Consider the following 72,089-nt stretch of genomic DNA (forward strand, 5'->3'; position numbering starts at 1 on the left):
TTTGTAAAAGGAGGACCCAGATTGTTGGGGCAATATGCTTACTCTCTGTAAACTGCTTAGGGAGGGCTGTAAAGCACTTTTAAGCAGTATAGAAACATAGAAACATAGAAGTCTGACGGCAGAAAAAGACCTCATGGTCCATCTAGTCTGCCCTTATACTATTTTCTGTATTTTATCTTAGGATGGATATATGTTTATCCCAGGCATGTTTAAATTCAGTTACTGTGGATTTATCTACCACGTCTGCTGGAAGTTTGTTCCAAGGATCTACTACTCTTTCAGTAAAATAATATTTTCTCATGTTGCTTTTGATCTTTCCCCCAACTAACTTCAGATTGTGTCCCCTTGTTCTTGTGTTCACTTTCCTATTAAAAACACTTCACTCCTGGACCTTATTTAACCCTTTAATATATTTAAATGTTTCGATCATGTCCCCCCTTTTCCTTCTGTCCTCCAGACTATACAGATTGAGTTCATTAAGTCTTTCCTGATACGTTTTATGCTTAAGACCTTCCACCATTCTTGTAGCCCGTCTTTGGACCCGTTCAATTTTGTCAATATCTTTTTGTAGGTGAGGTCTCCAGAACTAAACACAGTATTCCAAATGTGGTCTCACCAGCATTCTATATAGTGGGATCATAATCTCCCTCTTCCTGCTTGTTATACCTCTAGCTATGCAGCCAAGCATCCTACTTGCTTTCCCTACCGCCTGACTGCACTGTTCACCCATTTTGAGACTTTCAGAAATCCTTTTCTTTTGAAGTATTTGCCAACACTATATAAGTCTAACGGCTTCCCTTCATCCCGTGACGTTCCTGTCGCTGCTGCTGCTCCTCGAAGGGAAGCTGCTGGAGCTGCCGCCTCCGGGAAAGAAAAAGTTGGTGCAGCTGCCTGGAGGTAACGAACTGAACTGCTGAGGAAAGGAGCCCCCCGAAGTTGCCAGTATTGCAGCCAGCCCTACCCTTCCTGCAGCTTGGAGCAGTTACAAGATAGAGACTGGGATTTTATAAATTACAGTTAGATCAGATCGGAGGCAAGGTAGTTGTAAATTGTCTAATCGCAGCATTTCAAGTCTGGTGGAGTAAGGTATTTTGTTGTGAGAGGAGGAGTGTAGGATTCTTCTTGTGAAATATTTCTGAACTCTCTTGATTGTATTAATGTTTGATATGCAATGCAGGTTCCATACAGGTGAGCTGTATTCTAGAATTAGTCTGACAAATGTTTGTATACTCTGTTTAGCAGTTCAGTGTTTCTAGAGAAGAAGCTACATAAGATTAGATTAAGAACTCTTAATCCTTTTTTGGCAATGTTGTTACAGTGGGCTCTAGCACTTAGGTCATTGGATTTGAGTACACCAAGGTCTTTGACAGAGTGTGGGTAATCTACAAGTTTATTTCCACCAAGTTTATATTTAATATTCTGATTCTTTTTACCAATGTGTAAGGTCCTTTTGAAGGGTAACAGTGTTGTCAGTAGTATTAAATAGTTTAACATCACCGGCAAAGAGAATACAGTTGTTTATGATATGGTCACAAAGCTAGTTTATGTAAAGTATGAAGAGTGTTGGTACTAAAATGCCTTGAGGGACACCACTGTTGACAGGAGCAGGATAAGATATGGCACTTCCTATGTTAGACAGGAATGCTGTTATCCAATCAAGTAGTGGTCCAGAGATGCTGTAAGATTTTAGTTTCAGAAGAAGTTTGTCATGATTTACTGAGTCAAAGGCTTTACAAAAGCCCTTGACTCAGGTCAAAGTTTGCAGGTCATCTAGTCCAACTCCCTGCTTCCAAGTCTGTTAAGTCCTGCCTTTCGGTGACTACATCAGCTTCAACCACAACAACAGAAGAGCACACAACAGATTTAAACTTAATATTAACCGCTCCAAACTTGACTGTAAAAAATATGACTTCACTAACCGAGTTGTCGAAGCGTGGAACTCATTACCGGGCTCCATAGTGTCATCCCCAAACCCCCAACACTTTACCCTTAGATTATCTACGGTTGACCTATCCAGATTCCTAAGAGGTCAGTAAGGGGCGAGTCCAAGTGCACTAGAGTGCCTTCCGTCCCCTGTCCTATTGCTCTCCTATATCTCCTATACTTTTCTTCTATTCCTATATCTTTTCTTCTATTCTTTCATTGATATGTTCTATTACTATATCTTCTTTTCTATTATTTCTTAGATATATTTTACTATGAGTATCTCCTCTATAACCTTCATCATGTATTTTACTATGTGTATATAGATATATACCCACTAAAACCCTCATTGTGTATTGGACAAAATAAATAAATGAACTAAGCTGTTAAAACTGTTAAATTTAGACTTTCATTTTAAACTTGGATACAGTAATTAATTGCCTGGGATTATATTACTGAGATATTTCTCTTTGGCTAGCTAAACCACATTATTTGAATGAATCCCTCAGTCTTCTTCCCTTTTCATAGGCTCAGGGAATAGTTTGCATGAAAATTGAAGATGATTGCTCATGACCCCATGAACAGGCAGTAAAGAAGTTCTCACTCTTGACAGCCTGATCAGCTGATGTGAAAACTCAAAGACAATGAAAACAATCCCCCACCAACCCCAAATTGCAATACTCTTTTTGTCATGTTTTGTGGAATAAAATAAATATTAGTCCCACCTTGGCCACCTGTGCGATACTCTTCTGGTCCATGGAAATTTTAAAATCTTGAGATTTCTGTTTTTTTAGAGTCCCAGATTTCACTCTCTTGACAGATTTATTTTGGAAAATGACCCGGTTCACAACATCCAGATCAGGTGTAAGATCGCCTTTCTCATCCAAATATACTTTTTCTATGGAATTATTGTAAAACTGAGAGCTTTGAAGGAAAGGGTGAAGCTGGAAAGAGAATAAGATAAATAAGAGTATAGAAAGGACATCAGAAGGTCTTTGAAAAGACCTCCTTAGTCTATGCTGGGACGGATCTGAAGAATTCTGTCTTTCTGCTTGAAAAACAGCTTTTATTGTCAGATTTGTACTTGGGTAGCAGAATATCAATAAGCAGAAGAATAATAGCAGCTGCTAGTTTAATGTTTAAGTATGCATCTGGCCATGTTCACATTCCCACTGATATATCATTCAACATGAATATATAATTCCTCTAAAAAGAAAAAAATAATCTAAAAATAATTACCCTTTAGAAGAAATTCCAGCCATTCAGATTTTTCTTTAACTTGAGGGTTGTTGTCAGATTTTTCTATAAACTTTATCATTAATTTTATAAACAAAGCAGGAAGTTTCATTATTGTGACCTGGTCCTGATTGGGTAAAGGGCAGTAACTTTCCATTCTTGGAGGCTAGCTCCACCCACTATGGATTGTCTCTAATATTTATTTATTTATTGATTGATTGATTGATTGATTGGATTGATATGCCGCCCCTCTTTGAAGACTCGGGGCGGCTAACAGCAATCATAAAACAGCGTACAGTAATAATCCAATACTAAAAACGATTAAAAACCCATTAATATAAACAACCAAACATACATACAGACATACCATGCATAAAATTGTAAAGGCCTAGGGGGAAAGGGAATCTCAATTCCCCCATGCCTGGCAGAAGAGGTGGGTTTTAAGTAGCTTACAAAAGGGTGGGGGCAATTTTAATCTCGGGGGGAGTTGGTTCCAGAGGGCCGGGGCCGCCACAGAGAAGGCTCTTCCCCTGGGTCCTGCCAAGCGGCATTGTTTAGTTGACGGGATCCGGAGAAGACCCACTCTGTGGGACCTAACTGGTCGCTGGGATTCATGCAGCAGAAGGCGGTCCCTGAGATAATCTGGTCCAGTGCCATGAAGGGCTTTATAGGTCATAACCAACACTTAGTCGAATATGTAATCCCAAGTCGACTTCTTGTTTATACCATCTCATCATTTTGAACTAAAAAAAAAGGTGGCTGAACAACCAAGTCATCAATGTATTTGCTTTAAAAAATTAAAACAAGAAAATATTGCAAAAACAAAAGTATCATAGTAAAATAAAAAGAAAACTAAGTAAATGGAAAGTTGGAAATAGATTGAATTTGCCTTTCAGGATAATTTATGTTTTTTTCAACAATGAATAATCAAGCCATCCACTTATAAAACTAATTTGGGCATCCTCCTCAATCCACAGCTGACTTTGGAACATCATTTATTGGCTGTGGTGAGGGGGGTGTTTGCTCAGGTTCACCTGGTGCACCAGTTGCGGCCCTATATGGACAGGGAGTCTCTGCTCACAGTCACTCAGGCCCTTATAACCTTATGGTTCAACTACTGCAATGCTCTCTCAATGGGGCTAACCTTTAAAGAGTGTTCGGAACTACAAATTGTGCAGAATGCAGCTGCATGAGCGGTCATGGGAGTTCCCAGACACGTTCACATCTCTCAACACTCCGTGATCTGTACTGGCTGCCAATTGGTTTCTGGATTCAATTCAAAGTGTTGGTTATGACCTATAAAGCCCTACATGGCATGGGACCAGATTACTTATGGGACTGCCTCCTGCCGCATGCATCCCATCAACCGCTTAGGTCCCACAGAGTCAGCCTTCAACAGGTCCCATCAACTAGACAATGTCACTTGGCTGGACATAGGGGAAGAGCCTTCTCTGTGGGCCCTCTGGCCCTCTGGAATCAGCTTCCCACAGAGATTCATACTGCCCCCACTCTCCTTGCCTATCAAAAGAGTCTAAAGACTCACCTATGCCGGCAAGCTTGGGGTTATTAGATTCTGCCCCCTGGCCGATGAATGTATAGTGGTTTTGTTGATTGAATGGATATGTGTGTATTTTAATTGGTTCCTTAGTTTTTAGATTTAACTTCTAATTTTAAGTTATTGGATTTTGATGTATATTGCCTTTTTGTATGTTGTAAGCTGCCCAGAGCCCTCAGAGAGGGGTGGCATATAAATCCAAATAATAAATAAACAATAAAAAACTAATTAAATAAATAATAATTCCCATATTTCAAGCAAATATGACTAATGGAAAGGAAATACCTGCCAAACCTTCAACCTTGGAGCTTCCACCTTCGTACTAGCTCTGTACTTCACTGGTCTCTTTGATATGTGAGCTGAATTTAAGGCCCTTCCCAGACCATGTAGTAGATGAGATAGCTGCCCAGGGACAATAAAATAAAATAAAATAAGATTTTGAAGTTGAGCTAGCTTCTACTCAAACTCTCTTTCTCTAAATTTGTGCTTTCTCTAACTTTTTGGAAATACTATCTCTCTATGAATCCTCCCTATGAAACCCTTTTCCCCAGCACTGTCATTAAACAAATTTGTGCTTCAAGATAATAATAATAATAATAATAATAATAATAATAATAATAATAATTATTATTATTATTATTATTATTATTTATTAGATTTGTATGCCACCTCTCTCCAAAGACTCGGGCAACTCACAACAATAATAAAAACAATATTATAGTAGAACAAATCTAATATTAAAAAACATATAAAACCCAATCATTATTTAAAAAACCAAACAACACATTCACACCAAACATAAAACAAAGTATAAAAGAGCCTGGGGAAAAGGTGTCTCAACTCCCCCATGCCTGGCGGTATAAGTGAGTCTTGAGTAGTTTACGAAAGACAGGGAGGGTGGGGGCATTCTAATCTCTGGGGGGAGTTGATTCCAGAGGGCTGGGGCCGCCACAGAGAAGGCTCTTCCCCTGGGGCCCATCAAACAACATTGGGACCTTATCGGTCGCTGGGATTTATGCGGTAGCAGGCGGTTCCGGGGGTACTCTGGTCCAATGCCATGTAGGGCTTTAAAGGTCATAACCAATACTTTGAACTGTGACCGGAAACTGATCGGCAGCCAATGCAAGCCATGGCGTGTTGTGGAAATGTGGGCGAATCTTGGAAGCCCCACGATGGCTTTCGCGGCTGCATTCTGCATGATCTGAAGTTTCCGAACACTTTTCAAAAGTAGCCCCATGTAGAGAGTGTTGCAGTAATCGAACCTCGAGGTGATGAGGGCATGAGTGACTGTGAGCAATGACTCCCTGTCCAAATAGGGCCGCAACTGGTGCATCATGCGAACCTGGGCAAACGCCCTCCTTGCCACAGCCGAAAGATGATGTTCCAATGTCAGCTGTGGTATGCCCAAGTTATGAACCCTCTCTGAGAGGGTCAGTAGATCCCCCCCCCAGGGTAATGGACGGACAGATGGAATTGTCCTTGGGAGGCAAGACCCACAGCCACTCCATCTTGTCTGGGTTGAGTTTGAGTTTGTTGACACCCATCCAGGCCCCAACAGCCTCCAGGCACCGACACATCACTTACACTGCTTTGTTGACTGGACATGGTGTGGAGATGTATAACTGGGTATCATCGGCATATTGATGATACCTCACCCCATGCCCTTGGATGATCTCACACAGCGGTTTCATGTAGATATTGAATAGCAGGGGGGAGAGGACCAATCCCTGAGGCACCCCACAAGGGAGAGACATAGAGGTCGACCTCTGACCCCCCACTAACACTGACTATGACCGACTGGAGAGGTAGGAGGAGAACCACTAGAGAACAGTGCCTCCCACTCCCAACCCCTCCAGCCTGCCCACTGGTTAAATGTATTTTTGGAAAATTATCCTACTTGCTAAAAGAATGCAAATGACCAGATGTCTTCAAGGAGTATAAATCCTTCAATTTCCCATTATCAAGTCAGGGCTGAAAAAGCCTCTTGTATGAGAAACAAAAGACCTTCAAATAAAAGCCAGAAAGTCTACTTGCCTCTTGAAAAAGCATACTTAGGACAACCATGACCTGAATGACTGAGAACCTCCGTAGATGTTTCTAGCAGTTGAAGAAATGATGGGGTGGGGATTTTTTTTAAAAAAAAGAACATTGAAGTATCAAATAGTCTTTGTTACAATGATTAGCTGATGTTTCTGAGATCCACATAAACAAACTATTTTATTTTGACATCAAATATTCTTTTGTATTCAGATTTGGTCTTAAAATAATAATGTAACATTTGGGTAGGAAAATTAATAACAGCAGACTAGAACTGGAAGCCAACATGGAGAAGACTTGCACAGCCATCATATACTTCCCCTTGGTGCTCAGGTATGTGGGAACAAAGGATATCCAGACACTGCAGAAGACCAGCATGCTGAAGGTGATGAGCTTGGCTTCGTTGAAGGCCCCGGGAAGATTCCTGGCCAGGAAAGCCACTGTGAAGCAGATGAAAGCCAGGAAACCCATGTAGCCAAGGGCAAGGTAGAACATGGCAACAGAGCCTTGATTGCATTGGAGGATGATCTCTGCATATTGTGAGTGCATGTCTGATTCAAGGAATGGGGGAGAAGTGGCCAACCAGATGCTGCAGAGGACAATTTGAACACCAGAACATGAAAGAATGATAGAATTGGACAAGGTCTTCCCCAGCCATCTCTGCACTTTATTCCCTGGTTTTGTGGCCAAGAATGCTAATACCACCATGACAGTTTTGGCTAAGACAGTAGAAATGGCAACTGAAAAGATATTGCTGAAGGCTGTTTGTTGGAGAAGGCAAGTGGCAATCTTTGGCTGGCCAATGAATAGAAAAGAGGTCAGGAAGGAAAACAGGAGGGTGATGAGGAGGATGTAGGAGAGATCCCTATTGTTGGCTTTGACTATAGGAGTTTCTTGGAATTTAAAGAAGATTCCCAAGACCAAGCCTGTTACCAAAGATAAGACCAAGGCAAGAAAAACTAGGATGATCCCCAAATTTCCCTGATAAGATAGGAAAGTTTCAGTCTTGGGTATACAGCCATCTCGGTTGATGTTTGGATACTGATCTGATGGACATTTGGTACATTTTTCAGCATCTGAAAAGAGCACAATTAATATCTGCATACATGCTTTTCTATCATATGCATCATTGGAATGAAACTGGAGATTTGTGAATGAATCTGTTTGTATATTATAATAATACTTATTATTTATTATATTTATATGCTGCCTTTCACCGGAGACTCAGGGAGGCTCAGAAGATACAATATAAACAATGCAACAACAAATATAATGAATAAAAAATTACAACTAAAATCCCAATATATTAAAATCAGTCAACCAATTCATTCACAACCACACATCACGTTTAGTAGGGGGGGGGGCTTGATCTAATTGCCCCATGCCTGGTTACATACGTTTCTTGTAGGATGTGGGTGAATTTGATGACCTGCTTGTTTTAAGACCATTGATATGGGTATTGTTTTGAGGTTCTTAGAAAATCCTTAGTCAAGTCACCTGATTGTCAAGCCACTCCCACCTAATCACATGGCTGGCAAGCAACACCCAATCCCATCTGTCTGTCCATAACCCTTGGGGGGGGAATTATTGACCCCCTCAGAGAGGGTCCGCAACTTGGGCGTCCTCCTCGATCCACAGCTCACATTACAAAACCATCTTTCAGCTGTGGCGAGGGGGATGTTTGCCCAGGTTCGCCTGGTGCACCAGTTGCGGCCCTATCTGGACCGGGACTCACTGCTCACAGTCACTCATGCCCTCATCACCTCGAGGTTCGACTACTGTAATGCTCTCGACATGGGGCTACCTTTGAAAAGTGTTCGGAAACTTCAGATCGTGCAGAATACAGCTGTGAGAGCAATCATGGGCTTCCCTAGGTATGCCCATGTTACACCAACACTCTGCAGTCTGCATTGGTTGCCGATCAGTTTCCGGTCACAATTCAAAGTGTTGGTTATGACCTATAAAGCCCTTCATGGCATTGGGCCAGAATATCTCCAGGACCGCCTTCTGCCGCACGAATCCCAGCGACTGATTATGTCCCACAGAGTTGGCCTTCTCCGGGTCCCGTCAACTAAACAATACCATTTGGCGGGACCCAGGGGAAGAAATTTCTCTGTGGCGGCCCTGACCCTCTGGAACCAGCTCCCCCCAGAGATTAGAACTGCCCCTACCCTCCTTGCCTTTCATAAACTCCTTAAAACCCACCTTTCCTGTCAGGCATGGGGGAATTGAAACATCTTCCCCGGGCCTATACAGTTTATGTATGGTATGCTTGTGTGTATGTTTGCTTAATGGGGTTTTTAGTGTTTCTTTTAAATTATTAGATTTGTTATATATTGTTTATTATTGTTGTGAGCCACCCCGAGTCTAAGGAGAGGGGCGGCATACAAATCTAATAAATAAATAAATAAAATAAATAAACCATGGCCACAGTGTGGTAGTAAAAATTTTGGTAGCCCTTCACTGAGACTCTCCCTTCTAATTCCAAGCCCTCCTAGACCCCCTTTCTGATTTCTGTTAGAAGATTACTTTTATCACTATCTATGCAGTAAATTATACGTATTACAAGATATATTTTTTTAAAGCTAGGCTTTTCAATGCCTATCAAGACAGCTTTTCATAAAAAATGCCTGCCCCTTTTGTTTGTTTTTCACTCACCTTCCATGGTAGAGATGGTTCCTTCTGCACAAGGAAGACAGTCGTAGCAGCATATGGGCTTCCCTTCCTGAGCCCCCGTCCTAAATCCAGGATGACAGCTTTCCACACATCTCGAAAGAGGCAGGGGCTGAGAAAAGACAGATATAATATTTTTTTTCCCCTTTCTTTTTTCTCTTTATTCCCTGTCTCTTTATATGATTGGATCAAGGTGGTGCCATGGATATTGCCTATCTAGACTTCAGCAAAGCCTTTGATACGGTTCCACATAAAGAGCTGATAGATAAATTAGTGAAGGTTGGACTTAATCCCTGGATATTTAAGTGGATTTCAAGCTGGCTGAAGCGTAGACATCAGAGAGTTATTGTTAATGGCGAGTATTCTGAGCAGAGAAAGGTTAGAAGCGATGTGCCACAAGGGTCTGTTCTGGGTCCTATTCTGTTTAATATGTTTGTGAGTGACATAGGGGAAGGTTTGGTAGGGAAGGTTTGCCTATTTTCCGATGACTCTAAAGTGTGCAATAGGGTTGATATTCCTGGAGGGGTCTGTAATATGGTAAATGATTTAGCTTTACTAGATAAATGGTCAAAGCAATGGAAACTGCAGTTTAATGTTTCCAAATGCAAAATAATGCACTTGGGGAAAAGGAATCCTCAATCTGAGTACAGTGATCCCCCGCTCGTTGTGAGGGTTCCGTTCCAGGACCCCCCGCAACGAGCGGGTTTTCGCGAAGTAGCGCTGCGGAAGTAAAAACACCATCTGCGCATGTGCAGATGGTGTTTTTAACTTCCGCAGCGCTAGCGAGGAGCCGAAGATTGGGGGCGGCGCGGCTGTTTTAAAACGTCGCCGCCGACATGGGGGGCTCGCTAGCACCCCCCCGAACCCCCAACCCGGGTTTGGGGGGGTGCTAGCAAGCCCCCCTTGTCGGCGGCGACGTTTTAAAACACCCGCGCGGCTTTCCAATGAGTCCCGAAGACAAACGCGGAAGTTTGACGTTTGTCTTCGGGACTCATTGGAAAGCTCCGATCGTTTTAAAACAGGCGCGCCGTTCTCCGCTGACTCCTGGCGAACTTCCCCGCTTTAGGAGTCAGCGGAGAACGGCGCGCCTGCTTTAAAACGATCGGAGCCGGCTGGCTCCGATCGTTTTAAAACAGGCGCGCCGTTCTCCGCTGACTCCTGGCGAACTTCCCGGGCGAAGGGCGGGCGAGCGGGTGCTGGGGGGGGCTTCGCCCTCCCGCCAGCAAGAGGGGGAAGACCCAGGGAAGTCGCCCAGCAGCTGATCTGCCCGGCGCCATCTACGCATGCGTGCCCATAGAAAAAAGGGCACGCATGCGCAGATGGTGTTTTGACTTCCGGGTTCAAAAATCGCAAATTACCCTGTTCGCAATGGTCGGGGACGCAATAACCGGGGGATCACTGTATTGCATTGGCAGTTCTGTGTTAGCAAAAACTTCAGAAGAGAAGGATTTAGGGGTAGTGATTTCTGACAGTCTCAAAATGGGTGAGCAGTGTTGTCGGGCAGTAGGAAAAGCAAGTAGGATGCTTGGCTGCATAGCTAGAGGTATAACAAGCAGGAAGAGGGAGATTGTGATCCCCTATTTTTCTACTTGCATTTTTACATGCTTTCAAACTGCTAGGTTATCAGAATTTGGGATGAGTAATGGGAGTTCATTCCGTTATGCATCGCCAGGCATTCAAACCGCCAAACTGCCATCCTTTCTGATAGATAAGTTCGGCACCTTAGCTGTTGAGCCATTGGGTCTTTTACCACCTTGAGTAGAATAAATTAATATTAGTCTCACCTTGTTCAGCATCTCCATTTTTGTGATACTCTTCTGATTGATGGTAACTTTAAAATCCTGGGATGCCCCTTTTTCTAGCATCCCAAATTTCACTCCCTTGAGAGATCCATTTGGGAAAATGACCCAGTTCACAATGTCCAGGTCAGCTGTCAGATCTCCTTTCTCATCTAAATATACCCCTTCTATGGAATTATTGTGAAACTGAGAACTTTGAAGAAAGGAATGCATCTGGAAAGGAAATGAAGAATTTAGAAAACACATCAGAAGTATTTTGAAAAGATCCATCATGTATTTTACTATGTGTAAATCCCAGTAAGGAAGGGTGTGGCTAGTTGATGAGGCCAGAAGAAGGCCGAAATGGGACCATCCTAGTCTCCCTTAATTTTAAAATTCCAGCTAAAAACATTTGATACATACAGAATATAGTTGTCGGCTATGAATAAATTAACTGCCTTGAAATGGTCCTGGGTTGGGCCTAGAGGCAAAAAGGAGCTGTGACGTTCCTTCAATATACCAGGGTGATCCGACATTAAAAAAACATAAAGCCCCTCCCTGGTACAGAGCTGGAGGGATCAGGTCTGATGGCTCAACTGCTAATTCTCTGCCTTACAAGGCAGAGGCTACCAGATCAAATCCCAGTAAGGAAGGGTGTGGCTAGCTAATGAGGCCAGAACAAGGCCGAAACGGGACCATCTTAGTCTCCCTTAATTTTAAAATTCCAGCTAAAAACATTTGATACATATATATATATAGATATATACCCACTAAAACCCTCATTGTGTATTGGACTAAATAAATAAATAAATAAATAATTTGATCTACTCTAGCAGCAATTGTAACATCATTCTCTCTTTGTTCAAATAATGTTAAGATTCCCAGTGTAGACCAAGGGATCCTTCCAAAGACTTCTTTCTTTCTCCCTACATCCATTGCTTTCTATGGCCATACTGAGGCAAAAGATTAAAGCTGGTTGTAACCAAGGAATAAAGTGAGTCTTTCGGCAAAGGGAGGCTTTTGGGTATGGAATTTAGAGGTATTGAACTGTTCCATTGTATCATGTGTAGTGATGGGCAAACCAAACCTGCACAATTCAGGTCCGTACCAAATTTTGCGGTGTTCGGTATGCCGAACACGAACCCAAAATTTTTTCAAACTTCGGGCAAAGTTCGGGGTCGTGTTCGGCGTTCGGAGCTTTGATGTCACCGGCAGGTTGCTAAGGATGCCAAGGTGATCACTTCCTGGATTCCATGGAATCCAGGAAGTGATCACTTTGGTGTCCTTAGCAACCTGCCGATGACCTCAAAGCTCCGCCCCCAGAATCTCTTCATGGGAGGGATTCCCTGTTCAGGTTCAAGTTCGGGTTCGGTTCAGGTTCGGCTGAAGTTTGCTCCGAACCCGAAGTTTTCTCCGAACTTGCCGAACCCGAATACCGTTGGGTTCGCTCATCACTAATCATGTGGGATTCAGTAGATTCTCTGGAACACAACACTTATCCAATTTATAGCAAATAAGGCCAAGGTATTGAGACATGGGCACAGAATAATGTCTTGGCCATAGAAAGAGTTGTTAGATAAGGTGACCAGATGTCCCACTTTTGGCAGGGCAGCCCCGCTTTTGGGCAATTTGCCTCGCAACAATTTTTAAAAGTCCTGATTTTTTAAAAAGCAAAGGGGAAGGCTTGAGGCAATCTGTGATGGGCTTGGGCTTTGAGACATTGGCCGGGAGGAGCACCACCTCCAACGTCCGATGGCCTAAGGTCTGGCTATGAGGAGGCAGCTCCAGGCTCTGCTGGCGATTGACCCCGCTGAGTTTAGTAGCTGAGGGGCTGCATCCTGTCTGATCCCGCCAAGCTTGAGAGTCAAGGGGCTGTGTCCTCTGCTCCCAAGCTCAGCGAGGTTGGATGGGGACTGACTAGCTCTCAGCCATGAGGCATCTCCACATGCCCGAGTTTGCTGAGTAAATATGGTTCGCTCTCCAGGATGGAGCTGCCCGGCGCTTTGCTGCAAAAGGCTTGCCACCTGCTTGTGGTATTCTGCGCCCTCCATCTATCGGATGTGCTCTTCTACTACCTGAGGAAGGGGTAACATGCTCGGTCACCATGCTCTGAGGGGAAGAGGCTTTATAACAGGGCCCTGATTGAAGCCTGTGTGAGTTTGGGTTGCCACCGCCATTAATCTGTTGCACACACAGACCCATGGCAATGGTGCCCGATTCACCAAGGTTATAATCTGGTCACTTTATTGTTAGAGGATCACTGATTGAAAGAGATGCAATAATGCCTAAAGTAACAGGAATTGTTACTTAACAGAGTTAAGAATAACAGAGTTGGAAGGAACCTAGTAGGTCATCCATTGCAACCCAGCCAAGCAGGAGACCCTACACCATTTCTAATAGATGGCAGTCCAGTATTTCCTTGAAAACACCCAGGGATGAAGCTCCTACAACTTTTGAAGGCAACTTCTGTGCCATTGATAGATTGTTCTTGCTGTCAGAAAATTTATCTTTATTTCTAGGTTGAATTTTTCCTTGAGGCCTTCAAGTGTCTTTGGAAAACCGGTTGACCCCATTCTCTCTGTGTCAGCCCCTCAAATATTGGAACACTCCTATCATGTCACCCCTGGTCCTTCTCTTCACTAGACTAGCCATGCCCAGTTCCTGTAACCATTGTTCATAAGTATTCACTTTGAAAAGAAATAAAAATAAAATGATAGTTTGCAAAAACAGGAATTAGGGAAAAGAAAATGAAAGTACAATTGCAAACAATTTGCAATTAAGTTGGATTTGAGTTTCAGAATGATGTAAATTTTCAGAATAATAACCAGGAAAGCCACTTAGAAATCACTTTTATAATATTGTGTTTTGTTAATAGGGGGGTATTTGTTGATTGTAAATGTTGTGAATGGTCCACAACTGGGTTAGTTAGTCACAGATTCTTTTTTTAGTATATATTTTTATTTTTTTTCTCCAAGTTAGTCACAGATTCTAAGAAGGATGAATCTAAAGTGTGAGGATGATCCGATGACTCTAAAGTGTGCAATAGGGTTGATATTCCTGGAGGCGTCTGTAATATGGTAAATGATTTAGCTTTACTAGATAAATGGTCAAAGCAATGGAAACTGCAGTTTAATGTTTCCAAATGTAAAATAATGCACTTGGGGAAAAGGAATCCTCAATCTGAGTATTGCATTGGCAGTTCTGTGTTAGCAAAAACTTCAGAAGAGAAGGATTTAGGGGTAGTGATTTCTGACAGTCTCAAAATGAGTGAGCAGTGTGGTCGGGCAGTAGAAAAAGCAAGTAGGATGCTTGGCTGCATAACTAGAGGTATAACAAGCAGGAAGAGGGAGATTGTGATCCCCTTATATAGAGTGCTGGTGAGACCATATTTGGAATACTGTGTTCAGTTCTGGAGACCTCACCTACAAAAAGATATTGACAAAATTGAACGGGTCCAAAGACGGGCTACAAGAATGGTGGAAGGTCTTAAGCATTAAACGTATCAGGAAAGACTTAATGAACTCAATCTGTATAGTCTGGAGGACAGAAGGAAAACAGGGGACATGATCAAAACATTTAAATATGTTAAAGGGTTAAATAAGGTTCAGGAGGGAAGTGTTTTTAATAGGAAAGTGAACACAAGAACAAGGGGACACAATCTGAAGTTAGTTGGGGGAAAGATCAAAAGCAGCGTGAGAAAATATTATTTTACTGAAAGAGTAGTAGATCCCTGGAACAAACTTCCAGCAGACGTGGTTGGTAAATCCACAGTAACTGAATTTAAACATGCCTGGGATAAACATATATCCATTGTAAGATAAAATACAGGAAATAGTATAAGGGCAGACTAGATGGACCATGAGGTCTTTTTCTGCCGTCAGTCTTCTATGTTTCTATGTTCCTATGAATCGGGTCCATTTTGGTACCCTAGGCCAGTGTTCTTGACTATTGAGTCAGAGAGTGAGAGTAAGGGAGAGTTGGAACCTGAGGAACCTCCAGAGACTGCAAAAACCCCAAGGATGGTAATGTCTGAGTCAGAGAGAAAGGAGACATTGGGGATTATGAGCCCCTATTACATGCTTGGGTCAGAAGGTCAAGAAGCAGACAGGAATATTTTTATGGGGAAAAGTTCAGAAAATGAATCTATGAAAGAAAGTCTAGTCAGTATAGCTCTAGGAAACAGTTGACCATAAGGGAGGGTTTCTGGGTAAAGAGACATGGAGTTTCAACATTTGCCATGGTGGAGGACTCAGATCCTGAGTTTCATAACTGCCGTACTTAGAAACTGCTGTGGCTCCTTTAAGAGTCATGCAGAGATGCCGATAAATGAGAAAGAAAAGAAACCTGGAAATTTGTAAGGGTATGTTTGGGATTTACAGACCTTATCTTAAGGAGGAATGTGCTAATTAGCTCCCATTCATTATCTCTTGGCTAATTTGAGCGGGGCCTCTGCCAACCTGAACTGAAAAATCTGCTCCTATATGTACAGCAGGGAGGTGACACGAGGCTGGATCCAGGTGTTGATCAATGCCTCCTTGAGTGAGGGGTCATTTCTGCAGCCTTTAGAGGAGGTGGTTGTGAACCCCCTCCTCAAGAAGCCATCCCTAGTTCCAATTAATCTAAAAAACCTTTGTCCAGTCTCCAATCATCACTTTATTTTATTTTAAGAAGGTGGTGGTGCTCCAACGTCTGTGAGCCGCCCCGAGTTTTCGGAGAGGGGTGGCATACAAATCTATGAATCTATCTACTTAAACTGCTTTGGTCATGCTGATGGATGATCTCTGGTGAGCCTGAGATACAGGGTACCCCTCTATCTTGGTGCTCCTTGATCTCTCAGTGGCTTTCAATACCATTGACCATGGTATCCTTCTGTGATGACTAGAGGGGTTGGGAGTGGGAGTTACTATTCTGCAGTGTTTCTCCTCCTACCTCTCTAGTCATTCACAGTTGGTGTTGGTGGGTGGACAGAGGTCTTCCCCTAGGCCCCTTCTTTGTGAGGTGCCTCAGGGCTCATTTCTCTCCCCCCTCCTATTTAACATTTACACAAAACTGCAGGGTGAGATCATCCAATGGCATGGAGTGAGATTCCAACAGTATGCTGATGACACACAGCTTTACATCTCTACCCCGTGCCACTTCAGTGAAGTAGTGGATATAATGTGTCAGTGCCTCGAGGCTGTGAGGGTCTGGGTGGGAGTGAACAGACTCAAATTCAACCCTGACAAGACAGAGTGGCTGTGGGTACTACCTCCCTAGGACTGTTTCATCTGTCCATCCATAACTCTGTTGGGAAAAACATTAACCATCCTCGGAGCAGGTCCGCAACTTATGGTTCCTCCTAGATCGACAGCTGAGACTAGAACAACATATCTCGGCTGTGGCTAGGGTTTTTTTGCACAGGTCCACCTGGTGTGGCGGCCAGGTCCACCTGGTGTTGCGGCCCTATTTGGATTGGGATTATCTTCTCACAGTTACCCTGCCCTTATCACCTCATGGCTCAATTATTGCAATGCACTCTACATAGGGCTATCCTTAAAAAGTGTTTGGAGACTGCAACTAGTCTAGAATGCAGCTGCATGAGCTGTAGTGGGTGTACCTAAGTACACCCACATAGCTTCATCACTCCACAAGCTGCACTGGCTATCAATTGGTCTCTGGACACAATTTAAGGTGTTGGTTATTACCTATAAAACCCTACATGACATCGGACCAGACTATTTATGCGACCGCCTTCTGCCACTTGACTCCCAGCGACCAACTAGAGCCCACAGGGTTGGCCTTCTCCAGGTTCCATCAGCCAAACAATGCTGATTGGCAGGACCATGGGGGAGGGCCTTCTCTGTGGTGGCTCCAGCTATGGAGCCAATTGTCCCCAGAGACTCATACTACCCCCACCCTCCTGGCCTTCCGAAAGGCTGTGAAAACATGGCAATACTGGCAGGCCTTGGGGCTGCTAGATAACTACTTCAGCCTTTGAGATATTTATTTATTTATTTATTTTGTCAAATACAAATTGAAAGTTAAAGAGAATAAAAACGTGTAGTAGTAAATATCAGGGAAGGGATAGAAGAAGAGATATGAGAATAGAATACATCAATGAAGAGTAGAGGAAGGATATATGGATGGGAGAAAAGATATATAAAATATAGGAGAGACAATTGGACAGGGGACGGAAGGCTCACTAGTGCACTTATGCTCACCCCTTGCTGACCTCTAAGGAATCTGGAGAAGTCAACCGTGGAAAGTCTAAGGGAAAAATGTTGGGGGTTAGGGGTTGACACCACGGAGTCTGGTAATGAGTTCCACGCTTCAACAACTCAATTGCTAAAATCATATCTTTTACAGTCAAGTTTGGAGCGGTTGATATTAAGTTTGAACCTGTTGCGTGCTCTTGTGTTATTGCGGTTGAAGCTGAAGTATTTGTTGACAGGCAGGATGTTGCAGCATATGATCTTGTGGGCAATACTTAGATCATGTTTAAGTCGTCATAGTTCTAAGCTTTCTAGACCCAGGATTGTAAGTCTAGTTTCGTAGGGTATTCTGTTTCGCATGGTGGAGTGAAGGGCTCTTCTGGTGAAGTATCGTTGGACCTTTTCTAGGGTGTTGATGTCCGAAATTCGGTGTGGGTTCCAGACAGGTGAACTGTATTCGAGGATGGGTCTGGCGAAGGTTTTGTAAGCTCTGGTGAGTAGTGTGAGATTGCCGGAGCAGAAGCTACGTAGGATCAGGTTGACAAGTTTAGAAGCCTTTTTGGCAATATTGTTGCAGTGGGCTTTGGCACTTAGGTCATTTGATATTAGTATTCCAAGATCTTTTACTGCGTGGGGGTTGTTTGTCAGAATTTATTTATTTAGTTTGTATACGAGGTTCGGATTCTTTTTGCCGATGTGGAGAACAGAATGAATGTTTGTTGGATGAAAGTGACTTTTCAGGATTCTAAACTGGTTATTTCATTATTGCTTGTTATATGGTTTACTGTTTTGCATTTTATACTGTATCATTTTATTATGACTGTATGCTGCCCAGAGTCCTCAAGGAGTTGGGTGGCTTAAAAGTTAAATAAATTAAATTAAATTAATTAAATTCAGATCAGCAGGAGAGTTATCTCTGATGGGGAGAAATACCTGCCAAGCTTTCAGCCTTGGAGCTTCCATTTTTGTAAAGTGGTTCCTTCCTGATCGCTTGGATGTATGTTCATTAGATGAATGTAAGGCCCTTGCCACAGCCCAAATCGTGCTGTAAATGAGATAGCTATCCTGAGCCAGGAACCGATCAATCTCTTCTTTCTTCAGAGTCTCTAGATGTTTTCTCTGTCTGCACCGCCACCAGATTTTTACTGAAAAGGCATCCTTAGTGAATGAACATCTAAAGGCTTTTCTTAAAAATTTCAATTTGGATTCGAGAAAGAGATCAAAAGAATCATTTCCTCCCCATTTCTTTTTCTGTATCAAAAAGGAAAAAATGGCACAAACAGATTTAAGTGAATGTGTATTAAATGTAAAATCAGTATTTAGGTCCCAGTGAGCTGCTGTGATCCAGACTTTATCCAGGGTATGTTGCTGAAAATCTTGAAGTATTGTTTCTAAAATCACCATTCCTTGCCAGAATGCATTATTTCCCGAACCATAAACAAACACATTGACTTCTCTCCACTTCAAATATTGTTGGGGTTCCACAACTATCTGATGCATATTTAGTGGAAATCTTTGATATATAACTGTACAAATGCCACTTCTTAGCATCAAAGAGGACATTGTCCTTATGAATCTTTCCTCTTGGTCAGTTTCTGAAGTAATCAGGCCAACCAAGGTCCACCTGAAATGGAGGAGCAGCTTGACCATCCCTTCGTACTGGACTCCTTCAGCAGGGAGCATTGGGTAGAAGAAGGGGAAATGAGTTTTATCTCTCAGAATTTGGGAAGCAAAACTGTAACTGACCTGAAAATAATGGAATAATGGTGATATTTTAAATTTAACATGAGGAATATAATTCTTGTATTCATAATCAAGCTCTGCTTTTTATTTGCAGGAGGGAGGTTTTTTACCTTCACCTTGGTAAAAAAAAACACTAGACACACATACAGCCTGGGAGAAACCCCACTGAGCAGCAGTAACTGCGAAAGAGATCTTGGAGTCTTGGTGGATAATCAACTAAACATGAGCCAGCAATGGGAGAAACCCCACTGAGCAGCGACCAAAAAAGCCAACACCATCCTAAGCTGCATCAACAGAGGGATACATTCCAAGACCAGGGAAGTATTAATATCACTCTACTGTGCCCTGGTCAGACCACATCTGGAGTACTGCATCCAGTTCTGGTCACCACACTTCAAAAGAGACATTGAAACTCTGGAGAAGGTGCAGAAAAGAGCAACCAGAATGATTAGGGGACTTGAAACCAAGACTTATGAAGAGAGATTGCGGGAACTGGGCATGGATAGCCTCGAGAAAAGGAGGGCCAGAGGGGACATGATAGCTGTATACAGGTATATGAGGGGTTGCCACAAAGAGGAGGGGATCACTCTATTCTCCAGAGCACCAGAGGGCCGAACAAGGAACAATGGCTGGAAGCTGACCAAGGAGAGATTCAACCTAGAAGTAAGGAAGAACTTCCTGATGGTCAGAGCGATCAACCATTGGAACAACCTGCCTGCGGAGGTTGTGAACTCCCCAACTCTGGACACTTTCAAGAGGAGATTGGACTGCCACTTGGCTGGGGTGCTTTAGGATTCCTGCTCAGGCAGGGGGTTGGACTTGATGATCTGCAGGGTCCCTTTTAACTCTAACAATAAATAAAATAAAAAAATAGAGAGCCTCTGAGCTCCATGACTGAAAACTGTCTCCGCAAGAAAGACACACCTGAGGGATTTTGTAAGTGCCCAACATGGTCGACATTTGGATGGAGATGCCAGTTTCAGCCTCTCCCAGAACAGCCACTGTGTTTCTCTGCTTTCCACATCTATAGTTGGGCACATTGCCCTCCCCACCTGAAAGCAAGTCCATCAAAGATTCTGTAGTCATTTCTACGTTGAAGAAATTGTCATAGATATTATAACCCAGGGTGATATTGGATAATATATAACCATTCTGATTGATGTCCTCCATGGTTAAAAGGAAAAGTAGAGTTTTCTCAAAATATGGGTGTGATAGTCTGCAGGTAGGAACATATCAATGAAAAAATATTTCACTTTTCTTCCATAACAGTACTTTTAATCCATTCAACCATAAGTATTATTCCAAGCAATTTAATAAAATGCCAAAATATTTATTTAGTATTTATTCATTGGATTTGTATGCCACCCCTCTCCGAGGACTTGTGGCGGCTCACAATATATCAAAGAAAACATAACAATACATCTAGATCCAATTAATATAATTTTTAAAAAGCTAAAAGTTCTAATATTATTAAAAACGTTCATTACCATTCATATCACCACTAAAGCAATAAGAACCATATAAAATCTTGGTTCATACAATATTTCAAACTTCCGGTTGGGTACACTAATACAATATGGGTTTTAGGAGCCGGTTTTCAGGTATTTGATATTTCATGGACTGTTCCTGTCTTGTCTTGTCTTGTCTTCTCTTCTCTTTCTTTCTTTCTTTGTTTCTTTCCTTCTTCCTTCCTTCCTTCCTTCCTTCATTCATTCATTCATTCATTCAATTTTTATGCCACCCAACTCCCAAGGGACTCTAGGCATCTCACAACCAAAAATATAAAACATCCCAATAGCTGATTTAATATTTAAATATTTAATACAGATAGCTGATATCGCCAGATGGTTTCCATACTTCATTGTAGCTCTATGAATGCTTCAAAATCTGTTGCATTTTTAAGATAATGGATGGCTAAAAAGCCATTTTACTATTAGTTCTCTTATATAAATACTATAAAGATTTATATAAAGATTTGACTAAGAATATCTCCCTCATGCAAGATGTTCAGAAGGTGTTGAAGCCCACTTATTCTTCTTAGCTTTGAAGCAGGGCAAAGGCTGAGACTATGTTAGGGGACATTCATGGGTGTTTTTGTTTTTTTAATGTTCTTGTGTTTTTGGACGCATTCACTGGATATTCACTGGATATGGACAAGCTCTTTCTTTTTTTAAAATAATTTTTATTTACAAATATACATTAAAACAATAACAACTGACAATACATTTACATCTAAACAATGTACACAACACACACGAAACTTAAAAAGACGAATCTATTTTGTCACCCCTCCCCTCCTACGGCTGGCTCTACTGACAGCCAACATTTGGTTCTTAGCGGTATTGAGACCAGTGATTTAATTAATAACCTAGCTTTAATGTTTTGTATTGTATATTAATGCATGTAAATTCTTTTTATACAGTTAATAATAAAACATACCTAACTCGCTTTCTATTGAATAGACAGGAAAAAAAGGTTATATTGATTCTTGGTGGTTTTGCCTTTATAACATTTCTTTATCATGCAGCACTACTAGTAATTGTTCTTTTATTAAACCATGTATAGAAGTCTTTCCAAATCTGGTAGTATTTTGAGTTGTCTTGTTCTTTTAGCTCCATTGTTAGCTTGTCTGTTTCTGTGTTAGCAAAAACTTCAGAAGAGAAGGATTTAGGGGTAGTGATTTCTGACAGTCTCAAAATGGGTGAGCAGTGTGGTCGGGCAGTAGGAAAAGCAAGTAGGATGCTTGGCTGCATAGCTAGAGGTATAACAAGCAGGAAGAGGGAGATTGTGATCCTCTTATATAGAGCGCTGGTGAGACCACATTTGGAATACTGTGTTCAGTTCTGGAGACCTCACCTACAAAAAGATATTGACAAAATTGAACGGGTCCAAAGACGGGCTACAAAAATGGTGGAAGGTCTTAAGTATAAAACGTATCAGGAAAGACTTGATGAACTCAATCTGTATAGTCTGGAGGACAGAAGGAAAAGGGGGGACATGATCGAAACATTTAAATATGTTAAAGGGTTAAATAAGGTTCAGGAGGGAAGTGTTTTTAATAGGAAAGTGAACACAAGAACAAGGGGACAGAATCTGAAGTTAGTTGGGGGAAAGATCAAAAGCAACATGAGGAAATATTATTTCACTGAAAGAGTAGTAGATCCTTGGAACAAACTTCCAGCAGACGTGGTTGGTAAATCCACAGTAACTGAATTTAAACATGCCTGGGATAAACATATATCCATTGTAAGATAAAATACAGGAAATAGTATAAGGGCAGACTAGATGGACCATGAGGTCTTTTTCTGCCGTCAGTCTTCTATGTTTCTAAGCTCTAATGCAGTGAAGGGAGATGGACTTACGAGAAAAAATTGGTTGAAGGACTTCTATAGAAGCTCAATGGTTGAAAAGTAGCCCTTTTTTCAGAGATTATGCCACCAATGAAATAATCTCCTGGTTTGTCATGATTGTTTGGGTCTATTTCACTCTGCTTCAGAGTTAGGGGGCATTTGACTTTGAGTATCCCATAGACTCCCTGGAGCCACAGAAGCAACACAAGTATAAGCAACAACATGTCTTCTGTTCCTGATGGAATCTTCTCTGTGATATCTCTGATACCTTTGGTACCTCTGTGGTACCTTCTCTTTGGTTGCAAAGAATGAGATGAAGAGTTGGAGGAAATCCAAACCATTTCTAGGACAGAAGTTCCAGAGTCCTCAAGAAAAATATACAGCACCCTTAACCCTTCCCTTTCTCCAGATTCTGTTTCTGTCTCCAGAACCATTTACAAATCCAGAAGTTCAGATAAAATATTCCACGGAACTTTGCATTTGAATCTAATAGTGACATCAAAACATGATCTGACATATTTGTGTCAAATTAATGAAAGTTTTCAGAAAGGTCTCTTGGGTCTTAACATAAAGTCAAGAAATAAATCATAGTGATTTGGATAACTACAAGAAACAAAACCACCAACTCTCTGAGTCTTGAATGAATCAACAAACAGGTGCCCAAAGGGAGAACTCACGGATGAGAGTCTAAACTTTGAAGAATGGCCACTGAAGGAGAATTTTGTCCAAAATTTAATTTAATTTAATTTATTGTATTTCTATGCCACCCAACTCCCAAAGGACTCTAGGAAGTTTACAATGGGATATAGAAAATACATTTAAAACATCATAAAAGATTTTAAAAAACAGTTTAAAAAAATCACATACCTACATATCATTCAGGATTGATCTCACAAATTGCGAGATCAATGGCCCTAAGCCTGCCAGAAAATATTATTTTACTGAAAGAGTTGTAGATGCTTGGAACAAATTTCTAGCAGCCTTGGTTGGTAAATCCACAGTAACTGAATTTAAACATGCCTGGGAAAAACATATATCCATCCTTTTTTCCCTTTCTGCACGAGGCCCTAATTAAATGCAAAGTTAGAAAAAGCAGACACACACACGTGAAAAGTCAAGAATACTGTCTTTATCCAAAGAAAAATGGAAGCAAAACACCTTATTTAACAGTTTAACATATTTAAATGTTTCTATCATGTTCCCCCTTTTCCTTCTGTCCTCCAGACTATATAGATTGAGTTCATCAAGTCTTTCCTGATACGTTTTATGCTTAACACCTTCCACCATTCTTGTAGCCCATCTTTGGACCCGTTTTGGTGTGGAGCTGGTTTACTGTTGCTGCGGTTTTACGGATATCTGCTGCTGAGGCATCAGAAACTTCTGCAGCCTTTGCAGCCTTTAAGACATCTTGCAGGATCACCTGTTCATCAATTAAAAGTTTTTTCTGGACAGCTGTGTTTCTCATTCTGAGGATAAGCCTGTCTGTGAGCATATCCTCTGGATCTTTAAATTTGCATCTGGATAGGATTTCTTTCAGGCATGTTGCAAAGTCATTTATGGATTTGCCCCCTTTTTGTCTAGTGTGATGAAATTGAGTGTGACTCACCCTGACCGGAGTGGCTAGTTGGAAGTGAGTGGTGAGTTTTTCTTGCAGAATGGATCCAGCAATGGTTTCAATGGTTTTGGGGTCTGCTAGTGTTTGAGGTACCTCTGGTTTACAGTAGTTCAGGAACAATGCTCTCTTCCTATCATTTGTGATGTCGTGCAGATTGCCGGCTTGCAGGAAAATTCAGAACCTGGACAAATGAGCCGGGGTGGCGCAGCAGGTAGAGTGCTGTACTGCAGGCCACTGAAGCTGACTTGTAGATCTGAAGGTCAGCGGTTCAAATTTCATCACCGGCTCAAGGTTGACCCAGCCTTCCATCCTTCCGAGGTGGGTAAAATGAGGACCCAGATTTTGGGGGCAATAGCCTAGCTCTGTTAAAAAAGTGCTATTGCTAACATGTTGTAACCCGCCCTGAGTCTAAGGAGAAGGTCGGCATAAAAATTGAATAAATGAATGAATGAATGAATGAATGAACGAACGAACAAACAAACAAACAAACAAACAAACAAACAAACAAACGAATGAATGAATGAATGTAGGTGTTCCAAGTTTCTTTTTCTGTGTTGAAAATGGCTGGAGCCCAAGCCATTGCAGACTGCATTGCTTTGGTCATTTGATTTATGAGTTGTGTTTTGGGTACTCTTGTCACCAATGTTAAATTTAAAAAATGGAGGAAACATTGTAGCATTTAACCAGTTTATTTAGTAAACAAACCTCAAAGTATAGCTCAAAAAGCGGAAAAGCCGGAAAAGTTCTGTCCTTTTAAAACCTTCTTGCCAGGGAGGCATGGCTTGACAGCTCTTTGAATTTGCCAGTTGCGTCTTAGAGTAGAGGAAGGATATATGGATGGGAGAAAAGATATATAAAATATAGGAGAGACAATTGGGCAGGGGACGGAAGGCATGCTAGTGCACTTATGCTCGCCCCTTACTGACCTCTAAGGAATCTGGAGAAGTCAACCGTGGAAAGTCTAAGAGAAAAATGTTGGGGGTTGACACCACAGAGTCTGGTAATGAGTTCCACGCTTCAACAACTCGATTGCTAAAATCATATCTTTTACAGTCAAGTTTGGAGCGTTTGATATTAAGTTTGAACCTGTTGCGTGCTCTTGTGTTATTGCGGTTGAAGCTGAAGTATTTGTTGACAGGCAGGATGTTGCAGCATATGATCTTGTGGGCAATACTTAGATCATGTTTAAGGCATCGTAGTTCTAAGTTTTCTAGACCCAGGATTCTGTTTCGCGTGGTGGAGTGAAGGGCTCTTCTGGTGAAGTATCGTTGGACCTTTTCTAGGGTGTTGATGTCCGAAATTCGGTGTGGGTTCCAGACAGGTGAGCTGTATTCGAGGATGGGTCTGGTGAAAGTTTTGTAAGCTCTGGTGAGTAGTGTGAGATTGCTGGAGCAGAAGTTATGTAGGATCAGGTTGACAATTTTAGAAGCCTTTTTGGTGATATTGTTGCAGTGGGCTTTGGCACTTAGGTCATTTGATATTAGTATTCCAAGATCTTTTACTGTGTGGGGGTTGTTTGTCAGATTTTGTTTATTTAGTTTGTATACAAAGTTCGGATTCTTTTTGCCAATGTGGAGAATAGAATGAATGTTTGTTGGATGAAAGTGACTTTTCAGGGTTCTTAACTGGTTATTTCATTGTTGCTTGTTACATGGTTTACTCTTTTGCATTTTATACTGTATCATTTTATTATGACTGTATGCTGTTCAGAGTCTGCAAGGAGTTGGGTGGCTTAAAAGTTAAATAAATTAAATTAAATTAATTAAATTCAGATCAGCAGGAGAGTTATCTCTGATGGGGAGAAATACCTGCCAAGCTTTCAGCCTTGGAGCTTCCATTTTTGTAAAGTGGTTCCTTCCTGATCGCTTGGACATATGTTCATTAGATGAATGTAAGGCCCTTGCCACAGCCCAAATTGTGTTGTAAATGAGATAGCTATCCTGAGCCAGGAACCGATCAATCTCCCCTTTCTTAAGAGTCTCTGGATATTTTCTCTGTCTGCACCGCCACCAGATTTTCACTGAAAAGGCATCCTTAGTGAATGAACATCTAAAGGCTTTTATTAAAAATTTCAATTTGGATTCGAGAAAGAGATCAAAAGAATCATTTTCCCCCCATTTCTTTTTCTGTATCAAAAAGGAAAAAATGGCACAAACAGATTTAAGTGAATGTGTATTAAATGTAAAATCAGTATTTAGGTCCCAGTGAGCTGCTGTGATCCAGACTTTATCCAGGGCATGTTGCTGAAAATCTTGAAGTATTGTTTCTAAAATCACCATTCCTTGCCAGAATGCATTATTTCCCGAACCATAAACAAACACATTGACTTCTCTCCACTTCAAATATTGTTGGGGTTCCACAACTATCTGATGCATATGTAGTGGAAATCTTTGATGTATAACTGTACAAATGCCACTTCTTAGCATCAAAGAGGACATTGTCCTTATGAATCTTTCCTCTTGGTCAGTTTCTGAAGTAATCAGGCCAACCAAGATCCACCTGAAATGGAGGAGCAGCTTGACCATCCCTTGGTACTGGACTCCTTCAGCAGGGAGCATTGGGTAGAAGAAGGGAAAATGAGCTTTATCACGCAGAATTTGGGAAGCAAAACTGTAACTGACCTGAAAATAATGGAATAATGGTGATATTTTAAATTTAACATGAGCAATATAATTCTTGTATTCATAATCAAGCTCTGTTTTTTATTTGCAGTAGAGAGGTTTTTTACCTTCATCTTGGTAAAAAAAAACATAGACACACATACAGCCTGGGAGAAACCCCACTTAGCAGCAGTAACTGCGAAAGAGATCTTGGAGTCTTGGTGGATAATCAACTAAACATGAGCAGCGACCAAAAAAGCCAACACCATCCTAAGCTGCATCAACAGAGGGTTACACTCCAAGACCAGGGAAGTATTAATACCACTCTACTATGCCCTGATCAGACCACTTCTGGAGTACTGCATCCAGTTCTGGTCACCACACTTCAAAAGAAACATTGAAACTCTGGAGAAGGTGCAGAAAAGAGCAACCAAAATGATTAGGGGACTTGAAACCAAGACTTACGAAGAGAGACTGTGGGAACTGGGCATGGATAGCCTTGAGAAAAGGAGGGCCAGAGGGAACATGATAGCTGTATACAGGTATATGAGGGGTTGCCACAGAGAGGAGGGGGTCACTTTATTCTCCAGGGCACCAGAGGGCCGGACGGCTGGAAGCTGACCAAGGAGAGATTCAACCTAGAAGTTTAAACATGCCTGGGATAAACATATATCCATCCTGAGATAAAATATAGAAAATAGTATAAGGGCAGACTAGATGAACCATGAGGTCTTTTTCTGCCATCAGACTTCTATGTTTCTATGTTTCTATGAAGTAAGGAAGAACTTCCTGACGGTCACAGCGATCAACCATTGGAACAACCTGCCTGTGGAGGTTGTGAACTCCCCAACTCTGGACACTTTCAAGAGGAGATTGGACTGCCACTTGGCTGGGGTGCTTTAGGATTCCTGCTCAGGCAGGAGGTTGAACTTGATGACCTGCATGGTCCCTTTGAACTCTAACAATAAATAAAATAAAAAAATAGAGAGCCTCTGAGCTCCATGACTGAAAACTGTCTCCACAAAAAAGACACACCTGAGGGATTTTGTAAGTGCCCAACATGGTTGACATTTGGATGGAGATGCCAGTTTCAGCCCCTTTCAGAACAGCCACTGTGTTTCTCTGTTTTCCACATCTATAGTTGGGTACATTGCCCTCCCCATCTGAAAGCAAATCCATCAAAGATTCTGTAGTCATTTCTACGTTGAAGAAATTGTCATAGATATTATAACCCAGGGTGATATTGGACAAGATATAACCATTCTGATTGATGTCCTCCGTGGTTAAAAGGAAAAGTAGACTTTTCCAAAAATATGGGTGTGATAGTCTGCAGGTAGGAACATATCAATGAAAAAAATATTTCACTTTTCTTCCATAACAGTACCTTTAATCTACTCAACCGTAAGTATTATTCCAAGCAATTTAATGAAATTACAAATTATTTATTTATTATTTATTAATTGGATTTTTATGCCACCCCTCTCCGAGGACTCGTGGTGGCTCACAACATATCAAAGAAAACATAACAATACATCTAGATCCAATTAATATAATTTTTAAAAAGCTAAAAGATGGTAAGTAATGGAAATGTAGAGATTTATTGGATAATCAATTAAAATTAAGAACTAAACAAGAATTGCATGAGATAGGTGTTGATATAGATTGGTGGCAGTATGTACAGATTAATTCTAGATATCAAAAAGATATTAGAACTTTTATTTTTTTTAAAGATAATAATATACTTGGGAAATTATTGATTCAAAAACAAGGGAAATTAATTGGGAAGTTATATAAATACTTAAATTATAAAATGATAGGCTGGATATTGAAATATAATATGATTAGTTGGTGTAAAAATTTTGGAAAAGAAATAAATTTGGAAACATGGGGAAAGGTATGGATATATAACTGGAAAATAACAAAATCAATTTCTTTTAAAGAAAATCAAATTAAGTTGGTTTATAGATGGCATCTTCCACCATACAGGATTTTAAAGATGTTCCCTAATAACTCTCCTATTTGTTGGAAATGTAAAAAAGAAATCGGTACATATTTTTATATATGGTGGACCTGCCCCAAAGCTAAGATTTACTGGAATAAAGTAGAAAAATGGTTAAAGGAAATAATGAATAAGAAGATTAAAAAGACCCCAGAATTCTTCCTACTAGGCATTTGTGATACCAAATATAAAAAAGAAATATATTATTTAATAATTCATATTTTAGCAGCAGCAAGAATTACATTTGCGCAAAAATGGAAATACCAAAAGTCGAAGACGTATTTTAAAAAATTATGGAATGTGCAGAATTAGATATGATGACGAGACGGTTAAATAATCAAATGGAAATAGAGTTCTATAAAACGTGGGAGAAAGTGTATAATTGGTGGAATGCTAAAAAAGAGTATTAATAACATGTAACTAAATTCTAAAATATTTGAATTTATTAAATTAAACAAATGATATATTGAAATTTTAAGGATAGTATTATATTAAGAAATTTAAAGGATAAGGTTTTCTGATTGATCAACTGACTCTAATTATTTTGTTATATTATTAAAATAGAAATAAAGAAGTTATAGTATAGTAGTATATTAAGAAATTTTAAGTATAAGTTTTTTTGTGTGTTTAATTAACTGATTTTAATTATTTTAATTATATTATTAAAATGAAAATATAGAACTGGATGTATATTAAGAAATATAGAACTAGTATATTAAGAAATTCTATGGAAAAGTTATTAGTATATTAAAACTGACTCCAATTACGCAAATTATAATGTTAAAATGGAAATATTGAAGTAGATGTTATAATATAGTAATATATCATGAATTATTTTTCTGTATGGATCTAAATCGCAGTTAGATTTTTTTCTGTATTAGTAAGACTTCTATGCTTAGCGGAGCAATGGTAGCGCCTTTAAATGTTAAATGTTGTTTGTATTGTTTGTCTTAAGAAAAATTAATAAAAATATTTAAAAATAAATAAATAAAAGTTCTAATATTATTAAAAACATTCATTACCATTCATATTACCACTAAAGCAATAAGAACCATATAAAATCTTGGTTCATACAATAAATATTTCAAACTTCCAGTTGGGTACACTAATACAATATGGGTTTTAGGAGCTGGTTTTCAGGTATTTGATATTTCATGGACTGTTCCTGTCTTTTCTTTTTTCTTCTCTTCTCTTTTCTTTCCTTCTTTCTTCCTTCCTTCATTCATTCAATTTTTATGCCACCCAACTCCCAAGGGACTCTAGGCATCTCACAACCAAAAATATAAAACATCCCAATAGCTGATTTAATATTTAAATATTTAATACAGATAGCTGATATCCCCAGATGGTTTCCATACTTCATTGTAGCTTTATGAATGTTTGAAAATCTGTTGCATTTTTAAAATAGTGGATGGCTAAAAAGCCATTTTACTATTAGTTCTCTTGTATAAATACTATAAAGATTTATAAAATTTGATTAAGAATATCTCCCATATGGAAGATGTTCAGAAGGTGTTGAAGCCCACTTATTCTTCCTAGCCTTGAAGTGGGGCGAAGGCTGAGGCTATGTTAGGGGACATTCATGGGTGTTTTTGTTTTTTAATGTTCTTGTGTTTTTGGAGGCATTCACTGGATATTCACTGGATATGGAGAAGCTCTTTTTTTAAAAAATAATTTTTATTTACAAATGTACATTAAAACAATAACAATTGACAATACATTTACATCTAAACAATGTACAGAACACACACAAAACTTAAAAAGACGAATCTATTTTGTCACCCCTCCCCTCCTATGGCTGGCTCTATTAACAGCTAACATGTGGTTCCTAGCGGTATTGAGACCAGTGATTTAATTAATAACCTAGATTTAATGTTTTGTATTGTATATTAATGCATGTAAATTCTTTTTATACAGTTAATAATAAAACATACCTAACTCGCTTTCTATTGAATAGACAGAAAAAAAAGGTTATATTGATTCTTGGTGTTTTTGCCTTTATAACATTTCTTTATCAGGCAGCACTACTAGTAATTGTTCTTTTATTCAACCATAGAAACATAGAAACATAGAAGACTGATGGCAGAAAAAGACCTCATGGTCCATCTAGTCTGCCCTCATACTATTTCCTGTATTTTATCTTACAATGGATATATGTTTATCCCAGGCATGTTTAAATTCAGTTACTGTGGATTTACCAACCACGTCTGCTGGAAGTTTGTTCCAAGGATCTACTACTCTTTCAGTAAAATAATATTTTCTCATGTTGCCTTTGATCATTCCCCCAACTAACTTCAGATTGTGTCCCCTTGTTCTTGTGTTCACTTTCCTATTAAAAACACTTCCCTCCTGAACCTTATTTAACCCTTTAACATATTTAAATGTTTCGATCATGTCCCCCCTTTTCCTTCTGTAGCCCAAATCTGGTAGTATTTTGAGTTGTCTTGTTCTGTTAGCTCCATTGTTAGCTTGTCTGCTTCTGCACAATCTAGCATTTTTTAAATTAAATTCCGTTCATTCAGCATTGCTTCATCTTTCCAGAATTGGGCTATAGTTATTCTTGTTGATGTTATTAAGTGTAGTATCAAATAGAAGCTGTAATGCAGTGAAGGGAGCTGGACTTACGAGAAAAAAATTGTTGAAGGACTTCTATAGAAGCTCAATGTTTGAAAAGTAGCCCTTTTTTCAGAGATTATGCCACTAATGAAATAATCTCCTGGTTGGTAATGATTGCTTGGGTCTATTTTACTCTGCTTCAGAGTTAGGAGGCATTTGGCTTTGAGTATTCCATAGACCCCCTGGAGCCACAGAAGCAACACAAGTAGAAGCAGCAACATGTCTTCTGTTCCTGACGGAATCTTCTCTGTGATATCTCTGATACCTTTGGTACCTCTGTGCTACCTTCTCTTTGGTTGCAAAGAATGAGATGAAGAGTTGGAGGAAATAAAAAATATTTCTAGGACAGAAGTTCCAGAGTCCTCAAGAAAAATATACAGCATCCTTAACCCTTCCCTTTCTCCAGATTCTGTTTCTGTCTCCAGAACCATTTACAAATCCAGAAGTTCAGATAAAATATTCCACGGAACTTTGCATTTGAATCTAATAGTGACATCAAAACATGATCTGACATATTTGTGTCAAATTAATGAAAGTTTGCAGAAAGGTCTCTTGGGTCTTAACATAAAGTCAAGAAATAAATCATAGTGATTTGGATAACTGTAAGAAACAAAACCATCAACTCTTTGAGTCTTGAGTGAATCAACAAACAGGTGCCCAAAGGGAGAACTCAAAGATGAGAGTCTAAACTTTGAAGAAATTTAATTTAATTTAATTTATTGTACTTCTATGCCACCCAACTCCCAAAGGACTCTAGGAACTTTACAGTGGGATATAGAAAATACATTTAAAACATCATAAAAGATTTAAAAAACAGTTTAAAAAAATCACATACCTACATATCATTCAGGCAGGATCTCACAAATTGCGAGATCAACGGCCCTAAGCCTGCCAGAAAATATTATTTTACTGAAAGAGTAGTAGATGCTTGGAACAAACTTCTAGCAGACATGGTTGGTAAATCCACAGTAACTGAATTTAAACATGCCTGGGAAAAACATATATCCATCATTTTTTCCCTTTCTTCCCTTTCTAATTAAATACAAAGGTAGAAAAAGCAGACACACACACGTGAAAAGTCAAGAATACTGTCTTTATCAAAAAAAAATAGAAGCAAAACACCCTTTTGGTAGTCAAAGGGCTCACCTTCAAAGCAAACGGATTTGAATTCAGTGAAAAAACAAACAAAATAAAACTCAACGCAATTAACAAGTAGCTGTGAAGTCGTCACAGCTACTCCCCTTCAAACGTTTTCCAACTCACACATTTGACTATGATTTAAGTTCCGAGTCCTGATAACAAAGCATAGAGTCCTTGGAGAATCCGGAGAGTAAAGCCACATCCACTATCATGAATAGATAATCTTCCACACTGAGAGGCCGGCACGCTGCCCATTTAACAGCAGCCCTAATTAGTTAAACCACACACCAACCACAGGTGAACTCTCTTATCTCTTGTAATACCTATGTAGCTGCTCTTTTCTATTCATGGCCCTTCGCCTGTGTATGGGTTCCAAGTTTCTTTTTCTGTGTTGAAAATGGCTGGAGCCCAAGCCATTGCAGACTGCATTGCTTTGAAACATAGAAACATAGAAGTCTGACGGCAGAAAAAGACCTCATGGTCCATCTAGTCTGCCCTTATACTATTTTCTGTATTTTATCTTAGGATGGACATATGTTTATCCCAGGCATGTTTAAATTCAGTTACTGTGGATTTATCTACCACGTCAGTTGGACGTTTGTTCCAAGGATCTACTACTCTTTATGTAAAATAATATTTTCTCATGTTGCTTTTGATCTTTCCCCCAACTAACTTCAGATTGTGTCCTCTTGTTCTTGTGTTCACTTTCCTATTAAAACACTTCCCTCCTGGACCTTTGGTTATTTGATTTATGCATTGTGTTTCTGGTACTCTCGTCGCCAATGTTAAGTTTAAAAAATGGAGGAAACATTGTAGCATTTAACCAGTTTATTTAGTAAACAAACCTCAAAGTATAGTGCAAAAAGCGGAAAAGCAGGAAAAGTTCTGTCCTTTTAAAACCTTCTTGCCAGGGAGGCGTGGCTTGACAGCTCTTTGAATTTGCCAGTTGCGTCTTAGCCAATCCGCAATGCAAATAGGGCAGTGTCCTACCATACACAACAGAAAGGATTTTCATTTTAAGGAGAAATAAAATTCCTTGACTCCCTGGTGCCCCCTAATGTTCCAGTATTTTGGAAATACTGATTTCCAAATACCCCAAACCCAACCTTGAAGGAGCTGACATCACTATTTTCATTTCATTTATTTCATTTCATTTATTAGATTTGTATGCTACCCCTCTCCGCAGATGATACTTGGCAAACTTATGGCAGCCCACGGCCCAGTACATGGTTTCTATTTCTTCTCTCTTGATGGGTTGTTCAAGTCAAATATTGGCTGGCCTTCATGCTGAGGAAAAGGGCAACCAAGCATTTTTTTCAAAAAAATACAAATAATGCTTATTAATTCATTTATTTGATTGTTCGATATTATCTTGGGTTTTAATTTCATTAACAGAATAACAAAAATAACAGAGCAACCGAGGAGCTCCGGGAGTTGAAACGCCAGAAGAGACGTCTAGAGAAGCGATTGTGGAAGAGTAAGTCTGAATCCAACCAAACACTTGTAAGAGCTCATATTAAGACTTACAAAGTGGCACTCAAGGTGGCAAGATGTGTGTATCATGCCGCCTTGATTGCATCAGCGGAATCTCGCCTGGCCGCTATGTTTAGGGTGACCCGCTCCCTTCTTAATCAGGGGGGAGTTGGGGAGCTCTTGCAGAGTAGTGCCGAGGATTTTAACACATTTTTCGCTGATAAAGTCACTCGGATCCAGGCGGACTTTGACTCCAATTGGATAACAGAGTCAACTGACAATGAGTCATTCGAGGTGAATGGGGCCCATCCTTGTCCATCTGTCTGGGAAGAGTTTAATCTGGTGACACCTGATGAAGTAGACAAGTCCATTGGAGCTGTGAGTTCCACCACCTGTTTGCTGGATCCATGTCCCTCCTGGCTGGTTTTGGCCAGCAGGGAGGTGACACGGAGCTGGGTCCAGGGGATTGTCAACGCTTCTTTGGGGAGGGGGTCCTTCCTGGCTCCCTACAAGGAGGCACTTGTGCGCCCCCTCCTCAAGAAGCCTTCCCTGGACCCAGCCATTCTTAACACCTATTGTCCAGTCTCCAACCTTCCCTTTATGGGGAAGGTTGTTGAGAAGGTGGTGGCGCTCCAGCTCCAATGGTCCTTGGAAGAAGCCGATTATCTAGGCCCTCAACAGTCAGGTTTCAGGCCTGGCTACAGCACGGAAACTTTGGTTGCATTGATGGATGATCTCTGGCAGGCCTGGGACAGGGGTTTATCTTCTGTCCTGGTGGTTCTTGACCTCTCAGCAGCTTTCGATACCATCGACCATGGTATCCTTCTGTGCCAATTGGAGGGGTTGGGTAGTGGGAGGCACTGTCCTTCAATGGTTCTCCTCCTACCTCTCCAGTCGGTCGCAGTCGGTGTTTCTCCCTTGTGGGGTACCTCAGGGGTCAGTCCTCTCCCCCCTGCTATTCAATATCTACATGAAACCTCTGGGTGAGATAATCCAGGGGCATGAGGTGAGGTATCATCCCATGCTGCACATCTCCATCCCATGTCCAGTCAACAAAGCTGTTAGGGTCTGGATGGGTGTCAACAGACTCAAACTCAACCCTGATAAGACTGAGTGGCTGTGGGTTTTGCCTCCCAAGGACAATTCCATCTTTCTGTCCAATGCCCTTCGGGGGGGAATTATTGACCCCCTCAGAGAGGGTCTGCAACTTGGGCGTCCTCCTCGATCTACAGCGTACATTAGAGAACCATGATGGGGGCATTTGCCCAGGTTTCTCTGGTGCACCAGTTGTGGCCCTACCTGGACCGGGACTCACTGCTCACAGTCACTCATGCCCTCATCACCTCGAAGTTCGACTATTGTAATGCTCTCTACATGCAGCTACCTCTGAAGGGTGTTCAGAAACTTTAGATCATGCAGAATGCAGCTGCAAGAGCAATCATGGGCTTTCCCAGATATGCCCATGTCACACCAACACTGTGCAGTCTGCATTGGTTGCCGATCAGTTTCCGGTCACAATTCAAAGTGTTGGTTATGACCTATAAAGCCCTTCATGGCACCGGGCCAGATTATCTCAGGGACCGCCTTCTGCCGCATGAATCCCAGCGACCAGTTAGGTCCCACAGAGTGGGCCTTCTCCGGGTCCCGTCAACTAAACAATGTCGGTTGGCAGGGCCCAGGGGAAGAGCCTTCTCTGTGGTGGCCCCGACCCTCTGGAATCAACTCCCCCCAGAGATTAGGACTGCCCCCACCCTTCTTGCCTTTCGCAAACTCCTCAAAGCCCACCTCTGTCATCAGGCATGGGGAAATTGTTTCCCCAGGGCTGTTTCCGCTTTATGTATGGTCTGTATGAGATGTATGATTGTTTTTATATTAAGGGTTTTAAATTGTTTTAAGTATTGGATTTGTACTGATTCTTCTTGTGAGCCGCTCCGAGTCCTCGGACAGGGGCGGCATACAAATCTATTAAATAAATAAATAAATAAATAAATAAATAAATAAATAAATAAATAAATAAATAAATAAATAAATAAATAAATAAATAAATAAAACAAAATCCTCCTATACCATTTCATACAAATGCTTATCCAATCTCTTTTTAAAAACTTCTAGTGTTGAATACGCACAACTTCTAGAGGCAAGTCATTCCACTGATTCATTGTTCTCACTGTCAGAAAATTTATCTTTAGTTCGACATTGGTTCTTTCCTTCTTTATTCTTTGTTTCTTGCCTTGCCTTCGACTGCTTTGTAGAATAGGTTGATTCCCCCATCTTGTTTATGGCGGCCCCTGAGATATTGAAGACTATCATATAACCCCTAGTCCTTCTTTTCACTATAGTAGACATATCCAATTTCTTTAATAGACTAGACATATCCAATTCCTGCAACCATTCTACATATGTTTTCACCTCCAGTCTCCTAATCATCTATGTCGCTTTTCTGTGCACTCTTTCCAGAGTCTCAACTTCATTTTTATTAGTTTATCACTTTACAAAAAATCAAATCAGTATTATTTATGGCTGAGGCCAAATGGGAAAAGAGCCATTTTCTCTTCTGGGACATTCAATATGGCTTTGGTTTACACTCTAAAACTCAGAAAGTCCATTTCAGCAATGTCTCTTCTTAACCTCAGAGGCAATTCATTTTGAATTTTACAACAATATATTTCAATGCTTGAAGATGAGATCTCCTTGGTAGGTTTTCATTTTCTCCCTTGGGGCAAAAGCGTTAACAGTAAAAACTGAACAGGATATTTCTCATCTAAATTTCAATACATTGTGTAGCTTTGAAAATGTCAATCATGAATGAAAGAAGGCGGAAAAGAAAAAAAATGATTTAAAAAAAATAGAGATAACCTAAAGGAGAAAACGGTAGATACTGTGGTTATGACACACTTCACCAGAAAATAATTTAAAATTACAAAAATGATTTATAACTTACCCCCTAAAGGGAATTTAAGTACAAATACTATATATTATGCTGTACGTTAATTGGTTTTGCTATTATTGTTTAATGTACTTAAATAAGTAACTATATTATAAGAATTATTTATGTTTGTTCTTTTTTTGTTTGTTTGTTTTGTTTGTCGATATGTGTTGATTTGGCATTGTTTCAATCTATGATGTATACCATTCATTTTGTCTGTGTAAATGTGTATATATGTAATAAAAAACTTTTTCTTAAAAAAAAGAAAAAGAAAATGTCAATCAATCAAAATAGATCTCAAAGGTACCTTGGAGGTCTTCTAGTTCAAACTCCTGTTCAAACAGGAGACTCTATACTAGTGCTGTTGTGTTTGGGCCTTTGGGAGAGACGTGGCACAAAGTGAATGTGAAAGCCTGGCTGACAGCCAGGAAGTTGTGGCAGACAGCCAGGAAGATGTGGCAGACAGCCAGGAGGATTCAGCAGACAGCGCAGGGGATTTGGCCTGCAGTCCCTCAGACAGTCTGTCCTCGCTCAGTTCGTCTGCAGATCAATACATTGATTTACGTAGCCGAAGAGCTATGCAAAGAAGGGATCGCTTTAAGGAATATTTCAAATCATGATAGGAGCACCTGGGTTGGGTGTGGTTCCCTTAATGAGGGCTAAAGGGGATAAAAAGGGAACAAGGGCCAAGGCAAACTGTGGCTGTTTATCTGTGTTGTTTTGTGGTTCCTGCTTTGAAGTTTCTGTGCCGTTGGAGTTTTCAACCCAGCTTTGTCAGACAAGTGGGAGGTGAAAACTCTGGGACTTGCTGTTTGCTTCAAAGATTCAAAAGAACTCCTGAAACATCTTTGCTCATTCCAGGTTCTCTTTGTTTGTTTTTTCCCTGTGTTTTTTGTATGCGGCTGAAGTAAGCCTTGCATTATTTTCGGACATTAAGAACTGTTTTTTGAGTAAGCTATTTTTGTTTATTTAATAAAAGTTTGCTGATTAGCAGAGCACATGTGTGTTTGATTTTTTTTCACTGGACTATTACGCATTGCCGAGCCAGTCAGGCAGAACAAGTGCTGGCAAAGCTTCACCGCCAAAGAGCATGTGCATGTGTGGTAGCATGCGTGCGTGTCCCTCCACCCACCCATGTGCACACCCATGCACTTCCCATGCATGTGTGCACAATCCCCCCTTTCCCCACACATGCGCACAGGCCTCATTGAAGCCTGGGACAATGAAAAAACAGGCGAACAATTTTTCAAACTTCTGGTTTGTCCATTGTGCTGTTTTTTTGCACTCCGAGGCTTCAAGAAGATTCCCTAAACCCTCCGGAGTGCAAAAAAACAACACAATGGGCAAACCATTTTTCTGAACTTCCAGTTTGCCTGTTGGGCAGCTTTTTGAACTCTGGGGCTTCAGGGAAGCTACATTTTCAAATGGATGCAAAGGAAGCATACAGACAAAATGATAATGAATAATTACATTTATTTTATTTATTTTATTTATTATTTTATTTATTCATTTGTCCAATACACAAATACATAGGAAGAAAAATAGAGATGTGATAATATAAAAGAGAGGGGAAGTGAACTTAGAGGAGAGGATATATGAAAGGAAGAGAATATATAAGATAGGTGAAAGAAAGGAAAGACAATTGGACAGGGGACAAAAGGCACACCATTGCACTTATGTATGCCCCTTACTGGCCTCTTAGGAACCTGGAGAGGTCAATCGTGGAGAGTCTAAGGGAGAAGTGTTGGGGGTTAGGGGTTGTCACAATTGAGTCCGGTAATGAGTTCCATGCTTCGATAACTCGATTGTTGAAATCATATTTTTTACAGTCAAGCTTGGCACAGTTCGTATTAAGTTTGAATCTGTTGCGTGCTCTTGTGTTATTGCGGTTGAAGCTGAAGTAGTCATTGACTGGTAGAACATTGCACATACGATCTTGTGGGCAATACTCAAATCGTGTTTTAGGTGCCATAGTTCTAGACTTTCTAGGCCCAGGATTGTTAGTCTATTTTCGTAGGATATTCTGTTTCGAGTGGAGGAGTGAAGGGCTCTTCTGGGGAAATATCTTTGGACATTTTCAAGGGTGTTGATGTCTGAGATGTGGTATGGGTTCCAGACAGATGAGCAGTAGTCTAGGATGGGTCTGGCAAAAGTTTTGTAGGCTCTTGTGAGTAGAGTGAGATTGCCTGAGCAGAAGCTGCGTAGGATCAGGTTAACAACTCTAGAAGCTTTTTTGGCGATATTGTTGCAGTTGGCTTTAGCACTTAGGTCATTCAATATTAGTATTCCAAGGTCTTTTACAGAATGTGGGTTAGCAGTGAGAGATTGTTTATTCAGTTCGTATGTACGGTTATTTGAAGTTGCCAGGTGTTAGACCAGTCTGAGACAAAGTCCAGATCTTTTTGGAGAGTGAGTGTGTTACAAGGCTGCAAAAATTTCATTATCACTTCTCTACTTTTATCATTAGATGTTCCTTAGTGTTTAGATCTGGTCTGAGGAGGATAATGTAGCACTTGGGGAAAAAGATGCAGCCCAGAAGCCCAGCACCAGAGGCCAAGATGGAAAAAACCTGCACAGCCACCATGGACTTTCCTTTGGTGCTCAAGTAGCTGGGCAGAAAGGAGACCCAGACACTGCAGAAGACCAGCATGCTAAAGGTGATCAGCTTAGCTTCGTTGAAGGCCCCAGGCAGATTCCTGGCCAGGAAAGCCACTGTGAAGCAGATGGCAGCCAAGAAACCCATGTAGCTGAGGGTGATGTAGAACATGGTAACAGAGCCTTCATTACATTGAAGGATGATCTCCCCAGGCTGAGAGTGCAGGTCAGATTCAGGGAATGGGGGAGATACTCCTAGCCAGGTAGCACAGAGGAAAATTTGGACACCAGAACCGGAAAGGATGATGGAGTTGGCCAAACTCTTCCTCAACCATCTTCTCATCCTGCTCCCTGGTTTTGAAGCTATGAAGGCCAGCACCACCATAACTGTTTTGGCCAAAACAGAAGACACAGCTACTGAAAAGACAATACTGAAAACTGTTTGTCGGAGAAGACAGGTGGCTTTGTTTGGTTGTCCAATAAAGAAAAAGGAGGATAAAAAGCAAAGCAGGAGGGAAACTAGCAGGATGTAGGAGAGGTCCCTGTTGTTGGCTTTGACAATAGGAGTTTCTAAGTATTTAATGAATGTGATCAAAATGAAGCCCGTAGTTAGGAACAAAAGTAAGGCAAAGGAGACCATAAAGATGCCCAGATTTTCTTCATAGGACATGAAAGTTATTCTTTTAGGGATACATTGGACTCGGTTCTCCATTGGATATTGATCATCTGGGCACTTGGTACATTTTTCACTATCTGAGAAAACAGAAAACAATATTTTATACCTCTGTTCACATTTCAAGAAAGATTTTCTTGAAATCTTTTGTATTTATTTATTTATCAGATTTGTATGCCGCCCCTCTCCATAGACTCGGGGTGGCTATCAACAATAATAATACAATGTAAACAAATCTAATATTTAAGTTAATTTAAAAACCCCAATTTAAGAAACCAATCATATATACAGACATACCATACAAAAATTTTATAAGCCTAGGGGGAAGGAAAAGTCTCAATTCCCCCATGCTTGACGACAGAGGTGGGTTTTAAGAAGCTTACGAAAGGCAAGGAGGGTGGGGGCAACTCTGATATCTGGGGGGAGTTGGTTCCAAAGGGTCGGGGCCGCCACAGAGAAGGCTCTTCCCCTGGGTCCCGCCAAACGACATTGTTTAGTTGACGGGACCCGGAGAAGGCCAACTCTGTGAGACCTAACTGGTCGCTGGGATTCGTGCGGCAGAAGGGGGTCCCGGAGATATTCTGGTCTGATGCCATGAAGGGCTTTATGGGTCATAACCAACGCTTTAAATTGTGTATATGTCATGATGTTTTGACAAGTCCCACTCGTCATCTTCAGGCTGGTGCTTTCGGCTTTGTGTTTGGGCAAACAAAGCATTTGTGTTCACCCAAACACAAATCTGGAAGCACCAACCTGAAGATGACAAGTGGGACCTCGTATAAGTGTTGCCAGGGTTCACTGAATCTTACATATTTGGATGTTTCCCCGCATGAGGGTGATAGACTCCTGGTGACGTTTTGATGAGGTCCCACTTGTCATCTTCAAGCTATTGTCTTCAGCTTGGACTGAGTTGCTCTCCCTCTACAAATACTGTTGGGTGGGTGTGGAATGCTGGCTCAGCTTCTGCAAGTGGGTTGATTGGCTATATTGAACCCCCCCCCCTCTGACACACACACAAAGGAAATGGACACATGCCATAAACACATGACCAGACCACAAACTCACAGCCAAACCAAAACCCAGGATGTTACACCACAGATATACATTACAAAACAGCGGACTAGTCTGCAGGCTCCAACTGCTACAACTTTATTTTATTTTATTTATTTATTTATTTATTTATTTATTTATTTATTTATTTATTTATTAGATTTGTATGCCGCCCCTCTCTGAAGACTTGGGGCGGCTAACAACAATATAAAAAAACAATGTAAACAAATCTAATATTAAAAATAATCTTAAAAACCCCAATTTAAAGAACCACTCATACATACAAGCATACCATGTATAAATTCTAAAAGCCTAGGGGGAAGGGAAATTTCAATTCCCCCATGCCTGATGACAGAGGTGGGTTTTAAGGAGCTTGCGAAAGGCAAGGAGGGTGGGAGCAACTCTGATATCTGGGGGGAGCTGGTTCCAGAGGGTCGGGGCCTCCATAGAGAAGACTCTTCTCCTGGGTCCCACCAAACGACCCGGAGAAGGCCAACTCTGTGGAACCTAACTGGTCGCTGGGATTCGTACTCAGGATATCACCCCTAATCCACAAACATCAACTAATCTGCATACATCAATTGCATCAATTACTCAAGATTTTACCCCACCAACTAACCAGGAAGTTTCAACACAGCTTGCAGCAACTAAGCCAGCACTCCACACCCACCCACCAGTATTTATAGAGGGAAGGCAGCTCAGATCATGCTTTGTTTACCCTAGTACAAAGCCGGAGGCACCAGCCTGAAGATGACGAGTGGGATCTCATCGAAACATCTCCAGGAATCATTGAAACGTACATGGGAAGAAACCCGAATATGCCAAGACTTTGATTCTTGTGACTGTACCTATTCTTTATCAGTTCTTTGTAAGTTTTACTGTGTGTATGTGTGTGTCTGTGTGTTTGTGTGTACACACAAACACACACACACATTCAAACTTACTAAGAACTGATAAAGAAATGAAGAGAAATTAGTATAGATCTATTTTGAGCTATTTAGCTCTCATCAGCTAGCCATACCTTTCTGGGATTCAAACCTGGACTTTTTGCCTTTCCAGGCAGTGCTTTTATACTCTAAGCCACAAGTTCTCCTAATTTATCAGCTGAGTTAGGGAAAGATTAAATGTTTTTCTGTCGAGTCACCTGATATACCCAAATATGGAAGGGAGCATACTGCTTCCTTTTGCCAGTATGCTCACTCCCATATTTGAGTATACCAGTTGACTCAACAGAAACACCATTCAATTTTGGACTATTTCTATATTGTAAATGGACTTCAAGAGCAACCCCATGTAACCACATTGCAGTAATGAAACAGGAAGGAGCCAAGACATGACCAAGTCCTCCAGTCCAAGAAAGAGCACAGTTGGTGCACAAGAAGAATCTCTATGAACATTCTCTTAGCCAGGGCTTTCTTTTGCACATCAAATTGTAGCCATACTTCTAGGAGGATCCCCGTAAAATGTGTAGCATCTCCATCCAAGGGAGTGTCTCCCCATCCAAAGTAAGGCTTATCACTCTACACTTTGGGGACCAAAAACAGAAAAACATCTTGTGAGACCTGACTCAAAGTTGGTTCCTCCTGACTCAATTCACATAGCATCTATTTGTTCAGTCAATAGTTTCCTTGGAGATGACCAAATTAACTGTATTAATCAAAGAAAAGAATCTATCCCCTTTATTTGTACCTGGGAACTGCTTCTAGATTTTGTGCTCCAGATAGGAAAAAAATTGGAAACTGATTTTGAGGGGTCCTTGTTGCTCTCTGAGCTTGCTTGTTTTCTTACAGATGTTTCATTACTTTATTTATTTATTTATTCATTCATTCATTCATTCATTCATTCATTCATTCATTCATTCATTCATTCATTTATTAGATTTGTATGCCGCCCCTCTCCAAAGACTGCAACTAATGCAGACTGCGGAGTGTTGGTGTAACATGGGCATGCCTTGGGAAGCCCATGATTGCTCTTGCAGCTGCATTCTGCACGATCTGAAGTTTCCGAACACTTTTCAAAGGTAGCCCCATGTAGAGAGCATTACAGTAGTTGAACCTTGAGGTGATGAGGGCATGAGTGACTGTGAGCAGTATGTCCCGGTCCAGATAGGGCTGCAACTGGTGCACCAGGCGAACCTGGGCAAACGCCCCCCTCACCACAGCTGAAAGATGTTTCTCTAATGTGAACTGTGGGTCGAGGAGGATGCCCAAGTTGCGGACCCTCTCTGAGGGGGACAGTAATTCCTCCCCCCCCCCAGGGTTATGGACAGACAGATGGCATTGTCCTTGGGAGGCAGAACCAACAGCCACTCAGTCTTATCCAGGTTGAGCTTGAGTCTGTTGACACCCATCCAGACCCCAACAGCCTCCAGGCACCGGCACATCACTTCCACTGCTTCGTTGACTGGACATGGGATGGAGATGTATAATTTTAACTAGGTAACATCATCAATGCAAGTAAGGAGTGGTGCCAGTTTATATTGTGGTGACTTATCTGTCTGTGTGGGTGGAGGGCAGTCTTATAGATTATTTTGTTAGGGTTAGGGTAGTCAGGGTAATGAAACATCTGCAAGAAATAATCCCTTCATGGCACCGGACCAGGATATCTGCGAGACCGCCTTCTGCCGTACTCAGAGGTTGGCCTTCTCTGGGTCCCATTGACTAAACAGTGTCGGCTGGCGAGACCCAGGGGAAGAGCCTTCTCTGTGGTGGCCCCGACCCTCTGGAACCAGCTCCCCCCAGAGATTAGGACTGCCCCCACCTTGCCTTTCGTAAACTTCTTAAATCCCACCTCTGCCATCAGGCATGGGGGAACTGAGACATGTACCCCTTGCCTATGTAGTTTTATGTATGATATGTTTGTGTGTATGTTTTTTATATACTGGGGGTTTTAGGCTTTTTAATGTAAAATTGTTATTTTAGATTTTAATATTAGATTTGTTACTATATATTGTTCTTATGATTGCTGTGAGCCGCCCCGAGTCTGCGGAGAGGGGCGGCATACAAATCTAATTAATAATAATAATAATAATAATAATAATAATAATAATAATAATAATAATTCTGAATTCTGAAGCATAACACAGCAGACATTGTGATCATGGAGAAAAAGAAAGTATGGATCATCGACATCGCAATGTCAGGGGACAGCAGAATTGAGGAGAAGCAGCTAGAGAAATTAGTGAAATACGAAGATCTAAAAATCAAGCTGCATCGACTCTAGCATAAGCCAGTGAAAGTGGTCCCAGTGGTACTTGGCACGCTGGGCACAGTACCAAAGGATCTCAGCAGACATTTGAAAACCATCGGAATTGACAAAATCTCCATCTGTCAATTGCAAAAGGCTGCTTTACTGGGATCGGCAAACATAATTCGCCGCTACATCACGCAGTCCTAGGTGCTTGGAAAGCACCCGACTGGTGATGAAATACGAAATCCAGCATAGTGAACTCGTTTGCTATGTTGTACTGACATAATAATAATAATAATAATAATAATAATAATAATAATAATAATAATAATACAACTCAGGGCGCACTAAGTACCCCTAATTCAACCCTGAATTACAAATATTCTCCTTGATTAATTTTGGGATGTTCTGATTACACAAATTTGTTATAGAAGTAGCTAGAATTCTAAGTATGCAAAAGTAAAAATTTGAGGCTGAAATGTTATATTCCCACTGTAAAAGAAATTGATGAAAATAAAGAACAATAAGATAATCAATGTGATTGATGTATCTTTAACATGCACCTTGATCAAGATCTCTGCCCTCCAGAATCACCTACCTTCCTGAGCAGAGATGGTCCCCTCTGGACAAGGAACACAGTCGTAGCAACAGACTGACTCTCCTTCTCGAGCCCGTTTGACAAACCCAGGATGACAATTTGCCACACATTTGGATTGAGGCAGAGACTACAAAGAAAAACAATGCCAAAGAAAATATGTTAGGATCAAAGATCCAAGAAAAGTGGAGGTTGACAGGAACTTGAGTCAAATAATCTCGGTTTCACTTATTTAAATTTGAAATATTTCAGTCGTTCCAAATCATTACAAATGATGGAACTATGACCTATAAAGCCCTACATAGCATAGGACTAGATTATCTCTGAGACCACCTTCTGCCATACGAATCCCAGCATTCGGTGAGATCCCACAGAGTTGGTCTCCTCGGGGTCCCGTCAACCAAATAATGCCGGCTGATGGGACCTAGGGGAAGAGCCTTCTCTGTTGGGGCCCCGACCTTCTGGAATCAGCTCTCCCTGGAGATTTGCACTACTCCCACCCTCCTTGCCTTCAGAAAGAGTTTAAAAACTCATCTTTGTCACCAGGCCTGGGGTCATTAGATCTTTTCCCCTGACCAATGAGTGTTTTTAATGTGATTTATTGAGTGAATGTTAATGAATGCTTTAAAGTTAGATTTTTAAAAATATTTGTAATTATATCAATTGGATCAATTGTATTATTATGTCTTTTATATATTCTGTGAGCTGCCCCGAGTCCTTGGAAAGGGGCAGCATACAAATCCAATTAAACTAAACTAAACTAAACTAAACTAAACTAAACTAAACTAAACTAAACTAAACTAAACTAAACTAAACTAAACTAAACTAAACTAAACTAAACTAAACTAAACTAAACTAAACTAAACTAAACTACTTGCATGTTCTTTGTTTAATTACTCACTTTTGCTTCTGGTAGATCACATTGCAATAAAGAACTTTTCTACTTAATAAAGACTGGAAGGATTTAAACTGAGTAAAGTTTTGAGCCCTGTGTTAAAATGGGATATTTACTGAATAAGGCACAGCTATGGATCCAAAAGACTTTCTGTTAAAGAACCGCAATTAGGTGACACCACCTAGCATGGAAAAATAGAATCACATTTAGTTAGATTTGGAGCCTCCTATTTGCCCAGAGAGGTTTAAACTAATTAATAATCAAGATGTCTAATGTCTATGTATATTCACCCATGTAGTAGGGCTGTAGTGTTATCTATCCTTATTATTATCTTCTTTATGCCCCTCCCTCTCTTATTGGTATGATGAAGACGATGATGCTGTTGTTGATTATGATGTTGTTGATGATAATGATGATGCTTTGCATGTATACCAGGATCTACACAAATTCCTAGTATCTCTAATCACACTTGACCTAATAATGTATTCAACTTAAGCTTCAGATAAAAATAATTCATTGAGAAGTTTTTCGGATGAAGTACCCTCTTACCAGCTAAAGGGCAAATTGTTTCCGGAAGGACTTTTCTTTGGGTCAAAGTCATGTTTAAATGTTTTAGCTTTCTGGATTACTTTTGAGCAAGAGTTGGCTGCTGATAGTTATCATTTCATTTCATTTTAACTACTTTAATTCTTCAAGGTTGTTGTGTCCAGAGGACAGTTTAGTGTTAACCGCCCCTATTCTTTGGGATTATAGAGTCCTGATTGGTTGACGTAGCCTGGCAGCAAGGGTTATAAATAGCTGCCAGGCACGGCCATCGTTGTTGTCATTATTCCTACTCTAATAGCTGTTGCATATTACCGTTATACAATAAACCGTTAATTATTCCAATCCTGACTGCCGTCTCATTCCTGAACAACATAACAAAGGTATTCTGACACGCTGCCTGATTTGTAAATTCAGCTTGAAGGCATTTCTAATGTAATGACTGGTTATTTAGGGCAGCTTTTTGCAAGCAAACAAGCTTTTTGTATTTTTGTACAGGTAATCCTTAACTCCATTCATTCATTCATTCATTCATTCATTCATTCATTCATTCATTCATTCATTCATTCATTCATTCATTCATTCATTCATTGCACTTATATGCCGCCCCTCTCTGTGGACTTAGAATATTTTGATAAAAAGATACAATATATAAAACATTTCTAAGCCAATTAATAGAATAGTCAATTTAAAAATTATCTTAAAAACTAAACATTTAAAAACAAACTGTCACATACAGACCATTCAAAATTACAATGGTGCTGAAAAAAGTGACATGACCGTTTTTCACATTTACGACTGTTGCAGCATCTCCACAGTCACAAGAGGCCAGGTGAGAAGCGGCATGAGTGATGTCGAGTTGGCCACACTCACCCAGTCACATGACTACCCAGCTGGTCATTAGGGCAGAGAACTGGTTGCTAAATTGTTTCAATTCAATTCAATTCAATTTATTAGATTTGTATGCCGCCACTCTCCGAAGACTCGGGGCGGCTCACAACAATAATAAAAACAGTATAACAATGGAACAAATCTAATAATAAAATTATATTAAAAAACCCCAACAATTTAAAAACCATACAACACATACATACCAAACATAAAATATAAGAAAGCCTGGGGGAGATGTCTTAATTCCCCCATGCCTGGCGATATAGGTGGGTCTTGAGTAACTTGCGAAAGACAAGGAGTGTGGGGGCCGTTCTAATCTCCGGGGGGGAGTTGATTCCAGAGGGCCGGGGCCGCCACAGAGAAGGCTCTTCCCCTGGGGCCCACCAAACGACCGGCTTACTTGAAAAGGTTCTTAAGGCTTAGGAAATAGAGAAAGGGGCAGCAATATTTCTCCTACCTTGTTGAGTAACTTTAGTTGTGAAAGAGCATCTTGGTTGATAACAATATTTTGTCTTCTAAAAATGCCCAGGTGTACTTTGACGGAATGCTTCATGGGGAGAACCACCCAGCTTGTGATGTTCAAATCTGCTGTTAGAGCTCCATTTTGGTCCAAGTAGAGTTTCTTCTGGGAAAGATTGTAAAACTCATTCTTCTCCAGAAAGGGATGAAACTGGAATGGAAACATTCAGGAATTTTAAAAGCAGAAACCTTATATGGTCTCTGCACATTTTAATCTTTTTTTTCTATACGTATCTGTTCTGTCGAGGTCTCTGGTAGAATCCTCCCAAAAATTCACAGATACATATTTCAGACACACACACATTTGAAAATTCAAAACAATGTTCTTTATACCGAAAATCCAAATAAACTAAACACTCTTTTTGTATAGCAAAGAGCACTCATCTCCAAACAAACTGGTAATTTGTACAAGTCCCTTATCAGTTCTGAGATACTTAGCTTGCAGCTGTGAAGCAATTCACAGTCCTTCTTCTTTCAAAAGTGATACACACTTTGCTCTGGTTTCATTTCAAAGCGGGGGAAAATCAGTACACAAAGGTCGAAGTCAGCAAGGCAGGCACGAAACACAACGATCAGATAATCCTCCACAATGGCAAAACCCACAGGTTGCTAATTATAGCAGCCTCACTAATCACCACAGCCCCACCCAACCACAGGTGGCCTCATTTTCTTTGATAATAATCTCTCAGTTGTTGCTGCCTATGCATCGCTCTCCACATGTGTGGCTGTATCATTAACTCTTGTTCTGAATCCAAGGAGGAGCTAGATAATTGATCTCCTTCTGAGCTGTCTGCCACACTCTCCTCCTCCCTGTAACTCATTTCTTCTTGGTCAGAGGAGCCTTCATCAGCAGATTCCACTGGGAGCAAAACAGACCTGCGGCATGTGGATGTCTCCCCCACATCCACAGTCCTTGGGACAGGAGCTGGGCCAGAGCTAACCACAACACCATCTAACTTGCAGATAAACTTATTTGAGAAAACAAGTGTCATCACTATCTGGAAAATGAAAAACAAAGTGCCAGCAAAATGTGTCAATCATAAATTGGTAAAATATAATGGACAGAAGGGAACATTTTAGAATGGCTCATTCTAGAGCAGGACTTAGTTAAATGAGGTGGTGTGAAAATTAAGTGGATAAAAGCTGCCTTAAAAATTGTTCTCAAATAACCTTCAGTATTTGTCAGAAAACTGGGGAATTGTGAATAACAATTGATTGATTAATGGGTTGATTGATTGATTGATTTATTTATTTGTTTATTTGTTTATTTGTTTGTTTATTTATTTATTTATTGTTAGAGTTGGAATGGACCATGCGGGTCATCAAGTCCAACCCCCTGCCTAAGCAGGAACCCTATAGCATCCCAGCCAAATGGCAGATCAATTTCCTCTTAAAAATGTCCATAGTATTGGAGTTCACAATGTCTGCTGACAGGTTGTTCCACTGATTGATCGTTCTGACCATCAGGAAGTTCTTCCTTATTTCCAGGTTGAATCTCTCCTTGGTCAGCTTCCAGCCGTTGTTCCTCGTCCGGCCTTCCCGTGCCCTGGAGAATAAAGTGATCCCCTCCTCTCTGTGACATCCCCTCATATACTTGTAGACTGCTATCATGTCCGCTCTGGCCCTCCTTTTCTCTAGGCTATCCATGCCCAGTTCCCTCAGTCTCTCTTCGTAAGTCTTGGTTTCCAATCCCTTAATCATTTTGGTTGCTCTTTTTTGCACTTTCTCCAGAGTTTCAATTTCTCTTTTGAAGTGTGGTGACCAGAACTGAATACAGTACTCCAGATGTGGTCTGACCAGGGTGTAGTAGAGTGGTATTAAGACTTCCCTGGTCTTGGAGTGTATTCCCCTGTTGATGCAGTTTAGGACTGTGTTGGCTTTTTTGGCCACTGCTGCACATTTTTGGCTCATGTTTAGTTGATTGTCCACCAGGACTCCAAGGTATCTTTCACAGTCGCTACTGCTAAGAGGGGTTTCTCCCAGGTTGTATGTGTGTCCAGGGTTTTTTCTGCCTAGGTGAAGGACTTTGCTCTTGTCGATGTTAAACATCATTTTGTTGGTGTGGGCCCACTGTGTTAGTCTGTCTAGGTCTTTCTGTAATTTGAGCCTGTCTTCTAGGGTATTGGCTACCCCCGCCAGCTTGGTGTCATCTGCGAATTTGATCAGTTGCCCTTCTATTCCCTCATCCAAGTCGTTGATGAAAATGTTGAAGAGCACAGGGCCCAGGACTGAACCCTGTGGTACCCCACTCCCTACGTTCTTCCATATGGATTTGGAACCACTGAGGACAACTCGTTGGGTGCGGTTGGTCAGCCAGCTATTGATCCATCTGCATGTTTTTTAATCTACTCTGCTTTTTTCTAATTTGTTGATTAGGAGATAGTGTTTGACTTTGTTGAAAGCTTTGCTGAAGTCTAAGTATATGAGGTCCACCATGTTGCGCTGGTCTACTGATTTGATTATGGTGTTGAAAAAGGATATGAGATTGGTTTGACATGATTTGTTTCTGACAAACCCGTTTTGTCTGTTGGCTATTATCTTGTTTGTTTCCAAGTAGTGGCAAAGCTGTGTTTTTTATTATTATTTTCTCCAGTATTTTTCCAGGTATTGAAGTCAGGCTAATAGGTCTTTAGTTGCTTGGATCCATCTTTTTCCCTTTTTTGTGGATGGGAACTACGTCTGCTCGTTTCCAGTGATCTGGTAGGTCTCCAGTGACCCAAGATTTTTGGTAGATGAGGAGAAGAGGTTCCGCTATGGTGTCTGCCAGTTCTTTTAGGACTCTAGGGTGGAGTCCGTCAGGTCCCGGTGATTTGTACTCATTAAGCTCCCTCAAGTAGTCCCTAATGGTAGTTTTGTCTGTGTTGAGTTCGGTTCTGGGGCTGTTATTTGCAGTTAGGTTGTAGGTTGGTTGGTTGGTGGTTCCTTTATGTGTGAAGACTGTTGTAAAGTAGGTATTGAGCAGCTGTGCTTTGTCTCTGTTGTCGGTGATTTCGTTACCATCTTTGTTTTTTAGTATGGTGACTGTTTCCTTGATTTTTTTTCTTGTTGTTTATGTGGTGGAAGAAGCTTTTTTTGTTGTCGTTAATTTTCGTTGTGAGGTGCTGTTCTTATGTTTTGCTTGCAGGTTCTGGCTGTTTGCTGAAATTCCATCTTGGTTATGATTTAATATTAATATTAGATTTGTTCATATTGTCTTTTTACTGTTGTTAGCCGCCCCGAGTCTATGGAGAGGGGCGGCATACAAATCTAATAAATAAATAAATAAATAAATAAATAAATAAATAAATAAATAAATAAATAAATAAATAAATAAATAAATAAATAAATAAATAAATAAATAAATAAATAAATAAATAAATAAATAAATAAATAAATAAATAAATAAATAAATAAATAAATAAATAAATAAATAAATAAATAAATAAATAAATAAATAAATAAATAGACTTGGGGCAGCTAACAGCGACAATAAAACAGTGTACAATAGTAATTTGGTATTGATGATTAAAAATCAATTAATATAAAAACCAAACGTACATACATACATACCATGCATAGAATTGTAAAGGCCTAGGGGGAAATAGGATCTCAATTCCCCCATGCTTGGTGGCAGAGGTGGGTTTTAAGTTGTTTACGAAAGGCAAGGAGGGTGGGGGCAGTTCTAATCTCTGGGGGGAGTTGGTTCCAGAGGGCCGGGGCCGCCACAGAGAAGGCTCTTCCCCTGGGGCCCGCCAGGCGACATTGCTTAGTTGACGGGACCCAGAGAAGATCCACTCTGTGGGACCTAACTGGTCGCTGGGATTCGTGCAGCAGAAGGCGGTCCCTGAGGTAATCTGGTCCGGTGCCATCAAGGGCTTTATAGGTCATAACCAACACTTTGAATTGTGACCGGAAACTGATAGGCAACTAATGCAGACTGCGGAGTGTTGGTGTAACATGGGCATATTTGGGAAAGCCCACGATTGCTCTCGCAGCTGCATTCTGCATGATCTGAAGTTTCTGAACATTTTTCAAAGGTAGCTCCATGTAGAGAGCGTTACAGTAGTCAACCCTCGAGGTGATGAGGGCATGAGAGACCGTGAGCAGTGACTCCCGGTCCAAGTAGGGTCGCAACTGGTGCACAAGGCGAACCTGGGCAAACGTCCCCCTCGCCACAGCTGAAAGATGTTTCTCTAATGTGAGCTGTGGATCGAGGACGACGCCCATGTTGCAAACCTTCTCTGAGGGGGCCAGTGATTCTCCCCCCAGGGTAATGGACGGACAGATGGAGTTGTCCTTGGGAGGTAAGATCCACAGCCACTCCGTCTTGTCTGGGTTGAGTTTGAGCTTGTTGACACTCATCCAGGCCCTAACATCCTCCAGGCACCGGCCCATCACTTCCACTGCTTCGTTGGCTGGACATGGGGTAGAGATGTATAACTAGGTATCATCGGCATATTGATGATACCTCACCCCATGCCCTTGGATGATCTCACCTGGCGGTTTCATGTAGATATTAAATAGCAGGGGGGAGAGGACCGACCCCTGAGGCACCCCACAAGGGAGAGACCTAGAGGTCGACCTCTGATCCCCTACTAACACCGACTGCAACCGACCAGAGAGGTATGAGGAGAGCCACTGAAGAACAGTGCCTCCCACTCCCAACCCCTCTAGTCGGTGCAGAAGGATACCATGGTCGATGGTATCGAAAGCCGCTGAGAGGTCAACAAGCACCAGGACAGAGGACAAGCCCCTGTCCTGGGCCCGCCAGAGTTCATCCATCAATGCGACCAAAGCAGTTTCCGTGCTGTAGCTGGGCCTGAATCTAGACTGCTGAGGACCTAGATAATCGGCTTCTTCCAAGGACGCTGGAGCTGAAGTGCCACCACCTTCTCAACAACCTTCCCCATAAAGGGAAGGTTGGAGACTGGACAGTAGTTATTGAGTATGGCTGGGTCCAGGGAAGGCTTCTTGATGAGGGGGCGCACAAGTGCCTCCTTATAAGGATCCGGAAAGGACCCACTCCCCAAGGAGGCATTGACAATCTCCCGGACCCAGCTCCACGTCACCTCTCGACTGGCCGAAACCAACCAAGAGGGACACGGATCCAGTAGACAGGTGGCAGAACACACAGCTCCAATGGCCTTGTCCACTTCCTTAGGTGTCACCAAGTCAAACCTCTCCCAGACAGATGGACAAAGACGTTTAGCCCCAGTCACCTCGACTGACTCATTGTCAGTTGACTCTGTTTTACAATTGGAGTCGAGGTCCGCTAGACAAATAAATCTAATGAATAAATGAGATAGATAGATAGATAGATAGATAGATAGATAGATAGATAGATAGATAGATGGATGGATGGATGGATGGATGGATGGATGGATGGATGGATGGATGGACGGACGGACGGACAGAGAGACAGATAGACAGACAGATTGACAGATAGATAGATAGATAGAACAAGATATAAAATTCAAAATATATCTTGAGGTTTTACCAAGGCGGGCTGAAAAAAAATCTGAAATGGATTTTAAGAGAGAGACAAATACTGTATAAGGTTTTCCATATGGAAGAAGAAGAAAAATGACCCCATACCTGCCATGGCTGAAGCTTTGGAGTCTCCAAATTCTCTTCATCCACCTTCCTTCTCCTTCTTGTTCTGGAGGAATATGCAGACTTCAAGACTCTAGCAAGTGTCTTGATGACAGTATAAACAAGGGACTTATTTGAAATCTGTGTCCTGCGTCTTTTTGCTTCGGTCTCCACTGCTGTTTTCTGGTAGCATCTTCTCTGGCCATTGACAGAAAAAACATGCTTTGAAGAAAAACAGTCAAAATACTTCTTTTTAAACCGTGGGTCTACAAATATCTTGATTGCAAAGGCATCATCTTCTGGTTGTTTTTTTCCCTGAAAGGCAAGAGTCCAAACGCTATGGATATATTTGAAAAGTCTGTGCTTTCCCATGAAATATTCCCCCAAAACTGTGATGATCCAGACTTTCCCTTCAATGGGTTCTGACAAGCGTATGAATGCTATATGGAATGGGAAAATTCTCCCCAAAAGGGGAACGTGTTCTATGAAGTGAACAAGGACATTGACTTGTCTCCACTTAGTGAAAGCATCCCTGAGGAATCTTATATGCCCAGTTGTTGAGAATCGTTGGGATATAACAACACAGATTCCATTCCTGATAAGCATAGGTGTAAAAGTCCTGAAGAAATGTTCTCCGTTCTCTGTGTCAGAAGCAAAGAGGCCAATCAATGTCCATCTGAAATAGAGGAGCATTCGGACAATTCTTGGGTAATGGAAGCCTTCTTTGGGGAGCATTGGATGGAAAAAAGGGAAATGACTTTTATCACTCAGAGTTTCTGAAGTCATTTTATCACTAATCTGAAAAAGCAGCCGGACATTAATAAGACCTTATGTAATATAAAATATAGACCAGTAAATTAAATAAACAAAGAATAAGAACAAAGAAGACAAATCATTTCTATATCACCCCTACAATTTATTGCAATCATACCTGTACCCAGATACAGTGATACCTCTACTTAAGAACTTAATTCATTCCGTGACCAGGTTCTTAAGTAGAAATGTTCTTAAGAAGAAGAAGCAATTTTTCCCATAGGAATCAATGTAAAAGCAAATAATGCGTGCAAACCCATTAGGAAAAAAATAAAAGCTTGGAATTTGGGTGGGAGGAGGAATAAGAAGAGGAGGAGTAGAATTGCTGCCCAGAGCAAAGGGAGCATTTCTTTTCTCTGGGTGCCGGCAGAGGTTTATTCCCTCTCCAAGTGCCTAGAGAAAGGAAAATGCTTCGTTTGCTCTGGACTGCCAAAACCTTCTTAAGCGCCACCAAAAGGTTCCTTTGGCACCCAGGAAAGCCGAGATGGCTGTGATTAAAAGGGGAATGGCAGGAAACTGGCTGGGCCTTTGTGCCGCTTTCAAAATTCCTGGGGAATTTTTCCGGGCTCGGGTTCTTAAGTAGATAATGGTTCTTAAGAAGAGGCAAAAAAATCTTGAACACCCAGTTCTTATCTAGAAAAGTTCTTAAGTAGAGGCGTTCTTAAGTAGAGGTACAACTGTATGGAGATTTGAACTGAAGTGGTTTGTTTAAATGATAAGCCATACTAAATGCACATTTTGAATTCTCATCACACAGGAAATAAGTTGCTTTAATCTTAAAACATCAATACATTATCACATTAATGTGTGATCCAAGATACTGATCTCTCTTATACAATTGAAATTTAATAAATGTATTATGGCTTCTATCTATGAAGCTCTGCAAATAAAAGCAATTGTAAAGACTTAGTTAAATATTTCATTCTTAGAAACATAGAAAATTGAGGGCAGAAAAAGACCTCATGGTCCATCTTGTCTGCCCTTACTATTTCCTGTATTTTATCTTAGGGTGGATATATGTTTATCCCAGGCATGTTTAAATTCCATTACTGTGGGTTTACCAACCACGTCCACTGGACGTTTGTTCCAAGCATCTACTACTCTTTCAGTTCTTTTGTTCACATTCCTATTAAAAACACTTCCCTTCTGAACTTTATTTAACCCTTTAACATATTTAACTGTTTTGATCATTTCCCCCCCTTTCCCTCCAGACTATACAGATTGAGTTCATTAAGTCTTTCCTGATAAGTTTTATGCTTAAGACCTTCCACCATTTTTCTAGCCCGTCTTTGGACCCATTTAATTTTATCATTATCTTTTTGTAGGCGAGGTCTCCAGAACTGAACACAGTATTCCAAATATGGTCTCCCCAGTGCTCTATACAACGGGATCACAATCTCCCTCTTCCTGCTTGTTATACCTCTAGCTAAGCAGCCAAGCATCCTACTTGCTTTCCCTACTGCCTGACCGCACTTAAACTATTGTGCCCAGATACTGAGATTTTGCTGGATTTATATGTTTTATCAGTTATAGGTAAGCTAATCCATTGGGATTCTTTCCCCAAATTCATGATTTATTAGTTTTTGAAAATATTATTATTTTGGCCAAGATCATGTACAAAATATAAGCTTCCATAACTGCTTCATCTGCCTTTTGTACAAAACAGCTTTTAAAATTGAAGACAGAGTCTATCTTCACCTTCATTGTTTCCATAGAAGAAACTAATCAATGAGTTGAGAGTAGCAACTTGGAATTAAGGGGAAACTTCCTAAGTGTGAGAACAATTAACCAATGGAACAGCTTTTCTTCAGAACTTTGGGTTCTTCATCACTGGAGATTTTTAAGAAAAGACTGGACAGCTACATTTCTAAAATGGTATAGGGCAGTGATTATTTTTATTATTATTTATTAGACTTGTATGCTGCCCCTCTCCGTGGACCTGGGGTGGCTCACAACATACAAGATCATATGCTGCAACATCCTACAGGTCAATGACTACTTCAGCTTCAACCACAACAACACAACAGCACGCAACAGATTCAAACTCAATACGAACCGCTCCAAACTTGACTGTAAACAATATGATTTCAACAATCGAGTTATCGAAGCGTGGAACTCATTACCGGACTCAATTGTGTCAACCCCTAACCCCCAACATTTCTCCCTTAGACTCTCCATGATTGACCTCTCCAGGTTCCTAAGAGGCCAGTAAGGGGCGTACATAAGTGCACTGGTGTGCCTTTTGTCCCCTGTCCAATTGTCCTTCCTTTCTCTCACTTATCATATATATTTTCTTTCTTTCTTTCATATATCCTCTCCTCTAAGTTCGCTTTACCCTTATATATATTACTACATGTCTATTTTTCTTCCTATATATTTGTGTATTGGACAAATGAATAAATAAATAAATACAAAACAATATGAATACAAATCTAATAGTTAAAACAGTGAACTAAAATCCCATTATTTATTTATTTATGTATTTATTTATTTATTTATTTATTTATTTATTTATTTATTTATTTATTTATTTATTTATTTATTTATTTATTTATTTATTTATTTATTTATTTATTTATTTATTTATTTATTTATTTATTTATTTATTTATTTATTTATTTATTCCATTTTTATGCCGCCCTTCTCCTTAGACTCAGGACAGCTTACAACATTTTAGCAATAGCACTTTTAAACAGAGCCAGCATATTGCCCCCACAATCAAGGTCCTCATTTTACCCACCTCGGAAGGATGGATGGCTGAGTCAACCTTGAGCTGGTGATGAGATTTGAACCACTGACCTTCAGATCTACAGTCAGCTTCAGTGGCCTGCAGTACAGCACTCTACCTGCTGCGCCACCCCGGCTCTACGTTAAAAAAAGTCAGTCTACTCAATCACATCCATACATAACATTTAATGGTCAGAGAAAAAGGGAGGCATGATCTAGTTGCCCCATGCCTGGCAACATAGATGGGCCTTAGGGTCTTACGAAAGGCGAGGCAGGTGGGGGCAGTGCAAATCTCCAGGGGGAGCTGATTTCAGAGGGCTGGGACCGCCACAGAGAAGACTTTTCCCCTAGGTCCCACCAGATGACATTGTCTGGTCGACGGGGCCTGGAGAAGGCCAACTCTGTGGGACCTTATCGGCCGCTGGGATTTGTGCGGCAGAAGACGGTCCAGTAAGTAATCTGGAGAACCTTTTTTGGTTTGTGTACCAAACGAGTGTGTGTGTGTGGCGCACGTGCATGCTAGCATATGCGCACATACCCACGTCCATTCATTCCCCCACAAGAATGCTCCCCCCCACATGTGCACAATCCTCCCCGTCCCTGTCCCCATCTCTGCGCATGTTGTCTCACATTGTCTCACATTGGTCTAGCACATGGCAACTTCAAATATCAACCAGCAAATGTTCTACCCTCCACATTGGCAAAAAGAATCCGAACCTCATATATAAACTGAATAAACAAAATCTCACAGCCAACCCCCACTCAGTAAAAGACCTTGGAATAATAATATCAAATGATCTAAGTGCCAAAGTCCAGTGCAAGAATATTGCCAAAAAGGCTTCTAGAGTTGTTAACCTGATCTTACGCAGCTTCTGCTCTGGCAATCTCACGCTACTCACCAGAGCCTACAAAACTTTTGCCAGACCCATCCTTGAATACAGTTCATCTGTCTGGAACCCATACCACATCTCAGACATCAACACCCTTGAAAATGTCCAAAGATACTTCACCAGAAGAGCCCTTCACTCCTCCACTCGAAACAGAATACCCTACGAAAGCAGACTATCAATCCTAGGTCTAGAAAGCTTAGAACTACATTGTCTAAAACACGATCTAATTATTGCCCACAAGATCATATGCTGCAACATTCTACCTGTCAATGACTATTTCAGCTTCAATCCCAACAACACAAGAGCACGCATCAGATTCAAACTTAATATTAACCGCTCCAAACTTGACTGTAGTCAACTTCAGTAACCTAGTTGTCGAAGCATGGAACTCATTACAGTGGTACCTCGAGATACGAGTTTAATTCGTTCCGGACCTGGGCTCTTAAGTCGAGCAGCTCTTATCTCGAACGACTTTTCCCCATAGGAATTAATGTAAATAATTTTAATTGGTTCCAGCCCTCAAAAAACTCACAAAGTTAGTCTAAATTATGCAGAAAGATATGTTTTTAATGAAGAAATGTACATGTACATATAAATGAATAATGAAGTTTCTTTCACTTAACTTGTAAACTTTCTTAAACTTTTAAATTTACATATGTTCAACTTCTCTGCCACCCAATCCTGTAGGACAGAGGTCCCCAACCCTTTTTGCACCAGGGACTGGCTTTAAGCGATCAAGAGAGGAATGGGTGAATGAATGGACGGAGGGTGGGAAGGAAGGAAGGAAAGAGGGAAGGGACAGGAACAGAGGAAGGAAGGAAGGAAACTTATGAAAGGGGAGAGTAAGAGAAGAATGAGTGAAGGGAGGGAGGGAGGGAAGAAGGTGGGAAGGAGAAAGAAAAGAAGAAATAGAGGAAGGGAAGGTAAAAGAGAGAAAGAAAAAGAGCAAGAAAGAAAGAAAGAAAGAAAGAAAGGGGGAAGGGACAGGAACAGAGGAAGGAAGCAAGGAAACTTATGAAAGGGGAGAGTAAGAGAGGAATGAGTGAAGGGAGGGAGGGAAGAAGGTGGGAAGGAGAAAGAAAAGAAGAAATAGAGGAAGGGAAGGTAAAAGAGAGAAAGAAAAAGAGCAAGAAAGAAAGCTGCAAGCACCCCCCCGAGCCCCCCAGGCTGGCTGCAACCTTTTAAAACACGCGCGCCGCTTCGCAGCTGTCTCCTGAAGCCGAACGCGGAAGTTAGCGTTTGGCTTCAGGAGACAGCTCCTTGGCGCTTGTATCTCGAATTTGGGCTTGTAAGTAGAACAAAAATATCTCTCCCCTCCCAGCTCTTATCTCGAGTTGCTCTTAAGTAGAGCAGCTCTTATGTCGGGGTTCCACTGTACCTGACTCAACTTCAGTAACCTAGTTGTCGAAGCATGGAACTCATTACCTGACTCAGTAGTGTCAACCCCTAACCCCCAACATTTTTCCCTTAGACTATCCAGGATTGACCTCTCCAGGTTCCTTAGAGGTCAGTAAGGGGTGTGCATAAGTGCACCAGTGTGACTTCCGTCCCCTGTCCAATTGTCTCTCCTTATCTCATTTATCTTTTCTTCCTTTTTTTTTTAAATAAATTTTTTATTGATTTTATAGAATAATTACATAGAACGAACATATAACAGTGCACAGTGCATGTGCCCATCACCTTACAAAACAAGACACCCCCCCTTCACCACCACCACCCATACAAGGGGATTCAAAAGTTTTTGATTTTGTTTATCTGTATTTCCTTGGCTCTATCTTGCATTAGATATTACTAAAAGAGTGATTGCAGTTTATTTTTCACATTTACATCACAGATTCTACTCAACATATAATCCTTCACCTTATTCCATCGTACCATCAGCTTCTCCAGTTTGTTTTCATCAAAGTTGTTTAATCTTATTTCCATAATTTCAAAATGTATGTGGTCCACCATGTACCAGTACCAATTCTGTATTGTCCATTTTGTGGAGTCTTTCCAACCCAATACCACTACTGCTTGAGCACTTTCTAATGCTGCAGATTTTATTTCCTTGAATTCTCCTAATTTTCTTTGTTTAATTAAAATCGCTATTTCTTTTGCAATTATCCAGTTAATATTTAACATTTTGTTAATTTTGTTCTGTACTTCATTCCAGGATGTCTGAATTTCTGTACACTCCCAGAACATATGCATAAAGATTCCCTTTTTTTGGCAGTCATGCCAACAATTACCCTTCTCTTTCCCCTGGAAGTGTGCAAGTTGAGCCGGTGTATAGTACCATTTATGTAAAATTTTCCTTCTCATCTCTTTAACTCTTGTATTTTTAATCTTATATATATTTTCTACTATTTCTTTCATTTCACTTTCATCTATTTGTAAATCATTTTGCCAGCATCTTGTCAAACTTTTTATTACTTCCTCTTCCGCCTGCAATAACATTCTATATATATTACCGGCTTGGGCTTTTATCTCATTAATCTTTTCTTTTATTATTTTTTCTAAACAATTTTCTTCTCGTAAGAAAGCTTCTTTATTCTCACTTTTATTTAGATATTTGCTTATTGCATTAATCTGCAGCCATTTCTGTTGACCAAGCCACCATTCCAATCGAGTTCTGCTAATTCTTCCATCCTTCTCATATAATTGTTCAATTCTCATTACCCCTTTGCTATTTAATACTTTAATAATTCTGCTTAAATTAACATCATCACCTATGTTCAATACATGTAACGTTGATAGCTTGGAATTCCTAGTTCCACATTTTCTCTGCCATTTAGACCATATTTCTAAACATGCTTTCAGAGGGTCGATTAAATTACTGATTTCTATTCTACTCCAATTTTTAAATAATAGCTCTTTATTATTTATATTGTTAATTTCCTTTTCTAACTTTACCCACTTCTTTCCCCCCCATAACTGTAATTCCATTAATCTTTCTATTTGAAATGCTTCTCTATATAGTACCAAGCATGGCCCCCCCCCCCTCTTTCTCTTGTGCAAACTGCCATTTTTTTCTTATTCTAGGCCTTTTGTTTCCTTCAATCCAAAAGTTTAATTTACTATCCCATTCTCTCAGTTTTGCCCCAGGGAGGGTACCTGGTAAAACCTGAAACAAATACATCATTTTTGGTAATATCATCATTTTAAGGGCTCTGATCTTGGCAATTCTTCCCAACCTTTCCCCCCTCCAACTTTTTATCTGCTTCTGAATTTTTTTCCATATTAAATTATAGTTGGCTGTCGCAATTTTTATCGGGTTCTTAAACAACCAGATTCCTAAATATTTCATTTTTTTACATCCTAGTTTCAAACCTGATATTTTTTGTATCTCAATTTGCTCTTTTGGGCCTGTGTTTAAACAAATTATCTCCGATTTCTCTATATTAACCATAAGTCCCGATTGGTCTTTAAATTCCTGGAGCAATATCATTATTCTTTTCATCATTTTGATTGGGGTCTCAGACATCACTATAGCATCATCTGCAAATAAATTTAATTTCAATTCAAATTTTCCTATTTGATAACCTCTCCATTCCTTATCATTTCTAATTTTATTTGCTAAAACCTCAATTGCCAATGTGAATAACATTGGGGATAATGGGCAACCCTGCTTAGTTCCATTCTGAATTTTAATCGTCTCTGTTCTGTTCCCATTTACTCTAATATGGGCTAAATTATCCTTATAAATTGTTTCTATAATTCTACAAAATGAATCTCCCATATTTAAATCTTTACATAATTGAAACAGGTAATCATGGTTGACTTTATCAAAGGCTTTGTACACGTCTAATTTTAAAATACTTAATTTTCTTTTGGTATTGGTAGCATGGTGTATAACATTAACCACGTTTCTAATTGGTTCATAAATCTTCCTTCCTTTAACAAATCCATATTGGTCTTCTCCAATTACCTTTGGTAAGATATTCTCTACCCTGTTTGCCAATATTTTCATAAATATTTTATAATCCTGATTAAGTAAGCTGATAGGGCGATAAGAACTTGGGTCTGTTAGATCACGATCCGGCTTTGGGATAGTTATAATTTCTGAAATTTTCCACGTCTGTGGAGTTTCAAAAGTCTCAATTACATTGTTAAACAATTTTTCTAAATACGGTAATAATTCATTCATATAAGTCTTGTAATATTCAGCAGTAAAACCATCTGGACCTGGAGCTTTAGCAGGTTTCAACCCTTTAATAACTCTAGATATCTCATCATTTGTTATTTTTGCATTTAACATTTGTCTATCTTCTTCCATTAATTTCTCATTAACCTCTATGGTTTGCAATGTAATATATTCTTTTTTATATAAATTCCCATAAAAGTCACTCATTATTTTTTCCATTTCTGCATTACTACGTTTTATTACACCTTTCTTATCCTTTAAAGCAGAGATATGGGATTTCTCTTTTCTTTTTTTCAAATAATGTGCCATTTGTTTCATTGATTTGTTCCCCCATCCTCTGATTCTCTGTTTTACAATCATCTTCATTTTATTCCATCTTTCTTCATCAAGTGATTGTAATTTCTTTTTCTTAGATAATAGTAATGTGTTCCAAGCTCTATTTCTTGTAATTTTTAAAGTTTCTTGGATTAAATCTATTTCTTTTAATAGGCTTTGTCTTTCAACTTCCCAGGATTTCCTAATAAAAGCTTCAGTGCTAATACACTTACCCCTCATGACAGCCTTATGTGTATCCCAAACTATTGTTTGCTTAACTTCGCCTGTTGCGTTAATACTAAAAAATTCACTCAGTTCCTTTTGTAATTTAATTCTATTTTTCTCACTAGCTGAAACCACAGGGTTATATCTCCAAATCCTTTGTTGCCTACCAACATCTATCTCAATCACTGCTAACAGTGGGGCATGGTCTGATAACCAAATGCTTTTAACTTCTACTTTCTTAAGTTGTACCTCAGCTGGTTTATTAATTAATATATAATCAATGCAACTAAATTTATTATGTCTTGCTGAGTAAAATGTATCCCTGTTTACTATATTTTCGTGTAGGTCCATCATATTAATTTTATTTAAATGTAACTTTTTCTTTTCTCCCCTTCCTGCTGTTAATTCCAGGTTGAAATCGCCTGCTAAAATCACTGTGCCTTCTGCAAAATTATCTAATTTACGCTTTACATTCATTATGAATTGTTTTGCATTTACATTGGGAGCATAAATTACTGCTAAAGTTACTAACTTATTATTTATTTTTCCCTTGATAAATAGCATTCTACCGTCTTTGTCTCTTTTAATATTAATTAATTGAAATAAAATTCTTTGATTAATCAAGATGGCGAATCCTCTGGATTTTGCCGTCCCTCTCGACTCATAAGCCCTTTGCCACTCATCATTTGTAACTAATTTATCTGATTTCCCCCTTCCTTTATGAGTTTCTGATAAAAATAAAATATCAGCTTTACTGTCCCTAGCCAGCTTCATGATTCTATAACGTTTTTTCTGTAATGAGAGACCATTTACGTTTAACGATAATAACACTGTTTCACCCATTTACATGATTTTAAATATATTTCCCCCTCCTGCAAAACAGAGCCTGCTGGAAAAATGCTTGTTGATTATCATGAATCCCCACCCTAGTGCCTCTTCCCTCCCACCCACCCCTAAGGGGAGGCAACGAAAAAAACTTTCGTTATCCAAGAGGCACTCCTGAATTTGCGTTCCACTAGAGACCTCCCCATCTCCCCTTTTAAAACAATGAAGAAAGATCCCCCCCTCCTTCCCTCTTTTCCCCTTGTTGGTTAGCATAAAATACACAAAGAAGAAGTTAATTAGTTGAGAACAATAATACCATAATGGCAGATCAGCTCAGTTCAGTTTTTTATTTCTTCTTCTGGCGCGTGATTCTCGGTTCTTCTCTTTTTTCCTTCTCCTGAAGTAATTCAAGTTCCTTTTGCAGAGCTGCAATTTTTTCCTCTTTGCTTTGTTCTGCTGCACGAGTTGGTTGGAGCATAAACAAATCATTTTCTCCTCTTCCGTGTCTCCCGTCCCCATCTCCTACTTCTGGCTTGCCCTTTGATGTTGATGCCTGGGAAGTTGCTTTCGAATCAATCCCCAGCTGTTGAAGCAGTTTTTCCCCCTCCTCCAGAGATCTCACATGGAAAACTTTGGAGTCTTTAAAAACAATTACTGTGGCAGGATAACGCCATGAGAAACGGATTCCATTTTCGTGTAATTGGGAGGTGACATCTCTCATCTGATTTCTCATCCTGAGAGTTTCTGCACACAAGTCCTTTAGAATGCGTATTGGAGTGGCTTTATAACGTAAGTTTGAAATCTGCTTTAGTTCTCTGAAGATTTCTGCTGCCCTCCTTTCCGAATTAAATCTTACAATAACATCTCTTTGATCTCCTTGATTCCAAGATCCAAATGCCCAGTGTGCTCTTTCAAATTCACCTAGATCACTTTTGATGTTATTTTCACTGAACCATTGGTAAATTGCTTGGATAAGATGTTTACCCTCCGCAAAATCTTTTTTAAATCCCCTCAGGTGGAGATTAGGTCTTTTCTGTCTGTCCTCCAAGTTAATTATACGTAATTCCTGACGACTCTTTCCCTCCTCCAGTTTCACAATTCTTTGATCTTGTGTTTTTGACTGCTCTTTTAAATCAGCAACCCCAGCTCCCACGGCAGCTATCTCCTTTTTCATATCTTGGAGCAACTGTCCCATATTGGCAAATGCCGTTAACAACGAATCCATTTTTCCCTCCAGCTCTGTAGTAGACGCCATCTTCTCTTTGTTCTCACTTTTCCCCCCTACTCATGTTTAAAACTGCAGCTTGCACCTTCTTTTGTCTCTTTTTTGTAAAGTTTTCAAAAGCTCCATTCAATCCACTTCCTCTCGATCCACTTTCCACCAAGCTAGAGAGGGTTGTCAGGGGTTAACTTTCACTTTTCCTAATTCACATTAGGGAGCTCTCTGTAGATGCGTCTATCTAACTAGTTGACGCATGCGCAAATCCCCATCCTTATCTCATTTATCTTTTCTTCCTTTCAAATATGTTCACCTATACTTTTATATCTTTTCTTCTATTCTTTTCTTTACTTATATTATTACATATCTTTCTCTTCAATGTGTATCATTTATTGGACAAAATAAATAAATAAATAAATAAAATAAATAAATGTGCACAGACTTCACTGAAGCCTAGGATGGTGAAAAAAATGGGCAAACTGGAAGTTTGGAAAAATGGACTTCCAGTTTGCCTTGTTTTTCACACTGTTTTTTAGGAAGCGTTCTGAAGCTCCAGAGTGTGAAAAACAGCACAATGGGCAAACAAGAAGTTTGTTTTCCAAATTTCCGGTTTGCCCGTTGGGTGGGTTTTTTTGCACCCCGTGACTTCAGGGAAGCTTCCCTGAAGCTTTCGGAGGGCTAACCAGCCTTCCCCAAGGCCAAAATTCAGCTGGCTAGTGCTGGAGCTGACATAGGATAACACCTTGCATGACCTCTGATATGGCTCCATGTGCCACCTGTGGCACATGTGCCATAGGTTCTCCATCACCGGTATAGGGTATCCTGCTTGAACAGGGGGCTGGACTAAAAAACCTCCAAGGTCCATTCCAGCTATATTCTGATTGATTGTTTGACCTTCAAAAATGACGATCAGAATCTGCCAAAGCATAGAAACATAGAAACATAGAAGACTGACGGCAGAAAAAGACCTTATGGTCCATCTAGTCTGCCCTTATACTATTTCCTGTATTTTATCTTACAATGGATATATGTTTATCCCAGGCATATTTAAATTCAGTTACTGTGGATTTACCAACCACGTCTGCTGGACGTTTGTTCCAAGGATCTACTACTCTTTCAGTAAAATAATATTTTCTCATGTTGCTTTTGATCTTTCCCCCAACTAACTTCAGATTGTGTCCCCTTGTTTTTGTGTTCACTTTCCTATTAAAAACACTTCCCTCCTGAACCTTATTTAACCCTTTAACATATTTAAATGTTTCGATCATGTCCCCCCTTTTCCTTCTGTCCTCCAGACTATACAGATTGAGTTCATTAAGTCTTTCCTGATACGTTTTATGCTTAAGACCTCCCACCATTCTTGTAGCCCGTCTTTGGACCCGTTCAATTTTGTCAATATCTTTTTGTAGGTGAGGTCTCCGGAACTGAACACAGTATTCCAAATTGTGGATGAAGTCATAAGAGGGTATGTTTGCTTTCATCTGGTTCTCTCAATCCCAATCCCCAGCAATGACACCTCCAGTGACCACTGTTAAAAGCAGCTCTTGAATTCCATAGCAACAATATGATTGGATCTATCACTCACTCACCACCCCTCACCCACTTTACAAGATACAGAAGCACACTCACAAACCTGTGGGAGTTTGTAGAGACCCGGTAACACAGACATCTGCCTGGAGATATCTCTGAGAGCACCGTCAAGAAGAGCCAAAAGATTATCCGTCTTTCCACAGCTGTAGTTGGGAATGCTGGCTTCTCCAGTGGAGAGTATGTCCAGCAAGGCATCTGAAGTGCCAATTGTGTTCAAATAGTTGTCATGGATGTTGTAGCCCAGTGTGAGGTTGTCAAGCAGTTGGGGATTCCTGTTGACCAATTGAATGGCAAAAATATAGCGGAAGAGATTGCGTTGTTCCAATGGTAACCTTCTGTAAAAATATTCATGCTATTAGCACCATCAAAAGCACAAAAAACAAAACAATACCACCACCACCCAATTTTAGCTGCACAGCTCTATTGACTCTTAAGTTTACATGATATAACACTGTTCCAAGGTCCTTTACTGGGATTCAAATGTTCCCTTCACTTCTCCACTCGAAATAGAATACCCTATGAGACTAGACTTTCAATCCTGGGCCTAGAAAGTTTAGAACTAAGAAGCCTTAAACAAGATCTAAGTATTGCCCACAAGATCATATGCTGCAACGTCCTACCTGTCGGCGACTACTTCAGCTTCAACCACAACAACACAAGAGCACACAACAGATTTAAAGTTAATATTAACCGCTCCAAACTTGACTGTAAAAAATATGACTTCAGTAACGGAGTTGTCGAAGTGTGGAACTCATTACCGGACTCCATAGTGTCATCCCCAAACCCCAAACACTTTACCCTTAGATTATCTACGATTGACCTATCCAGATTCCTAAGAGGTCAGTAAGGGGCGAGTACAAGTGCACTAGAGTGCTTTCCGTCCCCTGTCCTATTGCTCTCCTATATCTCCTATACCTTTCTTCTATTCCTATATCTCTTCTTCTATTCTTTCATTGATATAGTCTATTACTATACCTTCTTTTCTATTCTTTCTTAGATATATTTTACTATGAGTATCTCCTCTATAACCTTCATCATGTATTTTACTATGTGTATATAGATATATACCCACTAAAACCCTCATTGTGTATTGGACTAAATAAATAAATAAGTAAGTAAGTAAGTAAGTAAGTAAGTAAGTAAGTAAGTAAGTAAGTAAGTAAGTAAGTAAATAAATAAATAAATAAATTTCAATCATTCAGGGAGAATCATCATAAAAGAATCAGAATGTTTGAAAAGTGGTCCAGAAAAAACAATTCTACAGTTGTAGGATTATTCTGCATCCTCTATTTTCTATTCCTATAAATATCAGGAACTGAATATCAATGAGGAATTATAACAATATAGAAAAAGGATGGGAGAGGCCACTACAAAACTTTCACTCAACAACAGAATAATAGAGTTGGAAGGGACCTTGGAGGTCTTCTACTCCAACTCTTTGCTCAAGCAGGAGACTCTATACCATTCCATACAAATGGCTGTGCAGTCTCTTTTTAAATGCCCCCAGTTTTGAAGCACCCACAATTTTTAAAGGCAAGCCATTCTCCTGGTTAATTTGAGGGGTCCTTGGTGCTTTTTCAGCTTCCTTGTTTTCTATCACACTGATGCTGCCTAGTTAGAACCATAGAAACATAGAAGACTGAAAAAGAAAAAGACCTCATAATCCATCTAGTCTGCCCTTATACTATTTCCTGTATTTTATGTTAGAATGGGTATATGTTTATCCCAGGCATATTTAAATTCAGTTACTGTGGATTTACCAACCATGTCTGCTGGACGTTTGTTTCAAGGATCTACTACTCTTTCAGTGAAATAATATTTTCTTTTGAAAATATTGCTTTTGATCTTTCCCCCAACTAACTTCAGATTGTTTCCCCTTGTTCTTGTGTTCACTTTCCTACTAAAAACACTTCCCTCCTGAACCTTATTTAACCCTTTAACATATTTAAATATTTTGATCAGGTCCCCCCTTTTCCTTCCGTCCTCCAGACTATACAGATTGAGTTCATGAAGTCTTTCCTGATACGTTTTATGCTTAAGGCCATCCACCATATTTGTAGCCCATCTTTGGACCCATTCAATTTTAGCAATATCTTTTTGTACGTGAGATTTCTTCTTTTCTTGATTAGTTTTCATCCATTGTTTCTTATCCTGCCTTCTGGTGCTTTGATGAATAGGTTGATCCCCTCTTCTTTGGGGCAGTCTCTCAAATATTAGAATACTGCTATCATGTTACCCCTAGTCAGGCGTGAGTTACACTTACATTTGCTACTGGTGAGCATTGTGAGGTTTCATATGTGCGTGCACGCACGCATCCAATGTGAAATTTCACTTCCGCACCGTAGTGGTATTCAGCCTGAAACACAGCTGAGGAGCTCATCAGCTGTGTTTCAGGTGAAGAAATAAAAGTCAGTATTACCCTGGGTTTGGGTGGGAGAGCTCTTTTTGAAGCAGAAGGGGAGAAGCAGTCAAAAAACAGAAAAATTCATGAAAAATTCACACAAAAAAAGATGGTGACACCCACAGAACAGCACCGATCGAACTGGATCTGTGATTCTATTTTTACATCACCATCATTGACCATTCAGGTGACCTGCTCCGAACTGGGGGGAACCCACCCCTGCCCCTAGTCCTTCTTTTCACTGAACTAGATACATCCAATTCCTGCGACCATTCTACATATGTTTTCACCTCCAATCCCCTAATCATCTTTATTGCTCTTCTCTGCACCCTTTCTGAGATATTGGAACTCTATCATGTCACCCCATTCTTACTTTTCACTACTTTTAACAAAAGTCAGTATTCAAATGATGAAATCTGGATTGGATGAGGAGAGGAAAATAATATGAATTTTTTTCAGGATTTTTTCTACTCCATCTTTTGATTTGAGCCTCTTCCACAAAATAAAACAAAAGAGAGGAACTATTAAAAATTATTTCTTTTTTTCTTTCTTTCTTTCTTTCTTTCTTTCTTTCTTTCTTTCTTTCTTTATTTATTTATTTATTTATTTATTTATTTATTTATTTATTTATTTTGTCCAATACACAATGAGGGTTTTAGTGGGTATATATCTATATACACATCGTAAAATACATGATGAAGGTTATAGAGGATATACTCATAGTAAAATATATCTAAGAAATAATAGAAAAGAAGATATAGGAATAGAAGAAAGGTATAGGAGATATAGGAGAGCAATAGGACAGAGGACGGAAGGCACTCTAGTGCACTTGTACTCAAATCAAAACAATTCAAGAAACTAGAGAGGCCCTGTAGATAAGGGTAACTAATAAGAAGAGTATTATATCTCCTAATGGAAGGAATGGAATTCCATCACAGTGAATGACTTACAAGTGTCTCTGATGAGAAGGAATGGTATTGAAAGACAAGATTGCATGTGGTATTTTTGTTTCAGTGACAACTATACTAATAATATGGTCTCCTGGCTTGTAATAGTTCCATGGCTTTTTTTCATCCTGATTCCTTAAATTCAGAGGGCACTTCATTCTAAGCTTCCCAAAGATTGGCTGCAATTCCAGCAGCATCAGAATCAGCAGCAGGAGATCCATAATTCAGAGGGCTGAATCCATCCAATTCCTTTTTTCTAAGCACGGAGAAGGTGAATTAGAAGACTTCAAAGCAATCACTCAAGATGGTAATGCCAATGGCTTTCCTAATTCAGTTATAGGCAAAGTGGATTTCACCGGTCAAAAAGGGAAATATACATTCAAGAGCAGAGCCCCTTCCTGTCTCAAAATTTGTGCCACACAGATCATAGGCATTTATCCTTTTCTGGTGTGTGATACTTCCATATTGCTTCAGTCTACCTCCAAGACAGTCACTATAGAAGTAGTAAATGAAATTTCAAAGACCAGGATAGTAATAATTACAGTGAGAAACAACTTCTCCTCTGGGGATCCTAATGTACCTCCTAGACTCCACGTGCAGAGTTAATGAAAATGTGGCTGTGGTCCTTCTTGTTAGGACACATCCAGAAAGTTATGCTGGAGAAAGATCCTTAAATACCCAGCAAATGTGGTATTTTCCCTCCAGAGATTGGTGGGAATCAAAGGTGGTATTCTGCCAGTTTGGACTAGTTTGGGCAAACTGTTAGTGACAACTGTTTGCGGGCCCACCCAGATGTAATGCTGTCCTATTTGTTGTGTTTGGGCCTAGGCTAGCCGTTGCTTCAACAGATGGGAGAGACGTGGCATAAAGTGAATGTGAAAGCCTGGCTGACAGCCAGGAAGATGTGGCAGACAGCCAGGAGGACGAGGCCACTGGGATGTAGGATTCAGCAGAAAGCCCAGGGGATTTGGCATGCAGTCCCTCAGACAGTATTTCGTCCCTGGGTTCTTCTGCAGATCAATATATTGATCTGCGTAGCCGAAGAGCTATGCAAAAAAGGGATCGCTTTAAGGAGTATTACAAGTCATTATAGGAGTACCTGAGCTGGGTGTGGTTCTTATACTGAGGGCTGGGTGTGGTTCCCTTAATGAGGGCTAAAGGGATAAACGGGAACAATGGCCAAGGCAAACTGTGGCTGTTTATCTGTGTTATTTTGTGGTTCCTGCTCTGAAGTTTCTGTTCCGTGCTGTTGGAGTTTTCAACCCAGCTTTTTCAGACAAGTGGGAGGTGAAAACTCTAGGACTTACTGTTTGCTCCAAAGATTCAAAAGGACTCCTGAAACGTCGTTGCTCATTCCAGGTTGTCTTTGTTTGTTTTTTTTCTTTCTGTGTTTTTGTATGCGGCTGAAGTAAGCCTTGCACTATCATTGTTTCGGACACTAAGAACTGTTTTTGAGTAACCCTTTTTTGTTTACCTAATACAAGTTTGCTGATTAGCAGAGCACGTGTGTGTTTGATTTCTTTTCCTTGGACTGTTACGCATTGCCTGAGCCCAGTCAGGCAGAACACTATTTAGCCACATTTTTGAGGCTGGGTGCATGCACGGAAGATGAGCACATGAGTAAAGTGCATGTGAACCTGCTCACATTTGCAAACCGATAGGGAAGGCAAATGAATTCCACCCCAGAGCTATTGGTTACACTCTATTTGGTAATAATCTAGGTTGGTGATTAGTGATGGGCGAACCCAACGGAGTTTGGGTTCGGCGAGTTCGGTCGAACTTTGTGGGAAGTTCAGCCGAACCCGAACTCCAAGCACTCCGTTATGTCAAAGCTCCACCCCTGGAATCCCATCGTTTTTTTTTATTTTTACGGAATTTTTATTTTTATTTATTTTTATTTTTACGAAAAAGGACGCCCTAGCCACACTGCAAGCAAAGGGAGGTCCTTTTGTAAAAAATTTAAATTTTAATTTTTACATGAAAGGATGCCCCAGCTGTGCCGCAAGCAAAAGGAGTTGGGGAATCCCACGAAGAGATTCTGGGGACGGAGCTTTGACATCACATATACTTCTTCCTGGCTGGCCGAAATAAAGCCACACCCCAGGAAGAAGTCTCCCTGTCGTCAAAGCTAAAAATTGTCTGCGGGGGCCTCGTGCGAGCCTCGCACTAGCTTCAGGGCAGCCGGCCAACCAGGAGCAAGCACGCAGAGGAAGCTCCGGGCGAGTGAGGCCCTGCACTGACTGGTGTGGCGGCAGCAGAAGCACGTGCCCATCCTTTCAAAATTCAGGGGGCGGAACTAGAGTAATGGTGGGAGGACGGAATCCAGGAAGTGATCACCTTGGTGTGCTTAGCAACCTGCCTGTAAGCAGCGGCGTGCGGAGGTAAAGCCCAAAATTGTGTACACCCCCAGAATCCAGGAAGTGATGTCAAAGCTCCACCCCCGGAATCCCTTCGTGGGATTCCCCAGCTTCTTTTGTGCCTCCCTCCCAGCCACCCGACCGGCCGACAGCTCCCCGGTGTTCACCTTCCTCCGCCACCACCGGCACCCGGCTCCTCCTCCTCTTCTCAGCAGACGACAGCCAGGTGGCGGCGCTTCGCGGTGCTCTGCATGAATGCCAAACCGGAACACAAATTT

At 40.5% G+C, this 72,089-nt stretch overlaps 2 protein-coding genes across 2 annotated transcripts; both read right to left on the reverse strand.

Moving 5' to 3' along the window:
- Nucleotides 1-6,931: 6,931 nt before the first annotated feature.
- LOC139163271 (vomeronasal type-2 receptor 26-like) lies at nt 6,932-27,898 on the reverse strand. The gene is made up of 5 exons (XM_070744221.1): nt 27,737-27,898; nt 18,327-19,139; nt 11,235-11,436; nt 9,410-9,544; nt 6,932-7,827 (listed from the first exon to the last, which is right to left on the reverse strand). The coding sequence occupies exons 1-5, from the start codon at nt 27,896-27,898 to the stop codon at nt 6,932-6,934; spliced, it is 2,208 nt and encodes a 735-aa protein (XP_070600322.1).
- An 11,400-nt stretch (nt 27,899-39,298) lies between these two features.
- Nucleotides 39,299-54,162, reverse strand: LOC139159118 (vomeronasal type-2 receptor 26-like). Its single transcript, XM_070736478.1, has 4 exons — nt 53,380-54,162; nt 47,744-47,956; nt 44,961-45,087; nt 39,299-40,203 (listed from the first exon to the last, which is right to left on the reverse strand). The coding sequence occupies exons 1-4, from the start codon at nt 54,160-54,162 to the stop codon at nt 39,299-39,301; spliced, it is 2,028 nt and encodes a 675-aa protein (XP_070592579.1).
- Between the last annotated feature and the right edge of the window lie 17,927 nt (nt 54,163-72,089).

The sequence above is a fragment of the Erythrolamprus reginae genome, chromosome 2, assembly GCF_031021105.1.
Source record: "Erythrolamprus reginae isolate rEryReg1 chromosome 2, rEryReg1.hap1, whole genome shotgun sequence".
Classification (NCBI taxonomy): Eukaryota; Metazoa; Chordata; class Lepidosauria; order Squamata; family Dipsadidae; genus Erythrolamprus; species Erythrolamprus reginae.

What these genes read in the sequence shown, in the direction of transcription:
- LOC139163271 (XM_070744221.1), bottom strand. Translation starts at nt 27,898, where the DNA reads ATGACTACAGAATCTTTGATGGATTTGCTTTCAGATGGGGAGGGCAAT. An exon ending in TACCATCAATCAGAAGAGTA is followed by an intron (nt 9,545 to 11,234) that starts TCACAAAAATGG and finishes TTATATCTGTCT; the next exon opens with TTTCTCAGCCCCTGCCTCTT. An exon ending in AACCATCTCTACCATGGAAG is followed by an intron (nt 7,828 to 9,409) that starts GTGAGTGAAAAA and finishes TGCTCTTTTCAG; the next exon opens with ATGCTGAAAAATGTACCAAA.
- LOC139159118 (XM_070736478.1), bottom strand. Translation starts at nt 54,162, where the DNA reads ATGACTTCAGAAACTCTGAGTGATAAAAGTCATTTCCCTTTTTTCCAT. An exon ending in CAAAGCTTCAGCCATGGCAG is followed by an intron (nt 47,957 to 53,379) that starts GTATGGGGTCAT and finishes TTTCCATTCCAG; the next exon opens with TTTCATCCCTTTCTGGAGAA. An exon ending in AACTAAAGTTACTCAACAAG is followed by an intron (nt 45,088 to 47,743) that starts GTAGGAGAAATA and finishes TTTTCTTTGTAG; the next exon opens with TCTCTGCCTCAATCCAAATG.